This window comes from Scardinius erythrophthalmus, assembly GCF_964197995.2.
Source record: "Scardinius erythrophthalmus genome assembly, chromosome: 14".
Taxonomy (NCBI): Eukaryota; Metazoa; Chordata; class Actinopteri; order Cypriniformes; family Leuciscidae; genus Scardinius; species Scardinius erythrophthalmus.
The window spans coordinates 7,729,512-7,801,600 of record NC_138234.1 but is presented as its reverse complement, the minus strand read 5'-3'; the positions used below and the strand labels follow the sequence as shown (position 1 = coordinate 7,801,600).

At 37.8% G+C, this 72,089-nt stretch overlaps 5 protein-coding genes across 10 annotated transcripts; 4 read left to right on the top strand and 1 right to left on the bottom strand.

Annotated features, from left to right (window-relative positions):
- Positions 1 to 18,431: 18,431 nt before the first annotated feature.
- On the bottom strand, positions 18,432 to 31,891 carry LOC308702309 (uncharacterized protein). 3 transcript variants are annotated; one of them, XM_081385047.1, is made up of 4 exons: positions 31,767 to 31,891; positions 19,593 to 19,913; positions 19,200 to 19,514; positions 18,432 to 19,107 (listed from the first exon to the last, which is right to left on the bottom strand). In XM_081385047.1, exons 1-4 carry the CDS (start codon positions 31,813 to 31,815, stop codon positions 18,938 to 18,940), a joined length of 855 nt encoding a protein of 284 aa, XP_081241173.1. In that variant the 5' UTR covers positions 31,816 to 31,891; the 3' UTR covers positions 18,432 to 18,937. The 3 variants fall into 3 exon arrangements, with proteins under 3 accessions (XP_081241173.1, XP_081241174.1, XP_081241175.1); XM_081385048.1 differs by lacking the exon at positions 31,767 to 31,891 and adding an exon at positions 23,630 to 23,771 and having other exon boundaries at positions 18,444 to 19,107; XM_081385049.1 differs by lacking the exon at positions 31,767 to 31,891 and adding an exon at positions 23,630 to 23,731 and having other exon boundaries at positions 18,444 to 19,107; positions 19,593 to 22,613.
- On the top strand, positions 25,139 to 30,350 carry LOC308702301 (uncharacterized protein). Its single transcript, XM_081385013.1, has 6 exons — positions 25,139 to 25,491; positions 26,436 to 26,774; positions 27,719 to 28,009; positions 28,188 to 28,334; positions 29,154 to 29,495; positions 29,656 to 30,350. Exons 1-6 carry the CDS (start codon positions 25,449 to 25,451, stop codon positions 29,727 to 29,729), a joined length of 1,236 nt encoding a protein of 411 aa, XP_081241139.1. The 5' UTR covers positions 25,139 to 25,448; the 3' UTR covers positions 29,730 to 30,350.
- A 512-nt stretch (positions 31,892 to 32,403) lies between the features above and the next one.
- On the top strand, positions 32,404 to 52,717 carry LOC308702123 (uncharacterized protein; the record flags this gene model as incomplete). The annotated part of the gene is made up of 6 exons (XM_081384791.1): positions 32,404 to 32,452; positions 35,786 to 36,118; positions 50,669 to 50,992; positions 51,094 to 51,144; positions 51,246 to 51,341; positions 51,563 to 52,717. 6 exons carry the CDS (start codon positions 32,404 to 32,406, stop codon positions 51,721 to 51,723), a joined length of 1,014 nt encoding a protein of 337 aa, XP_081240917.1. The 3' UTR covers positions 51,724 to 52,717.
- An 892-nt stretch (positions 52,718 to 53,609) lies between these two features.
- On the top strand, positions 53,610 to 64,490 carry LOC308702302 (uncharacterized protein). 4 transcript variants are annotated; one of them, XM_081385017.1, is made up of 7 exons: positions 53,627 to 53,805; positions 56,171 to 56,310; positions 57,483 to 57,803; positions 60,616 to 60,710; positions 60,807 to 60,909; positions 62,955 to 63,302; positions 63,605 to 64,490. In XM_081385017.1, the coding sequence occupies exons 2-7, from the start codon at positions 56,271 to 56,273 to the stop codon at positions 63,634 to 63,636; spliced, it is 939 nt and encodes a 312-aa protein (XP_081241143.1). In that variant the 5' UTR covers positions 53,627 to 53,805; positions 56,171 to 56,270; the 3' UTR covers positions 63,637 to 64,490. The 4 variants fall into 4 exon arrangements, with proteins under 4 accessions (XP_081241142.1, XP_081241143.1, XP_081241140.1 ...); XM_081385014.1 differs by lacking the exon at positions 53,627 to 53,805 and adding exons at positions 62,430 to 62,576; positions 62,680 to 62,718 and having other exon boundaries at positions 56,194 to 56,310; positions 60,616 to 60,909; XM_081385016.1 differs by having other exon boundaries at positions 53,610 to 53,805; positions 60,616 to 60,909.
- A 294-nt stretch (positions 64,491 to 64,784) lies between these two features.
- LOC308702122 (CD48 antigen-like) lies at positions 64,785 to 70,699 on the top strand (the record flags this gene model as incomplete). The annotated part of the gene is made up of 6 exons (XM_081384790.1): positions 64,785 to 65,321; positions 68,756 to 69,094; positions 69,223 to 69,513; positions 69,596 to 69,718; positions 69,826 to 69,867; positions 70,635 to 70,699. Exons 1-6 carry the CDS (start codon positions 65,276 to 65,278, stop codon positions 70,697 to 70,699), a joined length of 906 nt encoding a protein of 301 aa, XP_081240916.1. The 5' UTR covers positions 64,785 to 65,275.
- Between the last annotated feature and the right edge of the window lie 1,390 nt (positions 70,700 to 72,089).

Genomic DNA, 72,089 nt, shown 5'->3' with positions numbered 1-72,089 from the left:
ATTTGCGCTGGCATGCCTCAGAACTGACTCCGCTGACAAATCAATCACGTAGAGCTTCATCCAGCCTGTCCCCGAAATCACACTTCGCAGCGAGTTGGCGCAGCTCAGCAGCATATTCCATCACTGTCTGGCCGCTTTTCTGGACACATTTACGGTACCTGAAACGCTCGGCGATGACCAATGGTTAGGTTCATAGTAATCTTTTAGAATGGTCACAATCTGATTAAAAGTTTTGTCCTTTGGCTTGTCAGGCTGGACCAGGTTGCGTAGAAGGCCATATGTTGCTGCGCCGACCGAGCTCAACAATACGGGAACTTTCTTTCCATCGTCGACATCATGAGCTTCGAACAGCAACTCCATGCGTTCAACGTAGGCAGACCACGTTTCATGCTCCGGCTTGAACTCGTCTGGTCTTTGGGAAAAGTGCGCCATTTTCACGAACTAAATCGATTTATCTTGTCGCCAATTATGAGGTTTACTTAAATAACTAGGCAAGGCACGCGTTTTACCGCTTTATAAGTGAGATCTGGGCGTAACACAAAAGGCTCAACATGAGGGTATTTCAGACTCAACTTTTGTTATGACATGCGCAGAAGACACAATAGCTAACAACGGCAAGTCTTCAGGGTCAACCTTAATGCACATAATAATAGTATTAAATACACCACAGACAGAAATGTCTTTAGACTGTTGATATTTTGAGATTTTTCTCAACATTGACTTCGCTGACTCTAACGATTTCAGATTCATTTTGTTTTATTCATTTTTTTGTCTGATTCCAACAAATCATACATCATTTTGAGGATTTTTTTAATATACAATGTGAAAAGAACAATAACTCATTTTTTAACAATTGCTTATTGCGAATCATTTTGCCAGCACTGGTCACAAAAAAGTAGGCAAAAAACAGTATTTGACAAAAGAAGTATGTCCAAATTCACAGTACTTGTGAAAAAAGTAGGCAAAAAGTACCCGGAAAGTAACCTTTCTACTTCTGGTGGGATTCTGAAGTGTGCATATGATGGACACTTTACAATCCCATGAAGCCACGGGAAAGGATTTATGAATGACAGTCATTGGCCGAACTGGCAGAAATGACGTTGTTATGTCACATGATAATGACAAAATGGTGAATGTAGTACGTCCGGATTACATTCACACTACACACATGTAGAACATACTATTTTAGCAGTCGTGAAGTCATTACTTATTCAAAATAAGTACCTATTCAAGAGAGTATACGATTTCAGACGCAGCCTCTGATTGATACAGCCCACAGTTTCTCTTTATGATTAGAAAGATGGTTGGTCAAACAGTAACAGTAAACAGTAATAGTAACAGAAACAGTAATGGTAATAGTAAACAGTAACAATAAACCATAACAGTATCAGTAAACAGTAACAGTAAACAGTAAAAGTATCAGTAAACCATAACAATAAACAGTAACAGTAAATCATAACAGTAAACTGTAACAGTAAACAGTAACAGTAAACCATAACAGTAAACAGTAAACCGTAAGAGTAAACAGAACAGTAACGTAAACAGTAACAGTAAACAGTACCTACAACACTGCAAAAAGTGATTTTGTCACTGAAATTACATAAGAATTACATGTCTTGTTTGTTGATAAATTGATCAAACTTTTCATGCAAGTTTATTTTTCGGACCCCATGGCAGATTTTTCTTCAAGTAAATGTATCTTGATTGAAAAATGTTTAGATATAAAAATAAAATTGAGCAGTTAACTAAATTAATTTCACTCTGGAGGAGAATATAAATGAAAAACAAAAAACGAAAACACACTAGTCTGAAACCACAATCGAAAAGTTAACTTGCATCAATTATTGTTTAAACAGATCCAGTTCGTAGAGATGATGTTGTTGACCATCCAAATAACGGTAAGATACTGAATTACTGTGAACACCAACTGAATCTCTCTCTGTGTTTGAGTCCCTTCTTCGCTATTTCCAAAAGGGTTTTGCACAAAGGATTTGATGCATGAATCTATAACTTGTCTTGTAAAGCTTTACTTTTTCTTTGTCTTGTTACATTATTAGAGAAATCAAACTCAAATCTACTTTGCACGTATTCACGTTCCAAAAACATTAATTCTCGCCTTTTCTACGGTCAAAAGATTGCCTAGCACCAACAAACCTTCTTCCATCTTCTTCTTCAAAATTTTAATGTATATAACGCGTATATAACTAGTCAAAGTCATGTGATACAGTACAAATAACACAAAATATACATTTATCAAAAAAACATAATTTGATATAATGGTAAATATAATTTTTTATGTAGTTATGGCTCTAACAGTAAGCAGCAACTGTAAACAGTAACAGTAAGCAGTAAACAGTAACAGTAACAGTAAACAGTAACATTTAACAGTAAACTGTAAGAGTAAACATTAACGGTAAACAGTAACAGTAAACACTAACTGTAAACGGTAAACAGTAAACGGTAACAGTAAACAGTAAGCAGTAAACAGTAACAGTAACAGTAAACAGTAACAGTAACAGTAACATTTAACAGAAAACCGTAATAGTAAACAGTAACAGTAAACTGTAAGAGTAAACAGTAACAGTAAACAGTAACAGTAAACCATAATAGTTAACAGTAAACCATAATAGTAAACAGTAACAGTAAACAGAAACAGTAACAGTAAACAGTAACAGTAAACCGTAAGAGTAAACAGTAACATTTAACAATAAACCGTAAGAGTAAACAGTAACGGTAAACAGTAACAGTAAACCATAATAGTAAACAGTAACAGTAAACAGTTACAGTAACAGTAAACAGAAACAGTAAACCGTAATAGTAAACAGTAACAGTAAACAGTAACAGTACCAGTAAACCATAATAGTAAACAGTAACAATAACAGTAAACAGCAAACAGTAACAGTAAACCGTAACAGTAAAACAGTAACATTTAACAGTAAACTGTAAGAGTAAACAGTAACGGTAAACAGTACCAGTAAACCATAATAGTAAACAGTAACAATAACAGTAAACAGTAACAGTAAAACAGTAACAGTAAACCGTAAGAGTAAACAGTTGTAAAAGCAATTTTTATCTCACTTGGAAAAACAGCATCACAGGTGTAAGACAACACTCAAAAGGCAAAATTGTAATATAGAAGAAAAGGCTTTATTCTTTGAGGAATCTTTTCGCAACCGCAGCCACCCAGATGTGAAACAGAAAGCCTACTGACATAATAAAACTGAGACATTTTATACAGGTTTCTGACATTCTTGACTCCTCCTTTTCCAGTCTCTGTAAATTTCCTTAAAGACATCTAGTATGGACTGGTTCTACCCCCCCCCCCCTGGGCAGGTCATGCTGTTCTTTGTCCCTGAGAAGCCAAAAGGCCTTCATTTACAATCTAAATGACCTCCTGCTTTCCTCAGGAGGGGGCCTGGGACCCTACTATATGACATCCTGTATTCTTCGACTAAGATTCTTTCTCGTGCCTAGGTGTTTGTTATCTCCCCGGGCTATCTGGTTTATTACATCTGCTCTTTCCTACCCCCAATTCAGCTGTTAGAAATGCTTTTACACACACTCAAATGAAATCAACAAGTTTTAAATGAATGGACACAAGAACAATGAATTTTTCATTAACATCTCCCCCCTGTTTATCATTCTCTGATAACCAATAAAATAATAAAAATTCATTTCTGTTTTCTAATCAAACCCATTATACTATTAAATCTTTAAGAATAGAATTAATTCAAGTCTTAATTCAAGAACAGTTATACCCTTCATGTATATCAATACTAAGCCCTAATTTGATTCAATCAAATAAAATCGCAAAACTTTTCTTCAACCATTAATTGGTCAACATTTTCTCCAGATATGTTGATCATCTCGTTGCCTCATGGACGTTCCATCTTCACCAATATGACACTTTGCATGCCGTAGAGAGGATTTTTTCCAACGTTGGCAGGGGAGATTTGTTTCTAGCACATATCATTGATCCCCTACTTTATTCTTTGCGCTGGCGTGTGAGGTTGTTGATGTTGGTTGGTATAGTTTAGGTCAGATGCTTGGACCCAGGTCTAACATCCTTCAGTCATTTTCAAATCCTTACAAGATTTTCCCTTAGATCACGATCGCACCCCTACTGGAATGAGTCATTTACTGTCTACTGTCACCTGCGAATGGAGGCCTTAAGTGATTTTGTTAGTGAGCGCGTGTCGTGTCGTCCCTTTGGTGTGACCTGTGAAATTTTCAACCTGAAACATATCACCGGATAATTTCTTGCTCATTGAATAGCACTCAGGGTCCTTGTTCCCCTGAAAAAAACATTCAACCCATGTTGTTCATGTTAACAAAACAATACAAAATCAGTTCTGTTTGGTTCAATCCATCCTGACATCCTGCAAAATGAAAATTTTAAGTTAGGCATTACACAGGGTTTGGCACTGTTTCTTCACTTTGCTCATGCCATGCGCAAAAGTCTGCATCTTCTGTAAAGAAAAACAAATGTTGAGGTTATTGTCACATAGTTTTCTTTTGTCTGCTGTGCTGCCACATCTGCTCCGGCTTTTCCTGTCAAAACAATTCTTGTTATTAGCACACTTAAAATACAAACAATGCACACAATTAAACCCAATGTCCTCCCAACATTTATCTTCCCACCTGTGCGATGGCTTTCAGCAAATGTGAACCCCTTAGTAAACCAGATCTAGCTGGTTAATACAAATAAAGTTCTTCAAATAAACCCCTCCTGGACTTTTACTGTCCTCATATACCGATGAGGTCAAAGCTAGATAACCTCTCAGCCTGCTGTGAAGACAATGGGTTTAGCCCTTCCCCCCTGGATTTACTGTTTTTCCCACCTGTGAGGCCGAAATGTCTTTGTTTGTGGCCTGAATACAAATTATCCATACTAAAAAGTTCAAAGACTCATCTGACCACTTGTTTTACTGTGCGTTCTCCTGTTCCCGCCATGAGCATATTCATCCTCCTCTTGATGCACGACACCCATCTTGTGCATAAATTTAACATAATAAAATTCTCTTACTTTTATCAGACGCTTTTATCCATAGTGACTTCCATTTCAAAGTACACATTTACATTCTTATCAGTTCTTGCTTTCCCTCGGAAATTGAACCCATGACTTTGGCGTTACAAGCGCTAACGCTCTACTGTTTGAGCTATAGAAAACTGCAATATTTGTTCATATTTATTTGGTAACATTTGTTTGGATAAAGTTTGCTAACCCAAACGTTGTCCTTCAGCCAAATTTCCCATCTTTCTCGGCCTCTGAAATAAAAATATTACTTAAAGCCACAATTTCATCTTCTTATCAAATTATTTTTTAAGGCAACGGCCCCTAGTCTCACAGCGTTTTTTGATTTTCAGGCCTATTGTTTGGTCTCTTAATCAACTGTCATCTACGAACATTCTCCAGGTCATCAATTGGTCAGGTCAGGTCGTGTACACTTTGTCAACGTCACTACACTTCGTCAACGTCAGTCGAATAACAATCTTCCCCTTTTTACAATACATAACTGTTAAGGGCTCTCTGGATAATCTGATATTTACTTAGCCTACTGTACGTGTTTGTTGCTGTCAAATTTATAACTTTTTCTCAAAACATGACTGACGGCTATCTACGACTTCACAATTCTAATTTATCAATACTTAAACCTGTCCAGAGAGTAATTCAAATCTACTGCACATCATGAATGACCAAAATAATAATTAATAGACAGAGCTCGATGATCAATCAACTTAAAGCTCATCCTGTTCTGTGTTGCCTTCTCATCAGATTGACTCACAATCCTCAGCTTTGTGAAATTTCAATTTCAAAATTTCAAATTTGTCATTCGCCTTAACCCATCTATAATGCTAAAACACTCTTTCCAGAGGTTAATGACAAATTTATACACACTATTCAGACAGAATAGTTGTCCTAAACTAACACATACTGTACAAAACATGAATTCACACTCACACTCTTCCCTGACTATGAACCGCTCATATTTCTTATTAATATCTTTTATCTAAAAGGATTCAAATTTTAAATGACATTTTAACCTTACATTTTCCTGTATCTTTTATCTAATGTTTTTATGGCCTCTTAACCAGTTTCAAAGCATGTCTGTTCATTATCCATCTGATTTTAGAAAAGTCAGCTGGATTGTTTTGGTTCATTATCTTATTTTGCTCCAGCTTTCTTTGGCTGACTGATAACAGAAGAACAGACAGAGTACCATCCTCTTCCTCCACTCAAGCAGTCTCTTTCTCTCTCATTATAAGCAAATAATCTTTTCAACAGCCTCCTAGGACTGTAACTAAAATAATCATAGTCATATTCAATCGTTCTATGATCTTTTCTAAGGTTATCTTTAGTTTAAATACTCAATTTACCTAACCTTTGTTTTCCAGAAAATTCTCTTGAGTCATCTTTAGCCACCACCATGTCTTATAGTGGTCCTTTGTCATGTCTAAATGATCTACAGGAGTCAGAACTGACACATTAGTTCAGCATCGACACAAATCTCTGTGTTTTCCTTGCTCATCAGGCAACTAACATTACAACTTTTTTTTTTTTTTTTTTTTTTTTTTTTTTTCAAGCTGTCTCCACAACAGATAACCACTAGTTCAATGGTCTCTGCTGGCTCCTGAATGCCCATTCAGATCAGCTCTTAACCTATAATTGTCTTTTCTTCAGGGTGTTGTCCCCTGGCATAGTTGCAGACACTTGTCAGAAAAACAAGCCATTCAATCAACGCGGTTTCTGGTGAGTGGTATATAGAGGAACTCACATTTTCTGGGTCAGACGGCCGTAACTTCTTACAGCTCATCTCGCCTCTCAATGGTTTGCTGATGCTGCTGGCCTCACAGTCACCGCTCAACTCTAATACCTTTCTCACATAAAAAAAAACACCTCCATCAGGAAATGCCCAGTGTTTTTGCGTGACCCTTCTGTCTTAGGTTGTCCTTTTGGCCTAAAAGATCGTACCCGTCGTTGAAGTAATCACTCGTACACACTGGTAACCGCTTTTTCCCATCACAGAATCTGTGACCGTTTTCTTCAACATAATCTGTTGTTTTCTGGAGCTTAGGAAAAGGCGCATTCAAGAGTCATCAGAGCCATTCTGACCTAATAGTGTTCACAGGGAGACAGGTTAATAACAACAGTATTTAATCACTTAAATTCATTAATCATCTTAAAGGTAGCAACCTGCTTAGATTATGGTCAGTGAATTTAGATCACAATCGTACATTCAGTGTACTGTTACTTCTGTAGCCGGAGCCATCAGCCCTGTTTTATGGTGGAGGCTAAAATCAGACAAAGAAGCGGTCCTAAAATAAACTAGTCAAAAATGTCACTTCTATCATTTAAGGTCTGCATTATTATTTTAAAGACTTCTTTAAAATCATTCAGTTTTACTTTTAAAACATTTACAAATTGTCCTCTAAATTTGTCAAATCTGAACTGCCTGTAGCATGATTTGTTTTAGCTCTTCCGCATCTATGAATCTGTTCAACTGAAACACTGTGCTTTACACAGCCGGAGACAACAGTTTTCAGCTGACATTGAATGAGAGAGAGACTCTTGAGGCATCAGGACTGGTACACTGCATTCTCATAAACCTTTAACTTCAGACTTTATCTGCCATCTTTTCTTTAACTGTAGCCCATCTTAAGGCATCTTTTCCATAAATTACATGTATTGTAATTTAGACATTACAAATATCCACTCCGAATGAGTCTCTGTTGCACTGAAACTGTGGCAGTTTCAGTTACAGCACATGCCAGATTTAGATAAGCAAACCTGTTTTGGCCAAATCACATTCTTATCTTTTAAAATCAACATTAACAAGCCTTTGTTTTTAATCAAATGCCTTTTACACATTTTACATTTAGCAACTGTTAATCCTGTAACACTGCTTCTGTTTATTTTATCTTAAAGAAATAATACGAATTATTCTAGTTCTTAATAACAATTTCATTTCAATTTTACTTCAATGTTTTCTCTAGGAGTTTATCAATCTGCTTCTATGATTCACTTTTGAGGCTGCTCCCTGCTTGTGATACATTTTTTTTTGATTATCATTATAAATCATTCATTAGATTTGTCTCTCCATATCATCTAAAACCTTATCAAAGCATTTCATTCAAAAACACAATCATCCTTTTAGTGACCGGTACTTTTAAAATATTTTGCAACTCATTTAGTCTTATCCGTAATTTTATGTCAACCGGTACTTTTTATAGTTCTTTCCTTTCAAAAGGAATTCCTTACACTTAAATCTTTCAATCTTCTTACAACTTTCAAAAGTTCCAACTATCAACTTTATTTCTCCCTCATTTACTTTTACAGTCATACAGTGCGCATACAGTCACTGAATGACCCAGCTGACTGCAATAAAACACTCTCTGTTATTCTGCCTTTTATCTTTCTAACATCTCCACCCTACTTTACGCCCCTGAAGCAGAGCGTTCCTATTCAGGAAATGCAAACAGAGCCACTGATAAGTTCTCTGCATTTTCCCCCACTGTCCCAGCTGCAAATTCAATTACAACAGCCGAATCACAATCTTCATCATATTAACACTGATCTACTTTCTAACTCATATTAACACAGACTTTTCTTTAAATTTGTGTTATTTTGGCACTTTCTTTGTTTGGAGCCAATTAAGTTATTGTTTATCTTTCCAATCACAATCAAACTTTTACAAAACATCATCTGCAAATCTCTTCAGAGCGTGAGCAGAACTGCTTACAGCATTTGCTCTCTATTATCTCACTATTTATCAGGACTGTTCAGTTACTCTTCATACAGTATTAAAACTTTAACGTGTCATTAATTTCATCAACACTGGTTTTAAAAGCTTATTCTTCTATCAAATGGTTAGTTTGCAGATTCAACATAAATCACAAGATTGTATTATAATTATTCAGTCCTACTTATCTCTACTGTTTCACAGAAAACACAAGATTCTCTAAATCTTCTCAGTCTCTAAATTACACAGACAGCTATCTTAGCCGCTTGCACCTTCAACTCTTGTTACAAAAATATGGCAATCTATTCTTCAATACCCTTGTTTTCATAACATTAATACAATAAAGCATTCACATCGTCATTATTGGCAGAACATTAATTTTCATAAGCGACACGGAAAATCTAAATATTCTAAACGGGTTTCACAAAGTTTCTGATTAACTTTAGTCACACGTTTCTGGGGAAATTATCTCCAACCCATAATTTCCTTTATAAAACAATATATTTCCTTAAATGGCTTAATATCAACAAAATATCCAATCTCTGGACATTTTCTAATTTGATATTATCATCAACAACACATACAAAACAAGTATACATTTAACATTCAGAAGCTGGTTTGAACAAGCAAGCGCTGTTGCTGTACTCCCAGCATAGCTGGACCCTTTAGGTTCAAAAGACAATCGTTTTACTTAATGAAACATTCCTTATCCTTATATCATGCCAATCCCTGTTAATCATACTCAACGCCCCATTTCCATCTAAAACTCACCTTTCGTACCATTTCAACTTAATTTGACTTAATCAGGCGTTCATAAATAGTTCCATGAACTCTATCGTTCCCTACATGTCAGTTCCTTCTGCATGTGCTCAATCCAACGATTCACTGTTTCCATCAGGAAAAACATCCTATCTTCCCCTACATGTCAGTTCCTTCTGCATCGACTCTGTTCTCTTTTATCTGCTTCTTTCCCATCCAACAATTCACTGTCCGTTCACAGTTTTACACTCATGAACAAACTTCAACAACCCTTTCTGACTAGTAACGGATAAGTTAGCATTTCAGAAAACCCTGTAGGCTACTTTTGTACAATCTCATATGCTCATCATTCACAACACTGCTCAAATCATCAGTCATAGCTTTGCTCAAAGTTTCATCAGCCACACATAAAGATCCTTTACACACGTTTAACACACACACAACAACCATTCTGTTTTCCCTCGTTCTTTTCTATTGATTCTTTTACAACATTGAGTCTTATCTTACTCAAGGTTCCCGCCTCGGGGAAATACATTTACATTTACCACCATCATTATTTCTCTTTTAACAGAAAATTGGTGTATAAAAATGATCTACTTTACTGTTAGATGACCCCATTTTGGCTGAATCTCCCTTCTGGATTTCACAATTTCGACACGTGTCTTACAGTATCTGTCAAACGTCTTCAACAGACCCGATCTTTCCCTTACCCCAAGATCGGTCGGGTGGTTTGTAATTACGTTTCACTCAAAAACTTCCTATAAGCACTTTCCAGCGCTCGATTAATTCTGATTTGACGTGGCTCTTCCGTCCACCTAAATCGGTTACTAGCACTTTTGAGTAAAACTAATTAATCAATAACTGTGATTCCCCTGAATCTGTGATTCCCCTGAATCTGTGATTCCCCTGAATCACCTGTGGGCTTTCCGTCCACCAACGAGCTAAGTGAGGTAGAAGCTGATCCGAATTCCTCAGATCAATTATTTCCCTTACCCCCAAAAAAATTGTGATTCCCCTGAATCACCTTTCGCCCGTACCAAAAAGCAAAACTCAGCCAATATGGTTCACGTTCACTCACAATTATCAAATTACACTCAACTTCAATAAAACAATTTGCCGTGTCTTACCCAGAGATGCTTTTCTGTTTTTTTTTCTCGCAATCGTCGCGGATTTTTTAATCCTGGTGGGAGTTTTCTTTCACTGGCCCTGAGTGCGGGGTTTTGCCTCTCTCTCTCGTAATCTGTTGAGTTTCTATCTCAAACCGTCGAGGTATGAGACGGCCGCCTGTTGCTGCCGAGGTCGTGCACTTTCCCGTCAAATCCGTTCTCAGGACCAGGAGAAGAAGCGTCCGCACAGGATCCCTCTTCTTGACACCAGCTGTAAAAGCAATTTTTATCTCACTTGGAAAAACAGCATCACAGGTGTAAGACAACACTCAAAAGGCAAAATTGTAATATAGAAGAAAAGGCTTTATTCTTTGAGGAATCTTTTCGCAACCGCAGCCACCCAGATGTGAAACAGAAAGCCTACTGACATAATAAAACTGAGACATTTTATACAGGTTTCTGACATTCTTGACTCCTCCTTTTCCAGTCTCTGTAAATTTCCTTAAAGACATCTAGTATGGACTGGTTCTACCCCCCCCCCCCTGGGCAGGTCATGCTGTTCTTTGTCCCTGAGAAGCCAAAAGGCCTTCATTTACAATCTAAATGACCTCCTGCTTTCCTCAGGAGGGGGCCTGGGACCCTACTATATGACATCCTGTATTCTTCGACTAAGATTCTTTCTCGTGCCTAGGTGTTTGTTATCTCCCCGGGCTATCTGGTTTATTACATCTGCTCTTTCCTACCCCCAATTCAGCTGTTAGAAATGCTTTTACACACACTCAAATGAAATCAACAAGTTTTAAATGAATGGACACAAGAACAATGAATTTTTCATTAACACAGTAACAGTAAACAGTAACAGTAAACCGTAATAGTAAACAGTAACGTAAACAGTTACAGTAACAGTAACAGTAAACAGAAACAGTAACAGTAACAGTAAACCGTAATAGTAAACAGTAACAGTAACAGTAAACCGTAATAGTAAACAGTAACAGTAAACAGTTACAGTAACAGTAAACAGAAACAGTAACAGTAAACAGTAACAGTACCAGTAAACCATAATAGTAAACAGTAACAATAACAGTAAACAGTAACAGTAAATAGTAACAGTAAACAGTTACAGTAAAACAGTAATAGTAAACCGTAACAGTAAAACAGTAATAGTAAACAGCAACAGTAAACAGTTACAGTAAACAGTACCTACAACACAGTACCTCACTGAAATGACATAAGATATCATGTCTTGTTTTCTGATAAATTGATCAAACCATGGCAGATTGTTTTCAAGTAAATGTATCGTGATTAAAAAATGTTTAGATATAAAAAAAATAATAATTTGAGCAGTTAACTAAATTAATTTCACTCTGGAGGACAATATAAATGGAGAAAAAACACACAAGTCTGAAACCACAATCGAAAAGTTAACTTGCATCAATTATTGTTTAAACAGATCCAGTTCGTAGAGATGATGTTGTTGACCATCCAAATAACGGTAAGATATTGAATTACTGTGAGCACCAACTGAATCTCTCTGTGTTTGAGTCCCTTCTTCGCTATTTTCAAAAGGGTTTTGCACAAAGGATTTGATGCATGAATCTATAACTTGTCTTGTAAAGCTTTACTTTTTCTTTGTCTTGTTACATTATTAGAGAAATTTAAACTCATTTCTACAGTCAAAAGATTGTCTAGCACTAACAAACCTTCTTCCTTCTTCTTCTTCAAAATTGTTACGCATATAACGCGTATATAACTAGTCAAAGGCACGTGAAACAGTACTAATAACACAAAATATACATTTATCAAAAAAACACAATCACTCTTAATTTAAGAGAAAATATTACAAAATTATTAATGAAGTAATGGCTCTAACAAGTCCAAATCAGATCAAGATCTGTTGTCTTTAGCAGATGGGGAAATGCCTAATCAGCCGAGAGATTTACCAAACAGTAAGTTACTTTAAAACAATATACGTTTTCATTGTCCATTACAATTAATCTAAAAAAAATACAATAAAAATCTGTGATTATTGTTCGAACAGGTCAGGAAGAATGTGATCCACTTCATGGTAAGATCCCTCTCTTGTGAGCAACTTTATCATATTGCTTGCGGTGTAAATCCACAAAGAAAATGTTATAATTTCCAAAATCACAGAAACCTAAGGTTTGTTTAACAAGATATTAGTTGCATACCACCTCTGCATGTTTAATTCATGTTTAACTTTTCTCCAGATATGTTTAACGCTGGGAAAGATCAAATGAAGAAAATAAAAGTGAAGCATGGAGAAACAGTCACTCTAAACTCTGGTGTTGATGAGTTACCGAGAGATGATCGGCTACGATGGAAATACGCTGATTCCAGAGTCTCTGATTCCACAACCTTATTTAAAGTCATTGCTGTGTGCCATAAAAGGAACGATAGGTTCACAGTAAAGGATGGTCCTGGTGGGAAATTCAAAGACAGACTGACGCTGGATCATAAAACTGGAAATCTCACTATCAAGAACATGAGAGTCAAAGACACTGGGCATTTTAAACTTGAGATCGCCAGCAACACAAATCCTATCATGAAAACAATCAAAGTCAATGTCCGTGGTGAGAAGCTTAAGCCAACTTCTATTTTCACTTGTTTTTTTAATTTTTAAAACCCAGTCAACTATTACACCATAGTAATAATAATAATAATAATAATAATAATAATATGTTTCTCTATCCACACTTCACAATATTAGTGTTTTTAATAGCTTATATTCTTAGTTTTTTCTCCAAATAAATAGTAAAAGGACCATATCTCTATGCTTGTGTTACTGTGTGTAGAATTATAATTAGACACTAAAAAATTACATGATCAATAAGTTGTTGAAATTTTTTAAGTTGAAATGACTTAAACATTCAAGTTGATTGTACTTAAAAATTTAAATCACAACTTTTTTACAGTGTATAATTGCGATCAGGTAAAGATAGCGTAAATCTGTGTTTGAAATCAAGTCACATGATGCATTTTTTTCTTTTGCCATCCATTTTAACATGAATATTTAATTTGCTATACAGTGCAGTTTAACTCTACGGCTTTCTGCCTTTTACCCTTCTGTGTTTCTTTGTTTTCTTACAGCTGCCACACACATATATGAGGATAATCTAAATGAGACAATGTTGTCCTTGATACCAGAAGAGGACCCCAACAACACTAGTACATATACTGTTGAGCCGATGGACACTTTATCCAATGAGGATGAGGATGAGTCAGGTGGGGAACGGTGACACATTTTCACATGACAATGCCAGTCGGCAGATTTAGTCTATATGGATTTACACACATGCATATCACTTTTTTAATGGTTAAGAAGTGATTCATTAAGTGCAGGTAATGTGACAGTATGCAAAAACAGGTGCTTGTTATGTGTTGATAACTATATTTTATGAGAATATTTAGCTAAATATAGTGCTAAAGACATGCTTTTAATGCACTAACATTTTCATTATGCTAATCTCTGGACCAAAATCACTCAACATGACAGTCTCAAAACAGTTATGAAACTTGTATTGTATACATAAACAGTATCAAGGTTTTTTGCATTTCATATAATAAATTGAGAGTGAGATATTGCCATTAATGTTTGTGTAAATATTTGTGAGCATATCAAGTTTTTAATATTCAGGCCAGTGTTTATTTACATACTGTGATATTTGAGATGCTCTTTGTACATTTACTGTGAAAACATGCACTCCGTATTATGAAATATAAAATATATTTTATCGACTAATAAAACTTTATTGTAAAAAATGGCAATGTTTTTTTTTTGTTTAAAATGCTAATATTCTTGCTTGGGCTAAGTTAAAGGGTTAGTTCATCCAAAAATGAAAATTCTGTCAGTAATTACTCACCCTCATGTTGTTCCAACCCCGTAAGACTTTCGTTCATCTTCAGAACACAAATTAAGATATTTTTGATGAAAATCTGGGTTGTACTTTGGCCGACACTTGTCATACGTGTGATGTGTGTGATGCTGGCCAATAGTGAGCCTACGTTCTGACGTACAACCCAGAAGCGCTGCGCTGTTACACTACGTGAACTCACTCAGACCCACACAGAAGAAAATGAAGAGTTGAATAAAGTCTTTATTTCTGTGCTTTTTTTGCACACAAAAAGTATTCTTGTCGCTCGATGAACTTAAAGCTGCAGTCCGTAGCTTTTTTGGGTTAAAAATTATCCAAAATAAATTTTTGAGCAAATACATAATCAGCCAGTGTTCAAAACTGTCTGCTTGCAGTAGCTCAATTCAAAACGGTAAGCTTGTAATAATGTATTTAATTCCAGTGGTACTGGTGGATTTCCGCGGGAAATTCAAGCATGTCTTTGCGTCTTTACGTCACATCTGTCCACATAAAGAAGAGTCTCGGCTAGTAGGCTATGAGTGTGAGGGTGTTGGAGGTGGAGATTTATAGCCTTTTCTCACAGCACTTGATATATTTAAACTTATTAATTTGATGCCGGATCCAGAGAGGTTCAAACGACAATCACCAGTGACAACTGGAGATTCACCCGCTGTAAAATGCAAAAGACTTCGGACTTTGGAGAAAAAAAGAGACTGCAACTGGCCCGTGCGAAAACAAGGACAAATATTAGGTCATTAAATGTAGTCACGCAATGCAGATGTTGTTAACATTAACAATATGAGAACAAAGTATAATTTGCACGGTTTGACGTGATATGATAAGCGACCGTTAGATTTAACTGGCGCGATTTACTGCAATGCTTTTTTCCCCTTAATTGGTCAGAACAAAAGTGGATGTTACTCAGACGACATTTTCCAGTGAAAATCTTTATGTTGGTCATACTTCCCAAAAATACAATGTGTGATTGCGAATGCCAGTATTCACACCGGCACGGCGACTGACAGCCACACATTCTCCTTAAAACATTGGATTCATCCGCGCTGTGCCGTGCCGAGGCACAACCCATGTAAAGTTGATAATTCCGCGAATAACTGCATTTGTAGATTTCTTACAGAGATGGCGACAAAGAGGAAAAACTACAGACTGCAGCCTTAACGTTGAGCCACTGTAGTCACTTGGACTATTTTAACCAAGGGCGAAATTGTCAGTCACACATTGGGGGGGGCAGCTGTGGGACTTTTTGTGTTGGCGCATGCACACATTTTTTTAATCAAAATAAAATAAAAGTCAGAGTCCGAACACTTAACAACATACAACAGTCATGCTGTTAAGTGTACTTGGTACCTCTAGGGGTGTCCGGGGGCATGCTCCCCCGGAAGAAAATTTTGTACATTTTAAAGGTAAATTCGTTAATCTGGTGCACTTTGAGTCACCCGAATCCACTGTTAAAAATAAATAATCCACCTGCTAACCGCCCGAACCTATGATATTCTCTGATTTAGATATCTGCATCTGAGCATCACATTACAATTATTCAAATTCTTAGTGTTAAGCATGATAATATGGTAACATATCACACTGACATAGGCTGATTTAAAATGAACATTTATTTAAAATAAAAGTTCTTCTTTTGCCAAAATTATATTTCCTTAATAGCCTAAACAGAGGCTTTACTCCGTTTGGGCCATGCAAATTATGGGAGTTTCCCGGGAGAAATAACAAACCGGGAGGGGTCCGGGAGATAGGGCTAAAAAACGGGAGAAACCCGGGAAAACCCGGGAGTGTTGACAGGTAAGGCCAAATGTCTGTCAGATTTCGCACTCCTAACTCTTCTTCTGTTTGGTTTTTCCTAACTCACTGACGGTGCACGAGCTACTAAAGGTATAGGGAAAACATGACATGGATTTCAGGAGAAATAGGTTTTGTTAATGTATAGTGTAAGGCCTGTCGAACGGATTTCGGAAATGGACCGGCCGGGATTTTATATTTTCGGAGCTGGAAAGAAAGACGTATTTGCAATCACATCGATATTGCCCGCATAATCATACAGTATGATCAAATATTGGTGGGGACAAATTGTCCTTCTTTGAATATTGGGGGGGACGTGTCCCCCTGTCCCCCCATAGAATTACGGCTATGATTTTAACAATGTCTTTACTAACTTTTCTGGGCTGGCAGATATCAATTACATAGAAGACTATGGAGGAGTGAGCCAGCTCTCAGATTTAATAAAAAATATCTTAATTTGTCTTCCAAAGATGAACGAAAGTCTTACGGGGTTGGAACAACATGAGGGTGGTGATTACTGACAGAATTTACATTTTTGGGTGAACTAACCCTTTAAGAAAACATATTCTATTAAGTCTGCAAAAATATATTTGAAAAAACAAAACAAGAAAAACATATAAATTATGGGTGATTTATAAATCCAGTCAACACTGAGAATGGCTAATAAACTAATAAACACAAATCCAGCCAATATTTGATAGTATCAAACCACACTCACACCCCAAACTGTCTTATCTAGTTACTTATTAAAAGCATACATTTTCAAAAATGAATATTCAAAATGGGTGTGTAATTACATTACAGAACAAAATGTCAAAGTATCGTCAAGTTATATTTACCACAGACATTATTTTACTCATAAAGTGAAAACCCCCATTATGAAACACTGGAAAATATCCAGCTAACCAGGGGTTGGGACTTTGACATCACACCACATGGATCTACAAAAGTCCATTTTTGGGTTTACACTTTTTATTTTCAATTTTAAATGGGTCTAACGGTTACAGGGGCTTGTTTAGTCAATAAACGTGTTTAAAATGAATTTTGCAGTTGTATTGCAAATGTAGTTTGTCAACTGGAGCACAGTATGATTGTTATGAAATAAAGGCTAATGTGTGTTTTCATTTGTGTGTTTTTTAATGTGATTGATAGACACCAGTTAATAATTTTGTGAACCTCAGTATAAAATGAATTATAATTAATATAATAACTAATTTTGGAGCAATTTCTAGTTATGATTCCCAAATAATACATTTTGATTAAAACAATTTTGTGTTGAACACAAAAGAAAATATTTTGAAGAATGTTGGTAGCCAGACTTCCCCCATTGACTTCAATAGTATTTTTTTTCCCCTACTATGGAAGTCAATGGGGTCCATCAACTGTCTGGTTACCAAAATGCTTCAAAATATCTTCTTTTGTGTTCAACAGAAGAAAGAAACTCATACAAGTTTGGAACAACTTGAGGGTGAGTAAATTATGACAAAAAAAATAAATAAATGGTGAACTGTCCCTTTAAGGGTTTCTTTAAAAAAACAAATAAAATGTAAAAAAAAAAAACATATATGAGGGGAAAAAGGGGGGGGGGGGTATTTCCCTTAAATAGGTCTAACTATTTTTTATTATGAAGGTACACTAACATCAGAACCTATATTTAACGTTGCAACGTCTTATGATGGCTGTGCCTTCTGGGGTCAGTCAGTCCATTATTCATCAGCAATGTTGCAAGAAGAGAAAACTACCATGCTAACGCTTATCGCTGTGATGATGATTTGTGAGTTTGTATTATTTAGCTGAATGAGGACATCCCGTTTTCCAGATATAATTTACTTGCCACTTATTTGATCCATAACTGTTGAAAGAATGCTTGGTTATTTCTTGTAATTTGGCAAAGTTTCGTCTGTGGTTTAATTTAGTATCACTGAAAGCTTTTTGAGTTTGAGTTATTGGTTGATTTATTTATTTTGCTCACGAAAATGCTTGTTGTGAATTTAAGGTGAAATTTAACTAATTAAATGATCCGCAGCACATACTTACATAATATCATTAAAGAAAATTAATAAATAAATATGACTCCCAAAGTCACCAGAACTGAATGCTTTGGTGTTTTTGCACAAAAAAAAAAAAAAAAAAAAAAACATTCCCAGAGTGCCCGAGACATTTTAAGGTACTTTATTAAAATGTGTGTGGGGCCTGTACGCAAGTGATGATCAAACGCCCCTGACTCAAACAAAGGTGTGCAATGTGCACCAAAAGTTCAAAAGTTTAACACATTGACGCTCAACTGAGGAAACTTTCTGAACACTGTGGGTAACAACATTAAAGAGGCAATGTCCTGACACTAAAGGGCAGGTTCTTCAGAAGTCACAAGTTTGCAAAACAAAACACTTCCTGCCAACACTTACATGCTGACAGGCCACAGGAACAGGTCTGCTACCTACATTACCAGACCACAAAAACACAAGAAGATGTTTAGTAAGTACAGCGTAGATGAAAGAACAGACAAATTTGTGGCAGAAACGGACGTTAAGTAAAAATATGATTGTTCAAGACTTATGCCATGCTGTTTTAGAGCATTTAAGAGTTTTAGAGAGTTTTGTAAAAAATAGTTAGAGAGAAAATGTTTTATTCTTGATATTCTTTTAAAATTTCAGTTAGAGTTGGCTAAATCAGTTTGAGATTGATTCTGAGCTCTTCTTTTCTGTTCAGCTCTTCTGGATGTGACGTCATAAACCAGAACAGCAACAGTAGCCACTCCCACCAGAACAGAGAGGACCAATTGGATCACAGCTTTATTAGAATCACAACAGCAGATACATTCTGAAGGGAAAAAAAGAACAGCAAATATCAATATATAAAATTATTTGATAGTATGCTGCTGATGTGCTGTTGAATTGATGGTTTGATGCTACCTGAACATGTGTGACAGAGTTTGTTGATGTCCAGATGTGTGGTCTGGTTGCTGATGGGATTGTTCAGCACACAGCTGTAGGTGTTTTTATCCTGATATTCCACCTCCAGAGGTAGAGAGAGACTGATGCTGAGATCAGACGCACTGATGCTGGACAATACACTGATTCCTTTGTACCAGGAGAGAGTCACATGGCTCACATTCAACACTGAACACAGCAGCACACATTTGGACACCAAATGAGCCGATGATCCTGATGATGATGATGAAGGATTTTGAGGACAGTAACTAGCGATGGCAGGAATGGGAAGACGAGCTGGAAAACATGGAAGAAATATTAATAAAGGGTCTGTGATGTCAATTTCATTTGGAACCTCTACCTATAAGTACTCACCAATGACAGTAACATTGAAAGTTTTCTTTGAAACATTATGTCCAATCATCTGTACTTTATAAAACCCAGAGTCTGTGGTTCTGATGTTTGTGATGGTCAGAGATCCAGTCTGATGATCCAGCTTCAGTCTGTCTCTGAATCTCTCATTATTTTCAGAGATGACTTGGGAGGATATGTTGAGCTTAGCAATGCAGTCGTCTCCGCACATCCACATTATCAGATCGTCCTCTTGTATTTTATTCACACCAGTCTGTAGGTTGACAGAATCTCCCTCCATCACTGACACCGACTCCATTTCATCTGCCTCAACACCAAACACACCTGAAACATACAAGGGCACTTTCTCAATCACAGACTAAAGTACTGAAGTAACTTTCTGTTGGATCATTAGTTTCAGTTAAAATTGCTATACTATTATTAAAAGTCATTCTATTTTTATGGAAGCTTATTTTAGCCACAGAATAAAACAAAAATAAAAAGTTAATTGGGACTTTATATTTTGCAACTATGACTTTATTTCTTGCAATTGTGAGTTTATATCTAGTAATTCCGATGTATAACTGGTCAAAACTCATCCAAATGCAGTTTTATTTAAGCAAACAACAATCCAAGGACAAGGAGCAGAAACCAGGAATCAGGAGCAGAACTGAGGACACTAACGACGCATCCAACAATGAACAAGATCTGACCAAGAACACAAGAAAAACTGGGGTTTATAGACACAAGGGGTGATAGATAAGACTCACTTGGGAACAATCAGGGAACTAATAAACAAGAAAACTACAAACTGACTACAAAATGGCACTAGAAACAGAAAACCGGAAAAAAGACAGGCAGAATACAACCTAAAAGTTCAAATAACAGAAACACATGGTACACAAAACATGTAACAGAGACCCCCTTTAAGGAGCAGATTCCAGATGCTCCATGACCAAACACAAAACACAAGAGTCCCAGAGGGTGGTGGAGCGGGGGCGGACTAGGGGAAGGGATAGCAAGCCAGGCCCATGTGATGAAATAGGCCTGGAGACTGAAGAAGAGCTAGCCAAGTGGAGAGCCAAGGCAAGGCAGAGACAGTGGAGCTGAAGCCATGGCAGAGTCGGTGGAACAGAGAGGGAGAGCCCAGAGAGTTAAGGGATTGCCTCCGTGGTCATTACAAGAGGAGCTGCCAAGGAGTGTGTGCAGGCCACAAACACATGATGGTGGTAGCCATCAAAGGCAGTACAGGTGAGAGTGGTAGGACCTCCAGGACTGTTGGACTTGGGACCACCAAACTTGCAAGCACTGAGACCACTGGACTTGGGACCTCCAGACTCAAGACCACCTGACCTGGAAGTGCTGAGACCAATGGACTTGGGACCGCCTGACCTAGAAGTGCTGAGACCAATGGACCTGGGACCACCTGACCTAGAAGTGCTGAGACCAATGGACTTGGGACCACCTGACCTAGAAGTGCTGAGACCAATGGACTTGGGACCACCTGACCTGAAAGTGCTGAGACCAATGGACTTGGGACCACCTGACCTAGAAGTGCTGAGACCAATGGATTTGGAACCGCCTGACCTGGAAGTGCTGAGACCAATGGACTTGGGACTGCCTGACTTGGAAGTGCTGAGACCAATGGACTTGGGACCGCCTGACTTGGAAGTGCTGAGACCAATGGACTTGGGACCGCCTGACTTGAGACCATCGGACTTGGAAGTGCTGAGACCAATGGACTTGGGACCACGTGACCTGGAAGTGCTGAGACCAATGGACTTGGGACTGCCTGACTTGGAAGTGCTAAGACCAATGGACTTGGGACGATCTGACTTGGAAGTGCTGAGACCAATGGACTTGGGACCACCTGACCTAGAAGTGCTGAGACCAATGGACTTGGGACCGCCTGACTTGGAAGTGCTGAGACCAATGGACTTGGGACCGCCTGACTTGAGACCATCGGACTTGGAAGTGCTGAGACCAATGGACTTGGGACCACCTGACCTAGAAGTGCTGAGACCAATGGACTTGGGACTGCCTGACTTGAAAGTGCTGAGACCAATGGACTTGGGACCGCCTGACTTGGAAGTGCTGAGACCAATGGACTTGGGACCGCCTGACTTGAGACCATCGGACTTGGAAGTGCTGAGACCAATGGACTTGGGACCACGTGACCTGGAAGTGCTGAGGCCAATGGACTTGTGACCGCCTCACTTGGAAGTGCTGAGACCAATGGACTTGGGGACCGCCTGACTTGAGACCACCGGACTTGGAAGTGCTGAGACCAATGGACTTGGGACCGCCTGACTTGAGACCATCGGACTTGGAAGTGCTGAGACCAATGGACTTGGGACCACGTGACCTGGAAGTGCTGAGGCCAATGGACTTGTGACCGCCTCACTTGGAAGTGCTGAGACCAATGGACTTGGGGACCACCTGACTTGAGACCACCGGACTTGGCAGTGCTGAGACCAATGGACTTGGGACCGCCTGACTTGAGACCACCGGACTTGGAAGTGCTGAGACCAATGGACTTGGGACTGCCTGACTCGGAAGTGGTGAGACCTTTGGACTTGGAACCGCCTGACTTGAGACCACGGGACTTGGAATTACTGGACTTAAGATTACTTGGAAAAACTGAGACCGTTGGACTTGGGACCACAGGATTTGGAAGAGTTTAGACCGTTGGACTCAGGACACTGGGCTTAAGAGCGGGCTTGTGAGTTTGTAGCTTCCGCCTGGAAGAGTTGATTTTAGGGGCTCACTTGGCCCAAAATTAAAAAAAAATATCTTGAAAGCGGTCTCCTCTCAGTTCATACAGTTAGTCAGTGCACAAAACTGAACTGTATATTCCTCTACAGAGTCCTTTCCTTGCCAGAGGAACAGAAGTTTCTCTGCTGGATCCATTGTGATTTATTCGGAGAGTAGAATCCAAATGCAGTTTTGTTTAAGCAAACAACAATCCGAGCACAAGGAGCAGAAACCAGGAATCCCAGGAGCAGAACTGAGGACACCAACGACACATCCAACAACAGACAAGATCTGACCAAGAACACAAACACTAGGGTTACACACACACAAGGGGTGATAGATAAACAAGACACACTTGGGAACAGTCAGGGAACTAATAAACAAGAAAACTACAAACTGACTACAAAATGGCACTAGAAACAGAAAACAGGAAAGAACTGGGATACAACCTAAAAAACGGAGAACATATAACATCCGGGTTTATAACTTGCAATTTAGATATAAAGTCAGTATTGCAAGATATAAAGTCAGATTTCTGATAAATAAAGTAAGAATTGCCTATTTTTTTTTTTCTGTGGCAGAAACAAGCTTCAATGAATTTGACACTAATTTAAAAGTTAAAAGATTTGAATTCAAGTCATTGGGATCTTACAGAAAGAGAAAATACAAAGCAGCATTACACAAAGGAAGCAAAATGGAACTGATGTTTTAAAATGTGTAGTTATGGAAGATGTTATAAATGGCAGGTTTAATAAAAAATATATTTATTTTCCCTGAAGGCAGTGCTTTAAGTGGGGGAAAAAGTGCTGGGACTCTCGCTTTGAGTCTGTTTGGCAAAGAAAAAGTAAAGGTACGCTAAAGATTAAAATCTAGAAGTGCTGGTACTGCGTACCGGTGCGTACCGGTCCACTTCGAGCACTGTCTCAAATCTCAAATGCAAATAAAGTCTCAAATACACACATACTGTCAATCACTGCACTGTTTTCAAACTGTCTCAGTAATACCACAGATTGATAAGATTGTAATTTAGGACAAAGCTAGAGCTATAACCAAAAGCAAGAGCATCTCTAAAAATAACTAAGGTGTTAATTTACATTCAGAAATAACATTTACATATCAATAACATTGATAACTTAAAGGGAATGTTTTTAGAGCATATTTTTGTTAGCTGTGACTATGACGTCGCTGAAGACCTTTAGACAAATGTTGTAAGGAAATATAAACCCTTTAGTAATTTTCGACAGTAGGCCTTTTACACCATTACAAAACTGCATGAAGTGAAAAGCTAAAAACACATTTTAACTTACCATCGAGACGCCAGAAGCACAAACAATAGAAAACAAACACGTGAAGCATTTTTATCAGCAGTTGGCTGTCCGTTCTGAGGAAACTTCACTTGAGATGAAACCAAGTGTGAATCCCCCCCCCCCTCCCCCTTTACACTTTTCCACCTCCCTCCCCGTTCTCATGCACTGACTGTGATTGTGTTTGTTCTACTTGCATATGTTTAACTTATTCTAGTACTTATTACGAATCTAACTGGTGGTAGAAAATATTATTAGTTATGACATGCAACCAGTGTATATGTAAAAATTGCTGATATTTCCTATTAAAAAAAGAAGTCCCATTTCCCAATAATACCATTACTAGTGTATAAAGTGCAATTTCTCATAATGGTTACATTTGTTTGTATATTAAATAGTAAATGATCATTGTTAAATGATGCTGGCAATTAATTTTAAATAGCCTATTATTGTTGATGGATTCACTACTTTGTTTTACAATTAACCAGTATTGAGTAACAGGAAAACAGTCTGTTATGATAATGTTAGCAGGACAGGAAAAGCACTTTAACCACATGAGACATACGCACATGCACAACTTATTTGTCCACTCAACAGAACTAGACCTAGACCTACATATCTTTATAGATCTTATGAAATCAGACCACAGCAAGTTTCAGTTTGACTCAGAAATTGAGCTGGTGGTGACAGTGTATTGAAAAGGTCTTCTGTTGGTCTGCTGTAGCCTAATCAAATGTGTTGAAAATAAAATCTTAAACCAACTAATACCATCTTTGCTGTTAAACAAACCAACACCAACAAAAGTACACTTTTTTTTTATAAGAACATATTAGTTTTTCATCAGAATTTCATGCCAGCCATCATGGACTCGGAGCAAGTCATATCCACCATTATCCTCAAGTGGTCATTAGGTTGAACTGCAGATTAAAACACACATAGATCACACACTCTCAGATAAAAAAGTACAAAAGCTGTCACTGGGACAGTACCCTTCAAAAGGGTTCTAATATGTACCATTTAGGTACTAATATGTACACGTTTGGTACCAGTATGTACAAGTTTGGTACCAATATGTAGCCTACCTTTGAGGGACTTATATGCACTCTTTAGGTACAAAGGTGTACCTTTTGAAAAGGTACCGCCATAGTGACAGCTTTTGTACCTTTTTTTCTGAGAGTGCAGGATGAGCGCCCCCTGTCGGACAATGTAGCCTATATACTGCGAAGCTCATCCCTGCTTAGCATTCCATGAGCTTATTAGTGAGCTTAGACTCATAATATTGTCTTTTACATGTTGCTATTGACTACAAGCTTACGTAGCCTACGTTTGGTTTTCCTCAGTTACGTTGACAGATAGGCCTACTTTTAGTAAAATACTTTAGTATTTTAAGTTCACGTGATTACACGCATTAACACGGACAAGAGAGAATTCGGCAAAACTAGCAACAATTAAAGTTCTTTTTTTTTTTTTTTTTTTGAGTGAGGATAAATGCGTCACATTGTCATGTGAGCCGACATGGTCCATCCTTCATTCCGATCTATGGAACTTCCTGACATTTACTTCCGAACTTTTCCTCGCAATTACGCAGATTTACTAGTTTACCAGCGATGATTAAGAATATGATTCACCAATGAAGTCTATCAGTTGTTGTTAGATATCGGCTAATTCGATAGAACATTATGTTAATCGTCGCTGTCAGCGTACGTTTAAGAAACGGAGCGCTACCTGAAGGATAAACAACCGAGAACACACCTGAGCCGATGAACAAATACACTACATCTTTAATTATTTTAAAACACATTTCACTCTGATCTAGATCAGTATGATGATCTGTGTTTTATTTATCTGCCTTTTACTCTTTAAAGGTGAGTACAGAATTTAAAAACCTCAGAGACTTTCGCTTTCAGTTTGCTATATCGTTTTGTCCATTACAAAGATATTTTAATTACTAGGCTACTTAATTTAATACCGTAATTAAACTAGGTGGTTTAACTGTCCCCAGGCAACAAGTCTCATTAAAATGCTGATGTTGGCATAACCATTATTATTGTTTCTTTAAACCTTGTTCTTTATTATTGTTTCTTTAAACCGGATTTTTTTTTTCTGTAAAGAATGAATAGCTGAGAGATTTATACATCACATGAAAGCTGAATAAATAAGCTTTCCATTGATGTATGGTTTGTTAGGATAGGACAATATTTGGCTGGGATACAACTATTTGAAAATCTGGAATCTGAGGGTGCAAAAAAATCTAAACATTGAGAAAATCGCCTTTAAAGTTCATTTATGTTCGTAATTGTGCTGCATTCACTCACAAAAATAAATGTTTTATATATTTACGGTAGGACATTTACAAAATATCTTCATGATATTTACAAAATATATTACAATTTACAAGATATCTTTACTTAATATCCTAATGATTTTTGGCATAAAAGAAAAATCGATAATTTTGACCCATACAATGTATTGTTGGCTATTGCCACAAATATACCCGTGCGACTCGTGACTGGTTTTGTGTCACAATTAGGCAAATAAAACTTAAAGGAATAGTTCACAAATGAATGAAAATTCTGTCATGATTTACTCACCCTAATGACCTTCCAATCACTGTATATGACCATAACATTTTCTGTTGAAAACTAACGAAGATGTTAGCAGAACATCCATGTTCTTTTTCATTCGTGACTTTGAGGGTGAGTAAATCATGGGATCATTTTCATTTTTGGGTGAACTATCCCTTAAAGTCTCATGAAGTTGTTTAGACAGAAATGATCTCCATTTGAGAAACTGTTTGTTTGTTCTTCAGGTGTGTTTGGTGTTGATCCAGTGAAGTCAGTGTCAGTGTTGGAGGGAGATTCAGTCACTCTACATGCAGGTCCTACTGAAACACAGAGGATTGAGCTGATACTGTGGACATTTGGACCTGACAGCACTCGTATAGCTCAGATCAACAAAATGATCAATAAGCTCTCATTATATAATGATGCTCTTGATGGGATATTCAGAGACAGACTGGAGTTAGATGATCAGACTGGAGATCTCACAATCACAAACATCACAACTCAACACTCTGGACTTTATGAATTACAGATCTTTGGCGAAAAAGAGGTCCTACCCAAAAAATTCAGTATTATGGTTTATTATGGTGAGTAGTTCAAATATAGTTTGCATTCGGTTTGACTTCATTGCATTATTGTGGGTGGTGTGGTGGTGTGGCGCAATGGATAAGACACATGCCTTTGGTGTGAGAGACCTGGGTTCGAATCCACTGTGAGACAGCAATGTGTCCCTGAGCAAGACACTTAACCCCTAGTTGCTCCAGAGGCGTGCGACCTCTGACATATATAGCAATTGTAAGTCGCTTTGGATAAAAGCGTCAGCTAAATGAATAAATGTAAATGTAAATGTAAATGTATTGTTCCATACTGGACATATTGTCAGTATGTCAAGTCAGCAGTAAAACTGAGAAGTTACCTTGGTAACTTTTCCACTGAGCCCATCATTCAATTATCCTAAATGCAATCTGAACCTACAGTATTTGGTTTCTGTTGTAAAGGGTAAAATGAGACCCGAGTCACAGCCCCGGCATATGTTGGTTAATTTGAGACAAGCAACCTAAAGAGACAGAGATAGTGTAAATCACTTAAAACCATGGAAGACAAAAATGATCTGCTTTGGGACATTAAAAAGTCATAATGATGTGGTTAAGTCAAAGTCAAGTCAAAGTTAATAAAAAGTTTAGTACTTCAGGTTATGAATCAAATAAGTGAATTTTGGTTTAACTCACTGCATGCCAAAAACTCCCTTAATTGCTACATTATTCTTCTCATTGAATATCTTGTTTCAGTCAAAAATGCGTCACATGATTGGAGTAAAACGTGTTTGCCAATAATGTCAAATTTCACAGTCGTGACTCTTCCCTTGATTTCCCCTTTCTGCAGTTAGTCTGATTAGTAGAAAGTGTATATATATATATGTCAATTTTTTTTAAACTATTTCATTAAGGTGCCTCTATTAAGATAACTATTTAAATAAAGGTTGATTCACCTGTATAGGATCATTGTCTGTTTATTCACTTGTGTTTTCTAGCTCATCTGCCTGTTCCTGTCATCATCAGTAACTCTTCACACTGTTCTTCATCATCATCATCTTGTTCATTGGTGTGTTCATCAGTGGTGAATGTGAGTCATGTGACTCTCTCCTGGTACGCAGGAATCAGTGTATTGTCCAGCATCAGTGCGTCTGATCTCAGCATCAGTCTCTCTCTACCTCTGGAGGTGGAATATCAGGATAAAAACACCTACAGCTGTGTGCTGAACAATCCCATCAGCAACCAGACCACACATCTGGACATCAACACACTCTGTCACACATGTGCAGGTATGTCAGCGCTGATTTGTTCTGCTCCACATTATTAATACCTCTCAACTTTAATTCCAGTTCTCAGGTTTCCCATTAATACAGCATCAGCATTTTTAGTAATCTGACCCATTTCAGATCTCAGTTATTGGATATAGTCACACGTTTTGTGTGTTAACTCTGATCTACTGTTTTCCAGTGGACGAGTCGACGATCAAAACAGAAAGAGGTTTATCGTTCAGTCATATAGTGCTGATCTGTGTTTTTGTTGGAGTAATTGTTTTAGCCGTGGCTGCTGTTGGGATATTCACCATCCACAGAAAATATAGAAATACAGATCACATGGGTAAGTTTGATCTACACTTAGATAAAATGTGAGATTTATTGTGAAAAAAAGGATAGTAAGGTGAAGTTATGGGCGATTTTGAAACACTGATTCATGAAGCTTTGAAACCTTTACAAATCTTTTTTGAATTAATGTATTGGAGCGTTTATCAAACTGTCAAAGTAAATGAGGCTTCGTTACATCATAACTTTTAAAAAATGTTTTGAAATTTCAATGATTCACCGCTGTGAGGCGTTGATCTCTGTGAAATCATGCAGATTCAATGAGATTGCCCGCTAGTGGCGAACCATTGAACAAGTGTTTGTGATTTTTACCCGATCTCTGATCAGTTTTATACATGTGTAGATGTTTAAAGGGACATTTATATTATTAAAAGAGTAATAGTAGTTAATAGTCTCTTATTGGCCCGTTTAGCTGAACCATCCATGGAACAAACAAAACAACCCATACAAATTGATAAAAGAACACGTATTATACGGACACTTAATATTTAATGGTATTTGACGATTAGTTCATTGCATTTGATGCATTTATTTTCTTCAATAAAACATTTGCAATGGGTTTGTAAAAAGCTGTTTTTATGCATGTTTATCCTGAGTTTTTGTTGCATTTCCACTGTTCTGGCCAGCAGGGGTCACCAGCGGGTGTGGTGTTTTGAACGCTCCAAAATATGATCGTTTTGCAAAGCAATTGGATAAATTGATTCAAAGCTTTGAAAAGTTTTGTTTCTCCCATTACTAGTTCAGTCATGAAACTCTAGAGGGCGCAGGCTTTACATTTTACAATGTTTAATCTCAATCTCCATTCCCGTTTGTTCAGTTGACGGCGTCGTTGCTGAGAAAGTTGAACTGAAGACCGTGTCAGTGACGGTGGGAGAGTCCATCACTCTAAACACTGGTGTCACTGAAATACAGAGCTGTGATGTGTTACAGTGGAGGTTTGCCAAATCAGACACAGATCTCACGAATCCTTTTGAAGTCATTGCCAGACTGAATGAACTGAACAATAGCGGTTGTCGCAATCATGATGACCGAGTTCACCTGGATCGCAAAACTGGATATCTCACCATCAATGACATCAGACCTACAGACTTTGGAGTTTATAAACTAAATATCACCAGGAATGGGAGAAGTATGATCTCCAAGATATTTCTTGTCCAAGGTGAGTAGCTCAAATCTGTTAGTGTGATAAAGTTTGAACAAATTATACATTTTACTGGATTTATTGGCTAAATTTGTCCCTCTTCTATATTTGAAGCATATTTGAGTAGTTGTAGTTGTAAAATCAACACTTTTTTTACACTATCTTACAAATTCCTCAGAAAGAGAAGATGTGCCAGAGGAGACAAACTCACTGTTGAAGGATGGACAGATCTCTGAAAGCTCTCGACTATAGCGAGCCTTCAAGTCTATCACCCTGGAAAATGTGTTTGAGATTATTCTGCATGCCTGTGAAAAATTATGATAATGACAAAGGGTTTCTTCTAACTCCACACTAACATTTGTTTTTTTGTTATTTTATGGTTGATGGAATGTGTTCCCATTAACCGTGATCTTGTCTGTTATGCAGATATTAATGTCATGTATTTTTCATGTCTGTTACATTATATAGTTACAGTTTAACTGTTTTGATCAAAACAGGTGTTTGAACGTTTTCTGTCCTCTAGTGGACAACCAAGACCGTCCCAAATGGCACACTTCATGTGCACTTTCGTGTGCGTGTGTCCATTAAGTCCATGAGACCATAGGGTGTCCCATTTGTCATTTTAGGTTTGAGAATGGTGATCGTGAGCACCCTCTTTCCGGTCGTTGTATTACGAAAATGTGGACTCGCAAGTGTTTAGGGTGCCAATTGGGACAGTGGCCAATATGTTGGGATTACGGGTTTCATTACAGTTTTATAATGTGAAAGAGAGACTGCAATTTTTTGTCTGAAACTAATTTAAGCCTCATTAAATACCAAACATGGATTTGTTTTTATAACTTTTTTAATATTAATAAAAAAAAAACTGTCCTGAATAATGGTGTTAAGTCTCATTAATTGTCTTGGTATAATATAAGTATAATAAAAAAAGTATACTAAAAAAAGTATTATATAAGTATAATACTTATAAAATTTGCAGTGAAATTACTCATTTTATGTTAAAATTATAAGCCTTTGTTTGACTTCAAGAACAGTCTTGGCATTAATAAAAGTCATTCTATTTTTATGGACGCTTGTTTCAGCCACAGAATAAATAAAAATGACAATTAATTATGACTATTTCTTGCAATTCCAAGTTTATATCTTGCAATTCCAATGTAAAACTGGTGAAACTCTTAGATAAACAAGACTCACTTGGGAACAATCGGGGAACTAATAAACAGGAAAACTACAAACTGACTACAAAATGGCACTAGAAACAGAAAACAGGAAAAAGAAACCTAACAATCCAAGTAACAGAAACTCATGATACACAAAAACGCTGAACATGCAACATCCGGGCTTATAACTTGTCTGACTTTTTTCCTTGAATTCCAAGTTTGGATATAAAGTCAGAATTCTGATATATAAAGTCAGAATTGCCTATTTTTTTTTTCCTGTGGCAGAAACAAGCTTCCATGAATTCGACACTATAATTTAAAAGTTAAAAGATTTGAATTCAAGTCATTGGGATCTTACGGAAAGAGAAAATACAAAGCAGCATTACACAAAGGAAGCAAAATGGAACTGATGTTTTAAAGTGTGTAGTTATGGAAGATGTTATAAATGGAAGGTTTAATAAAAATATATTTATTTTCCTTAATGTCTGAAGGCAGTGCTGTGTGCTGGTACTCTCGCTTTGACTCTGACTGGCAAAGTACCGGTCTGTGACCCACCAAATTATGTGACCCTATAGGCACTGTAGTGACAGTAGGGTTGGGATTAGGATTGGGATCAGGTTGGATTAGTTCAGTACAGCGCCTAGGGTCACAGAATTCGGCACACCACCGACAAAATGTGAGAAGTGGCGATGCACAGAAAAAAGTAAAGGTACGCTAAAGATTAAAATCTAGAAGTGCTGGTACTGCGCACTTCGAGCACTGTCTCAATCCTCAAATGCAAATAAAGTCTCAAATACACACATACTGTAAATCACTGCACTGTTTTCAAACTGTCTCAGTAATACCACAGATTGATAAGATTGTCATTTCGGACAAAGCTAGAACTACAACCAAAAGCAAGAGCATCTCTAAAAATAACAGTGTTAATTTATTTCAGAAATAACATTTTGATAACTAAAAGGAAATGTTTTTAGAGCATATTTTTGTTAGCCGTGACTGTGACGTCGCTGAAGACCTTTAGACAAATGTTGTAAGGAAATATAAACCCTTTAGTAATTTTCGACAGTAAGCCTTTTACACCATTACAAAACTGCATGAAGTGAAAAGCTAAAAACACATTTTAACTTACCATCGAGACGCCAGAAGCACAAACAATAGAAAACAAACACGTGAAGCATTTTTATCAGCAGTTGGCTGTCCGTTTTTTAGGAAACTTCACTTGAGATGAAACCAAGTGTGAATCCCCCCTCCCCCTTTACACTTTTCCACCTCCCTCCCCGTTCTCATGCACTGACTGTGATTGTGTTTGTCCTACTTGCATATGTTTAACTTATTCTAGTACTTATAGGTAAATGGTGCTGATCATTTTAAATAGCCTATTATTGTTGATGGATTCACTTCTTTAACAGTTAACCTGTATGTAACAGGAAAACAGTCTGTGATGTTAATGTAATCAGGACAGGAAGAAGCCGTTCAACCACACAGGACATTCAATAGACACACGCACAACATATTTGTCCACTCAACATAACAAAACCACATATCTCTTTGTTGATCAAAATGACTGAATCAATTTAACTCGCAGGTCACTAAAAACACACAGGCCTTCTGTGAATCTTCTTTCAGAGTGGATCTTCCAATGTGTTAAACCAAAACTACAGACCCTATTTGTGTTGTTATTATAGCTGCCATCAACAAATTCCAAAATAAGACCTTATTTTTTACTGGAACATGTCAGTTTGATTTGGGGTCAATTTGATTCCATGATGCCAGTATGCAAGAACAAGCGCCACTGTTTCCCCAAGTGGTCACCAGGTGGAACTGAAGTACAGTAAAATAAAGAAAGAAATAAATCATATGCAACCTTGATTAGCCTTGATTAGCTAGTTCAGGTGTGTTTAATTGGGGTTACTGGATGGTGAAGTCAATCTTGGGAAGGCTAATTCCTGGTAATGAACACTAGATAGCGCCATAGCTCTAGTGCAGTATAAGTAGGCCTATATAAATCCAGAAACTTGCGCTCTGCAAGTGAACTTGTGGTGCCATCTCAAAGAGGCACAAAATCTCTTTTGGGAACTGGAAAGGGTCATAGCACCTGCATATTGTTGTCCTATTATTAGTTTAAGTGCTTCTGTTGTTCTCATTTGTAAGTCGCTTTGGATAAAAGCGTCTGCTAAATGAATAAATGTAAATGTAATAAATGTATAAGCCGTTTAGAACTCACTTTATAAATAAATCAAGCTGTTTAATTTTTTCCTTTACTTTATTTGTAAACTGTTTTGCTGTTTTTGCCCAGTTCAATTCACTGTAGGAAACTGCACTTTTCTGCAGGCATAATTTATTATAGTGAAGTTTACGATGGTAAAACTGTGGTAATATGTCATCTTATAGGGTATATCTAATATCTTCTTTCAAATTGGTAAACTTATAATTAAAAACTTTCTTCATTTTTTTATTGTTATTACTTTGAAAAGTATATTCTACTGTACAATAGAAATATATTTGTCCTAATTTATTGAAGTTAAACAGAACTTTAATTTTATTGTCGTGAAGAGCTTGGCGTTTCTGTGTGTGTCTGACGATAGTTTTCTCAAATGAAATGGTGAAATGTTGCTGTAGTGACTCTCAGAGCAGCTCTGGAGATCAAGTTCATGTGTTTATGTATGATATGCTGTGAGAAGCTCCTCTCTCAGTTGCTGTCAAACTTTCTTAACTCTATTGAATATTTAGGATATGTTTTTTGAAAGATACATTTTCTGTATGGCTACATAAATAATGTATATTTTATATATAAATTATAATTAATTGTATAAAATTACATTTCAAACTGATGTGATAACTTAGCACTGATAAAAAAAAAAAGATAACCAACATTTACTTTTGCCATAAGAACACAAGAAACATAGGTATGAACAACATTTCTGCTGTAATTTTCTATAGAAAGCAAAAGGCATAGGACAGGGGTGTCCAGTCCTGCAGAGTTCAGCTCCAATACACTCGATTTATGAATTTTGATAAACAGCCGTTATGAGAGAATCGGATCTGTTTAATGAGATCCGATTCTTTTTTTATGTGCGTGTAATTATTATTACAAGCACATAAAAAGATCTTTTTGGCTCAGCTTTGCAAATCACTGATGATTACCAAAAATTTCCAATGGTTCATTACTCGAACATTTTTAATAGGGTTGTAGGCCTACGATGTGTACAAAAAGATTAATTTCTTCATTTTCCCTACTTTATTCTCTACTGGTGTCTATTTTGTAGTTTTGTCATTTAAATTTTTCTTTATGTCTTTATGGTTCTTAATTTTGCACTGTTTTAATTGTACGCAGCAATGCTGCAAATGTTTTGGTAATATAAATCTAAAAATGTTTGTCTTGCCAATAAACCATATTAAGATGAAACTGAGTAGCATCTACTGAATAGAGTTCAGATCAGTTTATTTATATAAAGCACATTTAAAAACGGACACTGGCCAACCAAAGTGCTGTACACATAGAAAACTGACTTCTATGAATTATATATATCATCACTTTATGCCCAGGGCAGAGGATCTACAGAGGCATACACTCAGACAGGTCTAAATCTCAAATTAAAATGAAATAAATCTTTATTCTTTAAACAAATTGTGCACACCACAGCATAGAGCGCCATCTATTGTCCGAAATAAAAGTCCAACCACCTAGCCTGGGTTTCCCCATACTGCCTTGCTCGCAGCGCGATTTTATTCACGCTGCTAGGCAGTCTGGACACCATGGACCAAATTTTCCCCTGAAAAAGGGAACCAATCACAGAACGGGGAGGGAGCAGCAAGACGATGACGACACCGAAGCAGTTTGTTTATATCTATGGATCCAACATGGCATCAGACTCGACGTTACCTTCTACCCTCATGCTTATCTTGCACAAACGGTAATATTCGCTAAACGCCATAGTGTACACATAAATCTTTGACCCATCGTCTTTTTCCTCGTCGAATTTCTGTCACTCTACATATGTCATCTGGTATAATTTAAGCGATTGGCTATGAGCTACATACAGGCGCATTTGATAGACATTCATAGCGCCCAATAAACGGCTCTGGGCATTCGTAAACCACGCCTCAAATACGAGAAAATGCGCACGTAGTTCCCAGACCAAGTCTCAAATGAGACTTGGTCTGAGGTTAGCCAGGCTACCAACCACCCTGAATCACCCTGAAATTAAGTCATATATTACTCACACTGGTGTTCTTCTACTGCTGTGTGCACTTCTGTCTATTTATGGACCACAAAAGAGAAAAAAAAAAAAAAGATGGCAGTGAATAGTGATCAGTATCAAGCTTTTTTTAAAGATGCACAACTATCACAGAATGATCTCATGCGACACATGCTGTATATCCCAAGTGTTCTGGGGGAATGATAAGGTATAATTTGCTCAAATAATGACCATTAATAGCATTTAAACAGTTTATTTGCACACAGACAGTGTAAAGAATGGTCATCACCCAAACGTTCATTGAGGGAAAAGAGTGAAACAGTGACAGAGCAATTTTCCCCATTCATGTTCTCCATAAAGAAAAAACACAAAGAGTTGTAAACCAGTTCCTAGAAGAAACCACAACATTGTTGAGATTCATCCGCTGATCCTATTTTATGTGTTACTAAAATCCTTCATCTGATGTTATCATTAATCTTTTTTTTTTCTTTGTTTCATTATATGTATATGTATTTGTATGTAATTCCATGAAAATGTTCTTATGTTATTGAGCATATAAATAAAATAAAAAATGATGCCCAGACATACACAACAACATTTGAGACAGGGTTTGGAGAGGGCGTGTGTTTGGAGAAAGGAGGCGTGGTCTAATTCAGTCTGGAGGAAGTAAGCAAATAGTTCACACTTGTTCTCTACACATCTTCACTGCAGACGCTCACAAGTTCTCAGACTTGACTGATACTATATCAGACTTCTGAACTATTGAAGAAAATGTTTCACACATTTGCTTTTTTCTGTTTGTGCTGTTGCTGTCTGGTTGGTAAGTTTATGTTGTTTTAACAGTTGTGTGTTATTTGTGTGGAGCTCTAATGAACTTCAGTTGCATCATTAATAAATAAAAATTATTAAATTGTGTGACTGATAAACTGTTCCTATGTGTGTTCTTCAGGAGTGTTTGTTGGTTCAGATGCAGTGAAGTCAGTGTCAGTGATGGAGGGAGATTCAGTCACTCTAGACTCTGGTGTTACTGAAATACAGGAAGATGATCTGATAACATGGATGTTTGAACCTCAAAATACTCCAATAGCTGAAATTGATAAAGGGAATGGAATCATCATTAAATCTGTTGTTCCTGAAGGGAGATTCAGAGACAGACTGAAGCTGGATCATCAGACTGGATCTCTGACCATCATGAACACCAGAACAGAAGACTCTGGAGAATATGAAGTGACCATCAGCAGAAAGAGAGTAACCACATACAGATTCACTCTTACTGTCTACGGTGAGTACAGAATTACAGCTCACTCTGTTATATATTAGGCATTTTTTGTCATTATTATCCCTAATACTGTAAATGTATTTATTATTAAAATTATATTATATTAATCCAAAGACATTAACTTCTGTAGTGTCATGAATAATTTGTCCCTGTCATATGAATATGTGAATATGTCATGCAAGCAATGGACAGGTGCAGATATGATGAAACATCTCCACGTAAAAGCTTTTTATTTTTGCATACTGAGAGTACGTTTACATGACAACGATGTACTAAAAACGGAAAGGTTTTTGCAACAAAATCTGGTTCTCTACTGGTTCTCTTCTACCTCCACATTAGTATTTTTCACACTGCACTTAACTCAGGTTATCGTCATTCTAAACGCAAACGACAACCAATCACGTGCTTCATATTCATGCGTTATGGGCACTCATAGAAACACAGCGAGGTCAAGAGACAGTTTCATTCTTACCTTTATAGTCTGAAAAGTACATTCATTATACATTTGATATTACAGTCAGCAATATATGAGGATGCATGTAACCATATCATGTGTGGTGTTCATATGGATAACATATGGATGACAATTAAACCCAATCCACCCCGTGTGATAAAACAAAATGTATGTGAAATGAATGTTTAGTTGACAATCTTCACCCGATCTGCTGAGATTGAGACCATGACAACTTTAACAAATCAATGTTATTCAAATCAATGTATAATCAAATTAAAGTGGTTTTGACATTGGATGCAAATCTAAGTCAGAGACTCCAAAACAAAATTAGGAACCTTTAAAATAGCATAATAGGGCACTTTAAGCAACAAAATCTGCAGAATGGCAGCACACATTTAATTTCTTGATATTTTTATTTTAATTTTAATTTTTACAGTATTGTATTCTACAGCTCAAACTGCAGAAGGCCTCATTTTCAGATCTGGAATATGAATGTAGTTTCATCTGTTGGTTAGAGAGTGTGTGCATGACAATGTGTTTTATCATTGGACGTTTGTGGTTAATGTGCTTTTGTGTTTGCATGTTTTGAGGTGTGAATAGCGTGAGTGTGTGTTTCTGTGAATCGTGTGGGGTTGAAGTGACTTCCGCAATTTAACTTCATCTTTTTGAGAAACAGTTTTACTGTGAAAAATTTCAGAATCAGTGAATGCTAATGTTTGACAAATAAAACTTACTATATGTGAGATGCTAATATACTATATTACTATGTTAAAGGGGTGGTTGAATATGATTTCACTTTTCTAACTTTAGTTAGTGTGTAATGTTGCTGTTTGAGCATAAACAACATCTGCAAAGTTACAACGCTCAAAGTTCAAAGCATAGGGAGATATTTGCTATTAAAGAAATTATTTTTTAAGGACTACAACAAACGGCTGGTATGGACTACACAACATTCCTCTCGGGTTAGTGACATCCCCAACCCTAAAATTTACATAAACCCTGCCCCCAGAACACGCAGTCCATGATGAGAAGAGGAAGAGTTGTTGCTCAAACTGTAGCATCCATCTTTTCACATGCAATAGAAAGTCACTCTGTGTGCATCTCACAACAGTTCCTATACGAGCGATGTATAAATTATCATGACAGAATATGCTAATTGAAGATAGTTAACTCCACATCAGCAACATAAATTCATCAACTAACCAATCAGAGACGTCCTGTTGCAGTCTACATGTTGTCACTTCTTCTTGAGTCTCTCCATCTTTGTCTGACTCTGTTTAAATATGAAAGGCAGAACAGTTTCTGTCATTTTAGTGTGTGTCTGCGTGTGGAGCTGCTATTACATACTAGAGTGCAGATCGGGCCGAATTTTTCGTTCCGAGCCTGGCCCGCGTCCGACAGAGCAGTAACCGAACCCGACCCGAGCCCGACAGGCATAAAGATATTTATGTCCGAGACCGACAGTTAAAATCCAATTATTTTCTCATACTAATGACACGTCCGTTTGTTTGTGTGGAAAGCCCGCTTTTATTGAGCAACTGTAGGAAGGCATTTGGAAATGTCAACAGGATGAGAGCATCAGCACGCACGGAGCAACAAGCGCACTTAACACAGGCGCGCATGTACGTGTTTCGTTGTCACGGCTACATAAACAAATTTCCTTGCATGTTAACTTGCATGTACATGTTTGTATTTTTGAGAGAATAATGTTTATGCATGGTTTTTGAAAAAAACAAAAAACTAAAGTTTCTGAAATAAGGCCACAAAACACATACTAAATATGTGTCAAGACTTTTGACTAATGGATGTCGTTGCCTTTTTCTTCAAAATTATGTGAAAATCATCCTGCCTAATCATTCACATAACACAATACATTGATTTAAATCTTGTAAAACACTTTTTGTTTGTAAAGGCTGTAGCAACAATGGGTTGTACATTAATATTAATATTAGCTCAAATGATCTATAGGGAATTTTAATAATTAATCATGAATATGATTAATATTTTGCATATACAATTACATTAATTTATCGCAGCTGAACTAGATTGATATATGAATGATTACCATAACGGGTTATGGTTCGTCATTAATACATCAATTGTTCTTATTTCAGCTCGAAGTTATGGGATAACTTTAAAGGGGTCATATAATGCCATTTTTGTACAAGCTAATATGATTCTTTAGGGTCTAAATTAAAAGTTTGTAATATACTTTAATTAAAAATTCTCATTAGTATTGTAAGAAAACACTCATTTTACCTGCTCAAAAACAGCTCTGTTCTCAGCACGCCGTTTCAGTGCATGTGTCTTTAAATGATAATGAGCTTTGCTGACCCCGCCCCTCTGTTCTGTGCGTACACCGTTTGTAACACAATAACCACGCGTTGTTCATTATAAACGTGGGATTATGAATTATATTGAGAACGTCGTACATAGAAAACATGCCGTAATGTACCCGGAGTGTAAACCTTAGATGCATTCATCATGAAGTGTGCAGCAAGGTTTGCAAATTTGGAAAGATTAATATAAATATTAATATAAAGGTTAATAAAACATCACACTCACTTCTGGAGGTTCAGCAGGAACACGTTGGTACCGATCCGTTTTTTCTCGTTTGTAAAGCTGTCTGGTGTGAAATGATTCACGCAAACAGGAAAGCCAGACGATCGTGGGGAATCCCTGTGAGGGAATCCCCGCGTCAATCCTTTGGGCATATTGCTTCAAAAACAAAACTCAGCCACTGCATCTTCAACGGCTCGGATTTAGGAACATCCAAATGACTGCTGTGTTCCTTATTACACCGAAGAACAATCGCAGACGCCATTATGCTCATAGACAGCACTCCAGTGAGGGTATCAACAATGACGCGCGGACTATGATTGACAGCTCGCTCATGAGCGAGGGCGGGTCTGTGTTGAAACGCTGCAGCTGTCAATCACAATCGTGGGAGGGGCGTCCGACCGTGTGACGTCACACGGTCGAACGGCTTGATTTCTGAGTGTCTCAAACATATAAGGAGATTAAAAAAAAACCACTGGATGGATTTTTATCATTTTATGATTGTTGTGTACAGGCACTGCCAACACACATTTCAGTACAATCAACTTGTAAAAGTGCATGTACCATTATATGACCCCTTTAAGGGAATTAATTTAGTTATCAAACAATCTGTTTGTCCAGCAAACATTGAACGTAAGATTAACTTAACTCTCAAGGAAAATTATCCTTACAACCACGAGAAAGAGTATCTTTTCCAGGCCTTGAAAAGACACCTTTCTGTGTTTGTAAAATTAGGTTACTTAAATCGTACCAAGATAAAGCATATAGCTAAGATCGAACATTTCAGGGACTAAGTAATATGGGCATTTAAATCAGAGTCAGTCAAAGGCATATGGAATTTAATAATACATCGAACTAAGGAATATATCAAACTACACAATACACACGATTATTATATACATAAAATACAGTTAAACAATACAAGATAACGAATAACATTGAGAGAGAATAAAATGATCAGAGTTAGAAAAAGATAGAATGACAGAAAAGGATGAGAGAGAGAGAGAGAGAGAGAGAGAGAGAGAGAGAGAGAGAGAGAGAGAGAGAGAGAGAGAGAGAGAGAAGGATGAGAGATGAGATCGGAAGTGAAAGCAAAAATCTCTGCGATCAGAGTTCGCAGTTGGCTATGGCAAAAATCACAGAAAGTAACCCTTAAGACACAACAAAGAAATCACATTGTAAGTTCAATTCAATAATCGATACTTGCATGGCATATGGTTCTCTTTGTATGAGGTAGGAAGGCAGGGTTCTGCGTGTCTTTAAAAGCAGCGCGAGTCGTCTGAGGGGAGGCGTGCGCGTGCTGTGTCATCCGGCGAGCGCGGGAGCTTCAAAGAGTCTCTTTCTTTAAAGTGTAAGTTGCAGGTTAACCACCACAGCCAATTAATGTGTAAATTAAAGTGCTCTATATGTATACATTTAATTATTTCTGTCTTAAATTGTGTTAAAATAACATTTATTGGGGTTTCTTTGAAGGTAGCGTGTTTTTTCAGTTACTGGGTGATGACGTCACAAGAGGAACTCGCAACCCATACTCTGCTAGATTCCTACTGTATTATGGCTATTTGGAGAACGACTGAGGAAGTGGGAAACCATCAAATTAACCGGTCAGGCGTGAGAGAGGGGAGCCATGGCACTCAAATAGTTATTAATGCTTGGTGTGAGGAGAATGAGTGGACGTTACGAGCTTAGACGTTACGATACGTTAGAGCTAGTCTAACCTGGTGCAAACTTAACCCGGATAAAAGTCTTTTCAAAATATTGCCGTCATGTAGAAAGCAAGGAGGGACAACGACTGAAGACATTATTTACTTACAGTAAGTCAGTCCAAATCAGAGCTGTAACGTTAGAGATGCACACACTGCACAGGCATCAATCGCTAGTCTCATCGACGCCTCAAACGTAATACCCTTCCTCAATCCACGCGTTATCAATTTCTCACGATTTAATTAGCAATGTTTATTGTCAGAAAAGCAAAAGAGAGATCGATGTCCCCATCACTGTGTGCGTGTGGGCTATCAGCAGTGGAGAGTGTGTGCTGCCGTGAGGTAAACACGTTCTGGAGTTTAGTGGAACAGCTCGACCCGCGACCGGCTGATCTGACGTGCCTGAACCCGTTTGTTTTGCGAATAGCTTATTCTCATTTCAGGCATGATCACGGTCCCCTTGAAGTCAGCACACACGAGTATGTTTACAATTTAGTTATTCCATAATTTTTTTATCAAATACAACATACAACCAACTTTTCTTAAGTTATGAAAGGCATCTATAGCTGCTAGCGTACGGTAACTCTACTAGTGAGTTCCTCTTACGTCGTCACGCCCCATCTAGTGGAAGGGAGCGGGAGCGGTTAAAACCACTGTTAAAAGTGCCAATTTTTCGTATTATATCAGCATTTTGGTATAAAAAAACAATGGTGGGCGGTTCTTATCTTTATGTTTAATAAACACATTGTATTATCTTTGTGAAAATTTTAACCTGCAACTTACACTTTAAGGTGAAGTTGCCGGGAATGATTCAGCTCGTGAATGAACAGAGGCGAATAGGAAAACGAAACTAGACTATATAACATAAAAGAAATAAAAGACAAGAGAAGAGAAGCAGGCCGAAGCCGGTCCGGACTTGGGTTTTGGAGGAGGAAGAAGAGGGGACGAGAATTGAGGGTTTTGGCTTTTATCAGTGTCCCGTGTACGCCTCCTTTTTCCTGGATGACGAATCAGTTTAGAGCAGGAAGATTGTCCTGGTGTGTTAATGCCGCCCGACCCTCGTGTGGAATCACGAGGGGCAAAATGTGATATTATGCTCGGGGAATTAAAACACATGGAACCATAACGTTTATCACAGTCTCTTATCAAAAATCTTCTTCGTCATGCCCAGGGGATCAAAACAACACTAAGGACGAATATTGACAAAGATAGCAACATAGAGATACATTCTTTTTGAACAAAGGCACTTAAAGATTACATTACTGTAATTCAAAAACACCACTATTCTAATATCACACTGGTGAACATGCAAATCACCTGGAACACTCTTTGTACATTTTTAATAGTTAGTAAAATAAAATTTTACTAGTGGAAGTCCATATATGTCAATGTGTGTGTGTATATCTTTGAGGTCGGCATCTGTTGCATCTCGTGGTGCATACCACGTGAGGGGTTGGGGGCTATTTGAGAATGTGTTACTCGGCAAAAACAAAGGTAGTTCTGTGGGCAGACTAACTTGACAGCCTGAGGCGTCATATAATTTTGCTGAGAGAAGCAAGATAGTCCTAGTTGTCCAGAAGAACTGAATGGGGTAAGTCTTGTAATTTTGCCTTCAGTACACAAAGGACAAACGTTAGACACAGTAAGGGAATTGTGGTCGCAGCACGTGATAGTATGAGAAACAAACAGGGGCCTGTTCGTTTATTTCATTAAGTCGTGTAAAACATTAACCAGGGCCTACTTGTAGACACTTGTGTCAGAAAGCTAGTCAACTAGGCCTTTCTGGGTATATGCTCATAGGTGTTTTAGCATGAGAGAAACAATCAGGATACGCTAATTCAGAGCATCTGGCCGGATAGACTGTCTATATATATTTTCTACCAAATTGGTTCACAGTTGGAAGCATCTCAATTTTATTTATTTTTTTCCACAAATGGTGCTTGCAAATTGTATAATATCCAAGGAAAACATGTCTAGTAATTGTGCAGTTAATTCTCATTCTGTATTTTCAGTTTTGGAATATGTATCCTCTCCCCAAATTTGTCAATAATAAAACACAATAAAAAATATTTAAAGAAAAGGCTTATATTTACCTTTTAAAATTTGTTTACATCTACCTTACCAAAAAGGTTACAATTACAACAACAATTCAAGTGTAATCTTTCTTTGAAAAACTAAAGTATACATTTCATCATACATATTTCAAAGTTAAGGATTCATTACTATGAATATAGCCTACATTGACAAAACATACTATATTTAATATATTAACAAAAATTGGCAAACAAAAGCTTATTTGAGGTGGCAGATATTTTACAGTAAAAATGTGTAATCTATCCAAAACTAGTCAACGAAATATTGTCTTTCATATGTCTGTAATATAGGTCTTTCGTTTTTATTATAAGGAATATAAATGTTAATTTGCAGTTTAATAAGTTGCTTATACAAATACATTTTATTTCAACATATTTCAGTCGATTTTTACTCAGTATAGCAAAATAGTTTGCTAAAAGCGAAACATTCATTCACACACAGAAACGCAATTCAAATTTAAACTGTCTTTTTGCGAGTTGTGGTAAACAGCGCATCTCTGCTGTTCATTCATTCACACAGAAACGCGATTTACTTGAGAATGAAAAAAAAACTTACTACAGTATTTCATCTGTTGCTCCTCGAAATACCAGCACTTCTGAGTTACATTTTCCATTATTATTATTCCTCACAGCGCTGCGAGACAGTGTAAACAAGTACAATGATCTGAATAAACTTGATGTGTTTTCTCGAGCTGATATGGGGGCGTTCACAGTTTGCGTGGATTGCCTCAGTCATTTGCGTTTGAATAGCGCGCGCTCTCCGTGGGCGGGGCAGATTAAAACGTAATGAGCTGAGATGAGAACGACTGAAATCTCTCTCTTTTCATAAAGTTTACATAAACAGAGAATATTTTTTTTATAATAATATTTACTTCATTTAAAAGAAGAGAATTCAAGCTTCATGCCTGTGTGTCTGTTTGCCTGTTTGACTGAGTATTCGCTGAGTTATAGTTCATTTTCGGACGCGTTTCAGAATGGAGTTCACTGACAGAGAGGAGGCAGAACTCGCATCATGTTTATTTTTCTTTATTTGGCGAAAAGCACAACAGTTTGTTTTTATTGTGTGTATACACAAAAATAATACACACTCAACAGGATCGATTGATGTATAACACAAGCATATAAGATAAAAAGTAATATTTAAAAAAAAAAAAAAAAAATTTCACTGATAAGGAAAAAAACAAGCCTATCGCGCCGGCGCGATAGCCAACCTCAGGGGGTTAAAGAATCCATCCATCCATCCATCCATCCATCCATCCATCCATCCATCCATCCATCCATCCATCCATCCATCCATCCATCTTCTTCCGGGATGTTTACACTTCTTCTTCTTCTTATCTGGGGCCGGGTCGCGGGGGCAGCAGTCTAAGCAGAGATGCCCAGACTTCCCTCTCCCTAGACACTTCCTCTAGCTCTTCCGGGGGAACACCAAGGCGTTCCCAGGCCAGCCGGGAGACATAGTCTCTCCAGAGTGTCCTAGGTCTTCCCTGGGGTCTCCTCCCAGTGGGACGCACCCAGAATACCTTCCTGGGAAGGCGTCCAGGAGGCATCCAGAACAGATGCCCAAGCCACCTCAGCTGACCCCTCTCGATGTGGAGGAGCAGCGGCTCTACTCTGAGCTCCTCCAGATTGACCGAGCTTCTCACCCTATCTCTAAGGGATCACCCAGCCACCCTGCGGAGAAAGCTCATTTTGGCCGCCTGTATCCGGGATCTTGTCCTTTCGGTCATGACCCAAAGCTCATGACCATATAGGTGAGAGTAGGAACGTAGATTGACTGGTATACCTTTCTTCACCACGACAGACCAGTACATCGAACGCATTACTGCAGAAGTTGCACCAATCTGTCTGTCAATCTCCCGTTCCATCCTTCCCTCACTCGTGAACAAAACCCCAAGATACTTAAACTCCTCCACTTGAGGCAGGAACTCTCCACCAACCTGAAGTGGGCAAGCCACCCTTTTCCGACTGAGGACCATGGCCTCGGATTTGGAGGTGCTGATTCTCATCCCAGCCGCTTCACACTCGGCTGCAAACCGTCCCAGTGCATGCTGAAGGTCCTGGTTTGATGAGGCCAACACGACAACATCATCCACAAAGAGCAAAGACGAAATCGTGTTGTCACCAAACCTGACACCCTCTGGTCCCTGGCTGCGCCTAGAAATTCTGTCCATAAAAATTATGAACAGAACCGGTGACAAAGGGCAGCCCTGCCAGAGTCCAACATGCACCGGGAACAAGTCTGACTTACTGCCGGCAATGCGAACCAAGCTCCTGCTTCGGTCGTACAGGGACCGGACAGCCCTTAGCAAAGGACCCCATACTCCCGGAGTACCCTCCACAGGCCGCTGCGATGGTCACAGTCGAATGCCTCCACAGAGCACATGTGGACCCATGAACCCTCCAGCACCCTGTAGAGGGTATAGAGCTGGTCCAGTGTTCCACGGCCTGGACGAAAACCACACTGTTCCTCCTGAATCCGAGGTTCTACTATCGGCCGTATTCTCCTCTCCAGTACCCTGCCATAGACTTTCCCAGGGAGGCTGAGAAGTGTGATCCCCCTGTAGTTGGAACACACCCTCTGGTCCCCCTTCTTAAAAAGAGGGACCACCACCCCGTTCTGCCATCCCAGAGGCACTGTCCCCGACCGCCATGCAATGCTGCAGAGGCGTGTCAGCCAAGACAGCCCCACAACATCCAGAGACTTGAGGTACTCAGGGCGGATCTCATCCACCCCCGGTGCCTTGCCACCGAGGAGTTTCTTGACTACCTCTGTGACTTCAGCTTGAGTGATGGACGAGTCCACCTCTGAGCCCTCAGCCTCTGCTTCCTCAAAGGAAGACGTGACGGCGGGATTGAGGAGATCATCAAAGTATTCTTTCCACCGTCCAAAGACATCCCCAGTTGAGGACAACAGCTCCCCACCTCCACTGTGGACAGCGTTGGTAGGGCACTGCTTCCCTCTCCTGAGGTGCCGGACGGTTTGCCAGAATCTCTTCGAGGCCAGCCGTTTTTGCCTCCACAACCGACCGGGCTGTAGCCGGTACCCGTCAGCTGCCTCAGGAGTCCCACAAGCCAACCAGGCCCGATAGGACTCCTTCTTCAGCTTGACGGCATCCTTTACTTCCGATGTCCCCCAGCGGGTTCGGGGATTGCCGCCTCGACAGGCACCGGAGACCTTACAGCCACAGCTCCGAGTGGCCGCGCTGACAATGGAGGTGGAGAACATGGTCCACTCGGACTCAATATCTCCAGCCTCCCTCGAGATCCGGTCGAAGCTCTGCTGGAGGTGGGAGTTGAAGATCTCTCTGACAGGAGACTCGGCCAAACGTTCCCAGCAGACCCTCACAGTACGCTTGGGTCTGCCGAGTCTGTCCAGCTTCCTCCCCCGCCATTGGATCCAACTCACCACCAGGTGGTGATCAGTTGACAGCTCCGCCCCTCTCTTTACCCAAGTGTCCAAGACATACGGCCGCAGGTCAGATGAAACGACCACAAAGTCGATCATCGACCTACGGCCTAGGGTGTCCTGGTGCCACGTGCACTGATGGACACCCTTATGCTTGAACATGGTGTTCGTTATGGACAAACTGTAACCAGCACAGAAGTCCAATAACTGAACACCACTCGGGTTCAGATCAGGGGGGACGTTCCTCCCAATCACGCCCCTCCAGGTGTCATTGTCGTTGCCCACGTGGGCATTGAAGTCCCCCAGTGAAACGATGGAGTCCCCAGTCGGAGCACTTTCCAGCACCCCTCCCAGAGACCCCAAGAAGGCCGGGTACTCTGCACTGCCGTTTGGCCCGTAGGCACACGACAGTGAGAGACCTATCTCCGACCCGTAGGCGGAGGGAAACGACCCTCTCGTTCACCAGGGTAAACTCCAACACATGGTGGCTGAGCTGGGGGGCTATAAGCAAACCCACACCAGCCCGCCGCCTCTCACCATGGGCAACTCCAGAGTGGTGAAGAGTCCATCCTCTCTCGAGGAGTGTGGTTCCAGAGCCCAAGCCATGCATAGAGGTGATCCCGACCATCTCTAGTCAGAACCTCTCAACCTCACGCACAATCTCAGGCTCCTTCCCCGCCAGCGAGGTGACGTTCAACCGCCTCTAGAGCTAGTTTCCGTGTCCAGGAATCGGGTTGTCGAGGCCTTCGCCTTCGACTGCCGCCCGATCCTCTCAGCACCGGCCCCTTACGGTCCCTCCTGCAGGTGGTGAGCCCATGGGAAGGCGGCCCCACGTCGCTCCTTTGGGCTGAGCCAGCCCGGACCCCGTGGGGAGAGGCCTGGCCACCAGGCCCTCGCATATGATACAACATAGATGCAACTTTCCTCAAAAAATATTCTCAAATAATCATTCAACCTTTGACCCACATTATAAATGTTTCTATTAAAACTGGAATATTTCCAGATGCGTGGAAAAAGGCACTGGTTAAACCCATCTTTAAGTCCGGGAATACCACAGACGTTAATAACTATCAACCAATAAGTCTAGTTCCGGTGATGTCAAAAATACTAGAAAAAATAGTTTCAAAACAGCTAACACAATATTTAGAAACACATCAGTATATACACCCTCAACAGTATGGTTTCAGACAGAACCATTCTACTGAATCAGCCATCTGCACATTGTTGGAAAATATTGTGCAGCCGCTTGATAGAGGAAACATCGTGGGTGCAGTATTCCTGGACTTAAAGAGGGCATTCGATACAGTAAACCATAGCCGTCTTATCTCAAAACTGTCATTGTATAATATGTCACACCAGGCATTATTATGGTTTGAGTCATACTGGGGCCTCTTCTCTTCAGCCTGTATGTGAACGAGCTGCCTGAAGTGTGTCCTGAAGTTGGCCTTCAGATGTATGCCGATGACACTGTGGTTTATGTGTCCGGCAAAAGCCCTGTTGTTATCGGCAGTACACTGACCAAAAGTCTTGAGAAAGTGTTAATTGGCTAAATAAATCATGTTTAACACTTAATTTGAGGAAAACTAAATCAATGTGTTTTTCTATAAAAAGAACGAGGATAATAAATGACCTTAATGTTAAAATTAATGGTGAGCTCATCGATCAGGTAGAACAAGAAAAATATTTAGGAGTGATTTTAGATTCTCAGCTAAATTTTAAAAGTCATATTAAAAATATATCAAGTAAAATGAAGGCCAGTATGAACTGTTTCAGAATGATCAGGAGCAGTCTAACATTTGAGTGTGCTCATGTCTTTCTGAATACTATGATCCTGTCCCACTTGTCGTACTGCACCACTGTTTGGTCCCAGACTAGCCAAACTACCCTAAAGCCTATTGAGAGGCTTTATAACCGTGCCTTAAAAATTTTAGATAAAAAGCCCATTCGATTCCATCACTGTTACATTTTAAGTAAACATAAAATCTTAAATTTTGTTAATCTTAGACACATGAAGTTGTTTTTTAAATGTTTGGCTGGACTTGCACCTGAACCACTTTGTAAATTTGTTAACAGGCTGGAATCCTCCAGATCAACAAGAGTGGCTACATGTGGAGACTGTAAAGTTCCATTTTGTAAAACATCTTTTGCCCAAAATGTTTTTTCTGTGAAAGGAGCCAATTTGTGGAACTGGCTTCCTGCAAATATAAAGACTTTAACTAAACTGTCCACCTTTAAAAAAAACTAACAAAAGCCTGGTTCATACAGCAGCAGCAGTGTGATCATGCCATATGAGATGTGTAGCTGGGTGTATGTGAGGTGTGCATCTGTGTGAGTTCCAGTGAATGTGTTTGTTTATTATACTTATCTTTATTGGTGCTAACTGGTTTCTGGACATTTCATTGTATTTGCTGTAATTTTTTTTTATTATTTTATTTTTATTTTATTATTATTTTTTTATTATTATTTTTTTTATTTTTTTTTTCTTCATTATCTTGACTGTTAAAAGCCCTTCTAGGGACAGGTGTTGCGAATTAGCCATGGCTATAAACACTGTGATACATGCATCGGATTGTTCTTTATGTAATAATCTATGTTTATTTTGTATCTGTCCCTATTCAAATAAACAACAAATAAATGAATAAATATGAGCCCCAACCCCAGGCCTGGCTCCAGGGTGGGGCCCCGGCTGCGTCATACAGGGCGACGTCACGGTCCTCGATTTAACGTTACTCAATTGGGTTTATTGAACCACTCTTAGTCTGACCCGTCGTCTAGGACCTGTTTGCCTTGGGAGACCCTACCAGGGGCATATAGCCCTAGACAACATAGCTCCTAGGGTCATTCAGGTACTCAAACCCCTCCACCACGTTAAGGTGGCAGTTCAAGGAGGGGCATATTAAAGCATTGTAAATGTAATTGTACTGTCATCAAAATTTAGGGAGTTTCTAACTAAAAGTATTTTTTTAAATTCTAGTGTAATGTCTTCTTAAAAACAACAACAATAAAACAGTGATGCTTTTCCAGTAGCAAATATTTTTCATCCCATATAGTGCAGCACGACTGTACCAGCGATGTATAGTGTAGCACGACAGTCTTTGTGTCATGTGACTGATCGCTCTATATTAAAATATCTCCCATTTTTAAATATCATCAATGGAAAAAGTAGATTTTTACCTGCAGAATGGTTTAAATACAACGAAGCATGTGAGCATGAGGAGCCTTTGATCTGGTAGGTGTCTGATCCAGTAATGTGTGTCTCTGCTGTTACGACCTGTGCAATAAGGACGGACTCGACGTGAAACCCAGCTGACAGATCACCGAAGACACAAATCACAAGTTCCACAAAAAGTATAATTTATTTAAGGTGGAAAAGTAATTAAATTAACCCTCTGAGGTCGGCAATCACGCCGGCGTGATCTGCTCGCTTATTTCCTTATCAGTGGAAAAAAACTCCAAAATAATCTGTTGATTTTGATTTTACATGCTTGTGTTATACATCAATCGATCCTGTTAAGTGTGTATTTTTTTGTGTATACTCACAATAAAAACAAACTGTTGTTTTTTTTCTTCTCCAAATAAAGAAAAATAAACATGACGCGAGTTCTGCCTCCTCTCTGTCAGTGCAGTCCATTCTGAAACGCGTCCAAAAATGAACTGTAACTCACCGAATACTTCTCACACAGACACGTGAGACATGTCTTTACGAAGCTTGGATTCTCTTCTTTTAAATGAAGTAATTTATATAAAAACCAAATATTCTCATTTTATGTAATCCGTTTGAAAGCAAGGAGAGGTATCGTTTTTTCGTTCTCCCTTCATTAACTTTAAGGAGCAATGGGATCAGGATGCCCACAGGCCAAAATATTAAACTAAATAGACTTATAAATAAAACATGCATAAATTACCTAATCAGGGAATAAACAGAATTACAAAGAAACTTCCCTAACTCCCTATAAATCACAAACAAAGTCAAAATAAATGTCAGGACACCCCTACGCTCCTAAAACATAAGAAAGAACCGAATTAAATCATCACAAACAAATGAACATGATCAACAGCAGGTTTTGGGATCTGGAATCCGGAGCTCCTCACGCCAGAATGAGCTCCACATCTTCGGTTAGCGCCTCAGTAGATCCGCCAATCAGGCTCCTCCGACATCAGCCAATCCCTGCACACATACAAAACAACAACCCACACAAAACAGATACCGAGGATCGTCTCAGCATACGGTCAAGTACACAGTAACGTCAAGGGCTTTAAAGCTAAAGGCTGCAGTTTCCTTCTGTGTGAAATCTGTTCTGGTTTAAATTTGTATGAAACTCTCATGTTTTCCAGCTCGTCTGCCTGTTCCTGTCATCATTCTCATTTCATCATCAGTAATTCATCATTTCATCATCAGTAACTCTTCACCCTGTTCTTCATCATCATCATGTTCATTGGTGTGTTCATCAGTGGTGAATGTGAGTCATGTGACTCTCTCCTGGTACGCAGGAATCAGTGTATTGTCCAGCATCAGTGCGTCTGATCTCAGCATCAGTCTCTCTCTACCTCTGGAGGTGGAATATCAGGATAAAAACACCTACAGCTGTGTGCTGAACAATCCCATCAGCAACCAGACCACACATCTGGACATCAACACACTCTGTCACACATGTACAGGTACGGCAGCGCTGATGATAAATGTGTGTGTTTACTGACCTGATCTCTGTTTTCAGTTGTAGATCAGACTGATGCATTCACTTCTTTCTTTATCATTACAGAGCCTCCACAACCAGACTCAACTCAACTCTGCCACTGTCCCACATGTGCAGGTACGGCAGCACTGATGATATATATGTGTTTATTTACTGAGCTGATCTCTGTCTTCTGTTAGATTAGACTGATGCATTCACTTCTTTCTTTATCATTACAGAACTGGTCGATCAGCCTACTTCACAACCAGAGCCTACTTCACAACCAGAGCCTACTTCACAACCAGACTCAACTCAACTCGGCCACACATGTGCAGGTACCACAGATATTATTCACATTCATTCACTAATGTGTGGATTTTATCAAGACTAAATAAGATGTCAAACATGATGAAAGAGCTTCTGTCATCTCAGGTTTTTAAACTGTTTTTAATTTTTATTTCTTGTGTGAAGCAGAAAATTCGATATTTTTAAACTCATGAAACTCTGAAGTCAGCTTGTTGAAAATCTTAATTTCATTGATCATTTGTTTCATTAGTTTCCCCAGAAGGCCACGCCCCCTGTTGTGATTCAGTTGAAGCTGTGCTGCGATTGGTCGTCACTGCACTGATGGGCGTGGCTTCAGCGGCCGCTGCTGTTCTTCTAGTCAATGACATCAGAGCTTCAAGAGGTCAAATAAAGAAAACAGAAGAGATATAAACAAATTGTGGCATATATTGTATTTTTAATGGTAAAGATTAAAATGTTTGTGGTCTAATTGATGGTAAAACGAAGCTTTGCTTTCCTATTCTCTCCATCTGAGGCTAAAACTGTGAATATTCTTGAATATTTCATTTTATTCTTTAATGCAACCCATTTCAATTTTTTTTTTGTTAATTACATTGTTTAAAATTGTTAATGTTATGTTGCTGTTTTAATATTCTTTCTTAAATGTATGCAGCAACTCCACAAATACAAATGTAAAAATATTTGTCACACCAATAAATCACTGTACAGAATATTACTTACCGAACTGATATACAGCTATCATAAATATGCTTATATTATAACTGAAGGGGAGTCATAATAAGAATAAACTATGAATTAAGATTCAGATTGAATGACGGTTGAATGAAAACACATTTAAAGCATTAAGCAGTTTATTTATTTCAAAAAAAAATTCTCCATAAGGATTTCACTAAAATAGTTATAAGCCATTAACCAAACCACCGACCATCATGAATCACAGCAGTACAGGTTTGGTCTAAAGCAACAAACAAAAAAAAAAAAAAAAGAAGAAGAATGTATTTGTAAGAATACTTGACATATATTTTCAATATTTACATAGTATAATGTTAGTAACTGTATCTCTCTCACACGTGTCCCACATTGTCCTGCAAAATCACATCAACATGCAGTAACAGAGCGATAACCAGCCGCTGTTCTTCTGATCAATGATGATCAATAACAGCAGATAACACTGAATTTGTCCAGTTATTTTAAATATGTTTTATTTTGTCTACTGTAAGTCTATTAGTCTACTATAAGACTATCCTGGAAAGATTTAGAAATCTGCATTAATGATATTCATATTCATGATAGAAATGTGTGCATTTGATGTGCTTTATGTATTTTTCTCTCTTTCTGGCAGCTAATGTTAATAATGTGATCATGTTATCTTGTGGAATTGAATAATAAAAAGAAAACTTCCATCAGATGTCATACATATTGTGAGTTTTAATCTATAATAGTGATTTACATGTATTCATTTTAGATGCTTTTCTCCAAAGTGACGGTATTGTGTGTGTTAAGGCCATCTGGTAGCCAAAACTAGAATTTTCCATTTAATTTCCATCCATTTTATATTTCTTTGCCAGTTACACAGTTTTCTTATTTTATGTTTCATTGGTTTGCACATTGTAGCAATTCATAATGTAATAACTGCACATAAAGTAGAATCTACACATAATGTAATAAGTATTATTATTGTAATAAAATGCTCATATTGTAATAATTTTCTCAAATGTAAAAAAAAATAAAAATATGGAGCTCATAATGTAATAATATTTACTCTATGAGAAATGTATTACATTATAAACATACCAAAAATATTGTCAGTTTCATAGTTGTAATAGGCTTTTTAATCATAAAAACATTGGTTTTCCCTTACAGTGTATTTTTGGACTTATTCTTAAACTACCTACGAAATGCACCAGATTTAAATATTCATGCTATCATTATTATTATTATTGATGTTGATATTATTATTATCATGGTACAATACTTTATATATATCTTTTTCTTTTTTATTCGACAACAAAAGTGTACATTAACAACACTGTATACAAAGTATAGCTTATGTTGTAAAAATAACTCAGTATCAATATAGCAAAAGAAAAAAAAACATAACTATAAAAAATATTGCTGATAAAATCACTAAATAAATAAGACTGGAACAGTTAAAGCAGCCACATCTATGGTTTAAGACCCATAGAAACTCAGTGCGTCATGTCAAAACGTTTTCCATAGGTGGATGAGATTGAAAACTGGTAAATCCCACGGGATTGAGGAAATTCAACTTCCGATCATTTAACATGTCTTAGTTTACTCGAAAGGCGGAAATACTGGATTCAGGGCGTCAACAGGGCGATTCCCGAAGAGAATATAGGGTAATCCACTAATGATTCTTACTTAGTTATAAAGTCTCTTTATTGTTGTTCAGTCGGTTAGATATAAAAATTATAGGCTAATAGTAAGAGAAAACTGTGCCGCAGTCAGATCGTAGACCTGTTGCTAAACGGAGTGCCGGAGGGGGGACATTCTAAAACGCTTAACGTGAAAAACGCTTAACGTGGCTTACTGTACTAAGACATTAATATTAAATTACCAAACTCAGCACACATCATATTAATAAACCATACTATGTGTAAAAAATAAGATAAGCCCAGAAATTGAACGCAACGCGTTTAATTACACGTTAAGCGTTTTCCTCCCATAGAAAACCATTATAAGAAAACGCTTAACGTGGCTTACTGTACTAAGACAGTGATATTACATGACCAAACTCTGCACACATCATATTTATAAACCATACTATGTATAAAAAATAAGATAAGCCCAGAAATTGAACGCAACGCGTTTAATTACACGTTAAGCATTTTTCTCCCATAGAAAACCGTTATAAGAAAACGCTTAACGTGGCTTACTGTACTAAGACAGTGATATTAAAAGACCAAACTCTGCACACATCATATTTATAAACCATACTATGTATAAAAAATAAGATAAGCCCAGAAATTGAACGCAACGCGTTTAATTACACGTTAAGCGTTTTCCTCCCATAGAAAACCATTATAAGAAAACGCTTAACGTGGCTTACTGTACTAAGACAGTGATATTACATGACCAAACTCTGCACACATCATATTTATAAACCATACTATGTATAAAAAATCAGATGAGCCCAGAAATTGAACGCAACGCGTTTAATTACACGTTAAGCATTTTTCTCCCATAGAAAACCGTTATAAGAAAACGCTTAACGTGGCTTACTGTACTAAGACAGTGATATTAAAAGACCAAACTCAGTACACATCATATTAATAAACCATACTATGTATAAAAAATCAGATGAGCCCAGAAATTGAACGCAACGCGTTTAATTACACGTTAAGCATTTTTCTCCCATAGAAAACCATTATAAGAAAACGCTTAACGTGGCTTACTGTACTAAGACAGTGATATTACATGACCAAACTCTGCACACATCATATTTATAAACCATACTATGTATAAAAAATAAGATAAGCCCAGAAATTGAACGCAACGCGTTTAATTACACGTTAAGCATTTTTCTCCCATAGAAAACCATTATAAGAAAACGCTTAACGTGGCTTACTGTACTAAGACAGTGATATTACATGACCAAACTCTGCACACATCATATTTATAAACCATACTATGTATAAAAAATAAGATAAGCCCAGAAATTGAACGCAACGCGTTTAATTACACGTTAAGCAAAACTTCAGATGTGGTGAATACTCCACAACAAGGAAATGGGTATGACTGCGGTGTCTTTGCTGTAGTGAATGGTTGTGCTATCATTGACAACACACCATTATTATATGGGAGAAAAATGCTTAATGTGTAATTAAACTTGTTGCGTTCAATTTCTGGGCTCATCTGATTTTTTATACATAGTATGGTTTATAAATATGATGTGTACTGAGTTTGGTTATTTAATATCACTGTCTTAGTACAGTAAGCCACGTTAAGCGTTTTCTTATAATGGTTTTCTATGGGAGAAAAATGCTTAACGTGTAATTAAACGCGTTGCGTTCAATTTCTGGGCTCATCTTATTTTTTATACATAGTATGGTTTATTAATATGATGTGTGCTGAGTTTGGTAATTTAATATCACTGTCTTAGTACAGTAAGCCACGTTAAGCGTTTTCTTATAACGGTTTTCTATGGGAGAAAAATGCTTAATGTGTAATTAAACTTGTTGCGTTCAATTTCTGGGCTTATCTTATTTTTTATACATAGTATGGTTTATAAATATGATGTGTGCAGAGTTTGGTCATGTAATATCACTGTCTTAGTACAGTAAGCCACGTTAAGCGTTTTCTTATAATGGTTTTCTATGGGAGGAAAACGCTTAACGTGTAATTAAACGCGTTGCGTTCAATTTCTGGGCTTATCTTATTTTTTATACATAGTATGGTTTATTAATATGATGTGTGCTGAGTTTGGTAATTTAATATCACTGTCTTAGTACAGTAAGCCACGTTAAGCGTTTTCTTATAACGGTTTTCTATGGGAGAAAAATGCTTAACGTGTAATTAAACGCGTTGCGTTCCATTTCTGGGCTTATCTTATTTTTTATACATAGTATGGTTTATAAATATGATGTGTGCAGAGTTTGGTCATGTAATATCACTGTCTTAGTACAGTAAGCCACGTTAAGCGTTTTCTTATAATGGTTTTCTATGGGAGGAAAACGCTTAACGTGTAATTAAACGCGTTGCGTTCAATTTCTGGGCTTATCTTATTTTTTATACATAGTATGGTTTATTAATATGATGTGTGCAGAGTTTGGTAATTTAATATCACTGTCTTAGTACAGTAAGCCACGTTAAGCGTTTTTCACGTTAAGCGTTTTAGAATGTCCCCTGGAGGGCGGCTAACGTTAGGCTAACCGTATACAAATTCAAGAACGCAAGAAGTCTTCATTAAATCGCGTTTGACTCACACAAACAACAAAATGAAGATCGCTGGTTTATTTTTATGCTTTATACTGAAAGGTAAGTCTTTAGCTTCAAGACTTTCACTTTCACTTCTGGGTCATTCTATGAAAATGTCCATTTTTCTGTCCCTAGCCTTTACAGAAATATTGCACTTAAAAAACACTTTAGGGTTACAATTTCTTTACAATTTAAAATAAATCAATATGTTATTTTAACAATTACACCTTTTTGAACCATCAATGGCAATATTTGATTTGTATTAATTATATAGAATTTCAAGCACCACAGAAGTGCTCATCCCCACAGTCATGTCCAGAGGGGAAATGCTTTATTTGGAGGTCAATAACAGATTTTTACACCATTTAAAATACAATAATGTATACATACCTATCAAATATATTGTGTAAATGATTTTAAAAAACGCAGAATAAATATTATAAAATTTATAATGAAAGTAGTGGTCCCCTGGAGTTGTGTCACTGGTGTTGCCATTAAACAAAAATCTCTTATTTTGAAATAAAAATCACACTTATGACATCACTTGACTTCCTTCTTCCAATTTCCTGAATATCTATGAAGAAAAGCCCATGGTAGATCCACTGTCTCTTTTCAGTTACCAGAAATCTTCTCATTTATCTCATGATTTCATATTAAGCTTTTAGTTGAAGTCCCTGGTATGACCTACTTTACTATTAGATAATTGTAAAAAAAAAAAAAAACTAGAATACAAATGGATTAAACTACTTAATTTAGTTAGTATACCATGATTGACAACATGTGGTTTGTTACCTTGCAGCAGCCATTTTGTAAAATGAATTTTTCATGAAAATTGTCACTGGTGTTCCTGTCACTGGTGTCACCTTTCTTATGGGTAACACCAGTGACTTCCATTTATAGATGGTACATGCGGTACATGCGGTCTTTAAATAAATGTACAAAAAAATTTAAAAATCATTAAGCTGTCATTTAATGCGTATCCTTAAAATCAAAGGGTAGTCTAATAATGTGGTGTAAGTTTAAAAGGTTAGAAAAAGAAATACATTTTAAGACATCTTGCCATACCAAAAGTGGGCGTTTCTGTAGATTGACCCTTCTCTACGTCACTATTAAGTGTAGTACTAGACTAATGAAATCGCGATCAACTCTAATTAAGTTAAGCTACTCATTACCTCATTTGGATTTGATCAACGTAATGAAAATCTTAGAAACTGGTTATGTTTGCTCTCCAGGTGTGTTTGGTGATGATAAGTTTGTGTTGGAGCGAGATTCTGTCACGCTACACACTGATCTTACTAATATACAGAAATATGAACGCATACTGTGGACATTTGGAACCGACAGCACTCGAATAGCTCAAATCATCAACGCTGTCAATAAGTTCTCATTATATGATGGTCCTGATGGGAGATTCAGAGACAGACTGAAGCTGGACAATCAAACTGGATCTCTGACCATCACAAACACCACAACTGAACACTCTGGACTTTATCAGCTACAGATCATTGGTGGAAATGAGTTCCCTCCAAAGAAATTCAGCATTATTGTTTCTGGTGAGTAGTTTTGTAGTTGCATTGCAGCACTGAACCACACTGAACGTACAATATTGTCCTAGTAACCTGAGTCACAAATTTAGCCAAAGTCAAGAGTTGAATGTGCAGTATCAGGTTTCTATTGTGAAGGGTAAAATGAGACCTCAGTCTATATAATTTGTGGCGAGTGACCCAAAGAGACAGTGTAAGTGGAAAGTTTTCATTGCCATTTTACATGGGTGATGTTTAGGACATTTACAATTGCATTTTGGTCTTATTGTCAATATTACTGTTACTTTTTGTGACTGAGATAATGACATTGATGGATATGTGTAATGTTAGTGTATGTGAATGTTTGCTTAAAGGGACACTGTGCATTTTTTCGTTTTTGTCAAACAGCGACCCCTAGAGTTGTGGTGGAGTACTTGTATTTAACGTTACTGTCGTAAATACCACTCGCGCAGAGCAGTCTCTGCACTCACGGCCTGATCCCCTCCCCCCTCTATACCGACACCTGTTCAGTAGAGCCCCTTTCACGCAATGCAATGATCCCGGCAAATTGCCGGGAAATTGCCAGAATGCCTTCTGTGTGAACGCAAACACGACCCAGGATTGATGCAGGCATCGATGCCGGGTTGGGGACCTAGTAACATTGACTACGTTTACATGCAGCCAATAACCCCTTCAAAACCGGAATATTAGCAATAACCCAGTTGCGCACGGCCATGTAAACACCGGCAAAAACCTGAATATGCTCATATCCCAGTTTTTAAAAACCTGAATATGATCCCTGGGGTACCCCTTTTCTAACCTGAATATTTGGTCATGTAAACGCATATCGGCATATCCCCATCAAAAGGAACATTGATTTGTGTTCTGCACATGTTCTATTCGCAAGGAATCTTGGTCTTTTGAGTAGAGACAGCGCATACAAAACCCCGCGTGCAGTATACCGGAAGTAAACAAGAAGTAGAGGTAAACATGGCGAGACGCAGCACAGCACCACACTTTTGGAGCGAGGAGGAAAGAGCAAACAAAGGCGATCGCTATCTGCCCCGGACTATTCATTATCCGCGTGATGCTGCTGTTGTTGTTGTCTTTGGATACAGGAAGAAGAATCGGAAATGACGCATATTGCATCTTAAGGTTGTCCGTACGTCCAGACGCTAACCGTGCGTCGCCGTTTACATCGGGATATTGTCAATTGATTACAAATTCCATGTATACAGGAGTAGCTCTCTCTGCTCACGTATGTAAACGGGTTATTCAGAATGTTTCAGAAACCCAAATAGTTAACCCGAATATTGACAGCTTGTAAGCGTAGTCATTGCTGTGTTCAGTCCCGGAACGCACGCTGTGTGAACAAAAGCTGTAATAATGCCGTGTCGTAGTGATGACGCTGAAGCCGGGATCGATCTCCAGCTGTGAAACGGTACGTAATGCAAGTTTATGATCGAATCAAAGAAAAAAATGCACAAGCGTGGTTTCTCGAGAGAGAAATCACAGCTCATTAGCAAACTTAAGACACTGCTGAGACATTACAAGTCACATGGATGTCACGTGTCTTTTCAGGATTTTTACGGGTTGTGTGTGAACACACTCTCTGATTCCGGAAAATCACTGGCAGTGTGAATCCGGGTCAAATCCCAGGTCACTTTATCTGTGTATTTTCCGGAATCTCTAGGATCTAGGATGGATCCTTGCCTCTATCGGCCTAGAAGCTGTAACGAGTGGAAATAAGGTGTGGCCCCTTTAAGAGCTGCGCGCGCCCTGTTGAACTGTCGGCAGTCTGTCTCGTATGTGCGCCTCGAACACCCTTTTCTTTAACTTGTCTCTTCCGACCGCGTTTTCTTCATCGACCCTGACATGATTCACGTCTGTAATGCGTGCTAGTGTCTTCCATAGAGGCTGCTTCATATGTTGTTGACAGTGCTTGAAGTAGGGCGGTACTCACCGGTACGCAGTACCAGCACTTCTGCATTTTACTCCAAAGCGAACCTGCACGTTTTCTTGCGTACCGCTACTTCTCTCATGTAGCCGGTACTCTACCACTGACAAAAAAAGCGTCAGTGTCACAAACATTTTATATACTCCGTTTGCAATGCGTATGCGGAGCTTTTTTTTTTCCCGCACCCATATTAACAGGTTAGACTAGAGCTTTCACACAAATCACACTGCACGCGGATGCGGTCCGGCAATGCGTTCCAGGAGCGGTGCATATACAGCAGAGCAGTCCAACTATCGTTTCCACACCGAGTCTATTTTCGCTGTGCTGCACACACTGAATTAAAGTGACAGCGCGTCGTTCGTGGCATGCACAAACATGTGCAACTCACCGAGTGGTTAGTGGTGTTCGTTGATGATTAAAAACAAATATATCGGTGCAATGTATGAATTCAATCCGTGTTATTTGCTATAGTGGAACTATTTTTTCAGATACCTCACAACCGCGTATAAACTTCCGCTCGATATTTTGAAAACGAACGTTAAGTGTTGTTTTAAGGACATGTTTGTGCATGCCGGTAGACACCCACTCTGAAGCGGTCAAAGGCAATTCCAAACGAGTCAAAAAGTCGAGACAGGACCCATCGTCAACATTTCTGTGTCCACCACTCTAGTACATCCAAAACAAACCAGAAAAGAGACTCAAAGTGCTAAATACCAGAATTATCCTTTAAGGCAAAATTCTTACATAGTGTGCCTTTAACAGTCCAACCTCAAGATTTAATGATATGTAGATTCTTCAATGTAAGTCTATTTTGACTTCATCAAGGTGTAAATAATTTTTTATTTATTAAGGTTGATCTTTTGTTTATTCTCTCATGTTGTCCAGCTCCACTGCCCATTCCTGTCATCAGCAGTAACTCTTCACACTGTTCTTCATCTTCATCATCATCATGTTCATTGGTGTGTTCATCAGTGGTGAATGTGAGTCATGTGACTCTCTCCTGGTACGCAGGAATCAGTGTATTGTCCAGCATCAGTGTGTGTGATCTCAGCATCAGTCTCTCTCTACCTCTGGAGGTGGAATATCAGGATAAAAACACCTACAGCTGTGTGCTGAACAATCCCATCAGCAACCAGACCACACATCTGGACATCAACACACTCTGTCACACATGTGCAGGTACAGCAATAGTATTGTTAACTGATGTGTTCTGTTCTCTACTTGTAGGTCAAAGGTACAGGGTTCTCAAGTCTCACGCATTGGCCGTGAGACACACGCTATTCAACCAGTTCATACGCTCACACGCCACGCCGTGTATTTGAAAAGGCAATGCCAACCAAGTTGTCCTGTGAGCTTTATTATAACGTTGTATACGAGGCGCGGGCACACAACGTGAAGTTTCCTGCCGCCAGCACGTATCTCAGCCAGATTGCGTTCGTTACTAGGCAACATAGATGCGCAAAACACACAGAAGTTCATGGAACATTCTCGGCCACTGTACGTTTGTATGGGAAGGAATGAAGATGTATTTCTTCATTTTATTTTAAATAAATTAAAATTTATTTTATTTTATTTTAAATTATAATATATTATACTGTATTAATAGTGTCACGAACTGCTCGGAGACACGAAGGTTGGGATCCAAATGCAGCTTTCAATAAACAGAGTAATCCAAAGAACAGGCAAGGGTCATACACAGGCAGGCAGTCAAAACAAAGAAACAAACAAATAACAAACAAACAAACAAAACAGGCAGGGACCAGAGGCAAGAGAGTAATCCAGGGAACAGGGCAAGATCTCCAAAACCAAGAAACAAGAAAACCAGGGAAACGCTCAGAAATGCAGTGTAACACTTAACAAGACTTCGCGGTGAGTGAATGAATGAACATGGTATAAATAGACTGAGACTAACAGGATGATAAGACAAAGGTGAATGCAATCAGTGAATGAGGTACAGGTGAATGTGATCAGTGATAAGTGATGATGAGTCCGGGCAGTGAGTTATGGGAAATGTAGTTTGTGAGTGATAATAGTCTTATGTGGAGTGCCCTCTGGTGGCTCTCAAGGGCACTCCAGCTGGTGACCGTTACATATAGTCTTTCTAGTTGCATTAAAGGGATAGTTCACTTTGAAAAGAAATTTTGGTATGTTTTAGCTTACCTCAAGGGCATCCAAGATGTAGGTGTCTTTTTTTCCGCAGTAGTTTCAATTTGGATATTTTTAGGTCAAACCGTTCTTGTCTGTCAGTCATATAATGCAGGTCTACGGTCACTGTCTCAAAGAGCATGCACAAAGTCCAAATTAAAACAATTCCCCATCGTCCAAATTAAACAATTCCCCATCATAAGTACACATTGATGGCCTAAGACACGAAACGAGCGGTTTGTGTGAGAAAACGAACAGTATTTATATCGTTTTTAGCTCTTGAAAACAGCACACGTCCAAATGATCTGACGGCGCTGGCGGGTATAGATATATACTTAGATGTCCCCTTCGCTACTGCAGTTCATTGGAACGAAACAATTCAATTTGTGCTGGTAAATCATGAACAATTGGTAAAATTGGGGGGCGGGACAGATGGGGGCGGGGCTCCATTAGGGCTCCTCCCCCAACCGCATGCGATCTCACTCCAAGCTTTTGATAAAACTTGAGAACCCTGAAGGTATTATGTGTTAACTCTCTGGTCTACTGTTTCGTAGTGGATGCATCGAGTTTCAATGCAAACGAGAGCTTACCCTTCAGTCATGTGGTGATGATCTTTGTTGGTATAGTAGTTACTCTAATAGTCTTGGCTGTAGCTGGGATGTTAAGTATCTACTGGAAATATAGAAAAACACATCATTTGGGTAAGTATTACTCACAGTTAGAGCAAGAGTCTCTTAAGATACTCTTAAGATATCTTAAGTAGTAAGAACTACATTGTTAAGTCTGTGGTTTGTATTTAAACAGCCCAGACTCCTAATCAAGAATACACTGAGTTGAGTAATGGTAAGATTCTCTAATATTAATGTCCAATATGTCATCAAACTCATAGGATCTGCTCTGGTTATCAGTATTAACCTGTTAACTCATCCCTTCCTGAGCACAGAGCTGAACTTTCACAGGATACATTTTGTGTTACCGAAATTATGATGATTTCTAAAAAAAAAAGTCGCTAAAGTGTCCAGCTACTGGTTATATCATGCTTATACTAATCTCTCTCTGTGTTCCTGTATGTTGTCCAGGTGAAGTTGTGGATAAAACAGACGTAATAAAGACCGTGTCAGTGATGTTGGGAGAGTCCGTCACTCTAAACACTGGCCTCACTGAAATACAACGCTTCGATATGTTACAGTGGAGGTTTGGAGAATTAGGCACAGATCAAACTAATCCATTTTTAGTCATCAACAGAGGAAATAAACTGAACAATAGCAGTTGTGATGATTATGATGAGAGATTCAAAGACAGAATACAGCTGGATCAACAAACTGGATACCTCACAATCAATGACATCAGACCTACAGACTTTGGCATTTATAAACTAATTCTCGGAATTGGACAAAATATGATCTCCAAAACATTTATTGTCCTAAGTGAGTACCTCAAATCTGTCCACTGTCCAGTGTGAACAAGTTAGACACTGAAATTAACCATTTATATGTTTTACTGGGTTGTTTGACTGAATTTTCTTATAAGTGTAGGAAACAGTAATGCATTTCAGTGTTTGTTGTTTATACTTCATTAATCATATCAGTATCTTATGGCATGTGAAAAGGTCAGGTTTGGTTTACAAGAAAAGGAAAATCACATTACTGTACAGAAGCAAAAGAAATCCAGAATCAACCAAATAAGAGCTAAATGTTTCAAACAAGAATCTTTCCTTGTTTTCTTTCAGATTCCTCTGAAAATGGAGAGACTGTGTTGTAAACTCAAAATCGAAGACCAGGAGACTTGGTTGTTTCTTCAGCAGGATTCTTTATTGAGATCACGAGCTGTCGGTAGCTGCAGTCACCAAAGTCCGTCTGAGTTCTATACAGTATAGTTTTTATACATTTACAAGGAGGAGGGCCTTTTGGAGGTGGAGACAAGTCAAACAAAGCAGAGGGGTGATTCTTGATTCAATCAATAATCAGCATAACACTATCATTCAAATCATCCAATCAGCCTGATAGTATCACCCATACCTTCACATGATCATAGCTTAACTTGGAGTCATGACACTGTTCAGGAGGTGTATACAGATACAAAGGTTAATGTCCGATGACTGGGTTGCTTGACTTAATCTTCTTTGAACTGTCATCATCTATGCCTCACATGAACATAAATTAAACATATTCCCACAACTGCATCTAAAAGAACAGAATCACCGCTAATGAATGGAGATGTCTCTGAAACCACTTGTTATTATCCTTATTTAAACTAAAAATGTTCTGCATTTTTGAGCCTTTACAACTGGAAACGTGTTTAAAATGAATGGTGTTTACCTGTGAAAAGTAACATGACAAAGTGCTATGATGTCAATGTTATGTTTACTGCATGTCTGTTACATTTTATAGAGTCAGTTTGAACTTTTACAGTGTTTATGAATGACATTGTGTATGTTTGAACGTTTTCTGCCCTCTAGTGGGCAATGTAAGTTAAAAGTTGTGCTGTTTCAAACAGTGTAATGTGAATGAGAGATTGCAGGCAGTTTGTCTGATAACTCAATTTTAGCCTCACTAACCACGAAATTCAAATAGATTTTTTTAAAACTTTTTAATAATAAAAAAAATTGTCTCGTGAAGTTATTTGTGTTGTATCAATGCAAAATAAGAACTACTCGAAATGACAGAAACAATCTTTGGGGAGAAATTTATATATATATATATATATATATATATATATATATATATATATATATATATATATATATATATATATATATATATATATATATATATATATATATATATAGTTAGTGTAATTTGATTTCATTGGATCAGATAGAGAGGGCGGGGTTTAAGGCCTGTACTGCAGCCGGATACCATTGGGGCGATAGAAATGTTTTGGCTTCACTTTTCAGGAAGACACTTGTCATGAACAAAAAGTTTGACCTTGAATTTTGACCTGTTGGTGGCACTCGCACTTTCTAACACCCTTTTCCTAATTTATTTCCTATTTATTTATTCTTTATCCTTATTTATCACTTTATCGAATGCAGATCGAATGTCAAAATAATAGTTTAAGGAATGATGCTTCCGGTAGACTATGAGTAAATGGAAAGTTTTTCATTCAAGTTCCCATTGGGAAATTCTAATGAACTTACTTCCCCTATAAGAAAATCGGGTTTACTGCTTTTACAGATTTGCCCAGCATTGGAATTAAGAAGAGTCACCAATTTTCACTCGGATAAACCTCTTGGCTAAAAATACAGTAAAACGATTTATAAAAAGGAAACTATGTTAATAATCATCATCACTGTCAAGATGTGAATTAGGTCATTTAGAAACGGTTGGACGTCGAACGGAGTTTAATATCTATAATAGATAATCTTTCACCCACCTTTTAGGCTACTCGGATCAGAAATATGAAGATGTTTTTTTTATTTTTCGTCCCGTTACTCGTGGATGATGGTGAGTAGCCTAGCCTACATTTAAGTTTTACTTTCACTTTACAAACTTAACGAAATATAAACTATAAGAAATTATGATGATAACGATGATGATTATTAATATGATTTAAATTGCCGAATTAATGTTAATTTAGATCTGTTTTTTGGAGCTTAAAGTAAAAGAAAAGTGTAGTCTAGAGAAAGAAAAACGCCCAGATTAATGTGTTTGTATAGCAGGTGCTAGTATTATTACAAAATATTTGAAACCAACAAAAATGCAAAGATTATATTTGTAATAACAATGTTTTAATGATGGGAAGTCCGGATCTTTTCCGCGAACCAGTTCTTTCGGACAGTTCGTTTCAATGAACCGGTTCAAAAAACCGGGTCACCAGTTCTTTTACGTCCTCGCGTAATGACGTAAATTCTATCATCCAGGCGGATAAAAATACATTCAAATAAAGGCATTTGTAATCATAACTTAAGTTAAATAATAGTACTCATTGTCATAATCATCTTGGATAAGTTTCTGCAAATGAACCTGCAGGCGATGTGCAAACGCGGATGTTTTACATAGCCTATGTCTTAAAGATCTGAAGTGAATAAACTGGTCTTCATCAATTTTACTTTATTTGTTACTAAATAAACTTACATTTCGCCGAATTCAGCCCCTCATTTAAGTCCTCGGTTCACCCGTGCTCATGTGTATCAGCACCGGTATCAGACCCCGCTGGCCGAAAGAAAGTTCGGTTCAGAGACGGTGCTATCACGCATGCTCAGTGATCAACTTACTTAGAAATTAAAGAAGCTGTTCCTGAAAATAATGTTTTAGTAATATAATAATACATGTTTAGTTTTACCATCCATTCATTTTGTTTCCAATCTTTAAAATAATACAGTGAAAATACAGTAATTATGTGATAAACATGTTTCCAACATGTTTTATTTTGTTACACTTGATGTCCAACAAAATACTTTTGCACTTAAAATTGCACGCATGCTCAGCTCATCAGCTTCTCATTATGTCAAACGTGTACGAAAGCAACAGTTACGTTAGGCCCTACTCATAATTCACTTGACTTAGGCCTACCGGATATCTGCATTCAGCATTTTGTTGTTCCTGTTCTTGTAAAATATATTGCTGAATTTGAAATGTAGTTGTAGCTAATTATATTCATTCTTAAAAAGCACAACAGAGTAGTCATACAGTCATACATCAAAAAATATCAAAAACATTGCAAGGGGTTAATATTTCAGTCAATCATTTCACAATATAGTCAAAATAAACAGAACATTGAGTCAATTTTCAAAGTTCCATTTGACCAAGGTTACATTGAGTCAAAAGTTTGTTGGAAGGTTAGATCGAAAGTTCGTCTGGTGGCTAAATCCTAAGTAAGAATTTCTTTTGTTTGTTTTATTGTTAGATCTGGAATGGAAAGTTAGTAACCATCAGACATAAAAATGGGAAGTGTGATAAAAGTTTAGCATAAGTTTAACCCTTAATCGCTGTTAAAAAAGGACAACATTTAAGCTGTTTGGGGTCATTTTGACCCCAAACTTTTAAAGAGCAATTGCATAAGGAAATATACATTTTTTATATGGAAAACTATATATCATTTTTTTTATTTACTTCTCAACTATACATTTATGCTGTGTTTTTGTGGAAATTTTGAAGTTTTTTACCTATTTACTGCACAATTACATAACTAGGCCATAAATTGGCTCATGAAAAATGATTTTTTAAAGAAAAAATCACTTAAATGATGATCTTAATTAAATCTAAATAGTTTTTGGACATTGCTCTATGTGTTAGAGATAGAATACTGACATCTGCTAGTTTGTGGAAAAATTTTAGAAATTATAATTAAAGAAAGAAAGTGCAATGACCACATATATCCAATAGAGGGCCATAGAGACTCATTCATTTTCACTTTATTGTTTGTGATGCTTCAACTTCTCCTCACAACTTTGATATATATATTTTGTGAATATTTATTTAAACATTTTGAAATACATAAAAAAATCTGTATTTTTGTCAGAGTTAGAATTTGTTGTTGTTTTCTGATATATTTTGAATTATCTGCTTTTGCAAATTATTATACATACATTTGCAGAACCATTACAAGTCACCACTATGACATGACTGTGGTGTGTGTGTGTGTGTGTGTGTGTGTGTGTGTGTGTGTGTGTGTGTGTGTGTGTGTGTGTGTGTGTGTGTGTGTGTGTGTGAACAAGCTTGTTCCATGTTGCATATGTGACATTTTTCAGATTTATGCCAGTTTAGTTGATTTTATTTGCCAATTTCTATAAAAATGCTCTCTGTTGCAGTGACATAGATGTGTGTGTTTGTGTGTGTGTGTGTGTATGAGATAGAAAGTTCGTTCCACTTTGGGTTTATGCTCTAGGACCAGACCTTGATTTAAATGTAATTTTTTTTTAGATTTATGCCAGTTTTGTTTATTTTATTTGCCAATTTCTATAAAAATGCACTCTGTTGCAGGGACATACACGTGTGTGTTTGTGTGTGTTTGTGTGTGTGTGTGTGTGTGTGTGTATGAGATAGAAAGTTTGTTCCACTTTGGGTTTATGCTCTAGGACCAGACCTTGATTTAAATGTAATTTTTTTTTTAGATTTATGCCAGTTTTATTTATTTTATTTGCCAATTTCTATAAAAATGCTCTCTGTTGCAGTGACATACATGTGTGTTTGTGTGTGTTTGTGTGTGTTTGTGTGTGTGTGTGTATGAGATAGAAAGTTCGTTCCACTTTGGGTTTATGCGCTAGGACCAGACCTTGATTTAAATGTAAATTTTTTTAGATTTATGCCAGTTTTGTTTATTTTATTTACCAATTTCTGTAAAAATGCTCTCTGTTGCAAACACATACATTTGTGTGTTTGTTTATGTGTTTGTGTGTGTCTGTGTGTGTGTGTGTATGAGATAGAAAGTTCGTTCTACTTTTTATTTATGCTCTAGGACCAGACCTTGGTTTATATGTATAAATTTTCAGATTTATAATGGATTTAATTTTATTTTTTTGACAAACAAAATAAAAAAAAGTCATTTTTTTCATTTTCCCATTCATTTTCAATGTGGGGTCATTTTGACCCCAAACAGCTTAAACGGTAAATTTTTTTTTACACACCTTTAGAACAACCAAATCAAGCCCAGTTTTTTTGTGCATGTTTAGATAGGTTATTTAGGAAAAGTCCCAGAGTTTCATGCCTCTGATATGAAGGTAACATTTTTAAAAAATGAAAGAAAAGTCCAGTGGGGTCATAATGACCCCAAACAGCGATTAAGGGTTAAAATCTAAAGTCAGATTTCCATGGTTAGTAACATAATTAATCTTATCTATAAAAGACCGCATTAGACACAAAATACCATAAAATGAAGAGTGAATAGAATAGAATATTCAGTATCTGCATTTAAGAAACTGTCTCGGTTTGTTTTTCAGGTGTGTTTGGTGATGATGCAGTGAAGACATTATCAGTGATGGAGGGAGATTCTGTTACTCTACAAGCTGATGTTACTGAGATACAGAAAGCAGAGCTGATACTGTGGACATTTGGACCTGAAAGGACTCGCATCGCTCAAATCAACAGACTGGTCAATAAGGTCTCCTTATATGATGATGTTCTCGATGGGAGATTCAGAGGCAGACTGAAGCTGGATCATCAGACTGGATCTCTGACCATCACAAACACTAGAACCGAACACACTGGAGTTTATGGATTTTTAAAGATCATTGGTGGAAAAGAGGTCCCACCCAAGAAATACAATATTATTGTTTCCGGTGAGTCACATTTAATTTCATTGCATTGCAGTATTGAACTATTTTGTATTTGCCACATTTATATTTATGAAAAAATGTTTGACACCTACATTCATTTTTTTTAAATAATATTCTCTGATGTTTTCCAGCTCGTCTGCCTGTTCCTGTCATCATCAGTAACTCTTCACACTGTTCTTCATCATCGTCATCATGTTCATTGGTGTGTTCATCAGTGTTGAATGTGAGTCATGTGACTCTCTCCTGGTACGCAGGAATCAGTGTATTGTCCAGCATCAGTGGGTCTGATCTCAGCATCAGTCTCTCTCTACCTCTGGAGGTGGAATATCAGGATAAAAACACCTACAGCTGTGTGCTGAACAATCCCATCAGCAACCAGACCACACATCTGGACATCAACACACTCTGTCACACATGTGCAGGTATGGCAACGGTCCATTTACTCACAGAGATGTTCTCAGATTCTGTTACAATATTGACACTCTGTCTCATTGTCCATTATAGCGGCAGGTTTGTCTGCAGATAAAATAGCGCTGGTGTGTGTTTGTGTTCTGGTTGCGGCTGCAGTTTTGTGTGGTATTTACCGTTACCATCAACACAAGACATCTAAATCAGCAGATCTACAGGGTGTGTGTTACCAACAGCTAATTTCATAAAATAAACATTTGAGTTTTATTAAAAGGATGAATTTACTTCTCCTTCATTCTTTAAATTGAGTCATTGTTTTTAAACAGGTCAAGCTGATGGAGCTGAACTTACTGCTATTCTAACTAAAGGTAAGATACAGTTTAAATAGTGATGCACCACAATTTTGCCAGCCAAAAAGTTTTAGATTAAACAACAAAAAACTAATTTTTGGTTTTGTCCAGTATGATTTAAGAGGGCAAAAATTATTGACAGAAACAGTGACATCAAATGAGCCATGACTGGACTTTACTTTTTTTTAATTATTATTATTAAAATATATTCCTTGAGGTTTTTTTATTATTATTTTCAACCCTCATTCTAATTCTCTGCTTGAAATGATCGGTAAGTCATTAATCGGTAATTAGGAGTTTACTGAGGCAAAAGGGGTAGTTCACAGTTAGTTAGAGAGAATTGGACCCTAAACTAAAGTGAGTCAGTTTTTAAAGCGGCTTTTCTTAGGCTTGCCAGTAAACGGACTCAGCATTATGATTGGCTAAAGTCATTGCATTAGAAATAGTATCATTGCCCACTCATTGTTGCATACGAGTAATTGTTTTACAAACATTATCCATATGAAACCATAATTTACATATAAAGGATTATGAAATCATTTACATGTGGTTTGTGATGCAGCTGCTGTCAGATCCAATACAGTCAGATCTTCATCTTTCAACACAAACTTTTTTGTAAACTCTCCATTACACTGTGTCTTGTTTGCAAAACAAAATGCTCCGAACAAACATATAATCTTCCAACTTGATCCGGGCACCATTAAAATAAACAATCCACTTGTTTCAGACGCTGCCCAATCAGTAATATAGTGTCGGCCCACATCTGGTACGTGCTGAATTCACAGATGTGGTCCTGATCTGGGCCGACACTATGTTGCTGTCTGGTTGGGATCTTCAGAAGTCTATATAGAGATGCAAAAAAGCTGTTTAAACTGAATGCGTCAAAGCGAACATTCTTTCACTCTTTCATTTGTCCGGTTGTCGACAGACTCAAGCGTGTGGAGTTTGTCAGAAACTGAACTCACATCTGTATATTGTATCAGTCTAGACACCATCAGTTGTTATAATGGGTTATATTTGCTTTCACGATGCTCACATGCAGTGTAGGCAAATATCAGCTGTTAAAGGGATAGATCACCCAAAAATTTAAATTAGCCCATGATTTACTCACCCTGAAGCCATCCTACTGTAGGTGTATATGACATTCTTCTTTCAGACAAATACAATCAGAGATTTATTAAAAAATGCCCTGGCTCTTCCAGGATCTTCCAAGTCCATAAAAGTGCATCTATCCATCATAAAAGTGCATCTATCCATCATAAAAGTGCATCTGTCCATCATAAAAGTGCATCTATCCATAATAAAAGTGCATCTATCCATAATAAAAGTGCATCTATCATCATAAAAGTGCATCTATCCATCATAAAAGTGCATCTATCATCATAAAAGTGCATCTGTCCATCATAAAAGTGCATCTGTCCATGATAAAAGTGCATCTATCCATCATAAAAGTGCATCTATCCATCATAAAAGTGCATCTATCCATCATAAAAGTGCATCTGTCCATCATAAAAGTGCATCTATCCATCATAAAAGTGCATCTATCATCATAAAAGTGCATCTGTCCATCATAAAAGTGCATCTATCTATCATAAAAGTGCATCTGTCCATCATAAAAGTGCATCTATCCATGATAAAAGTGCATCTATCCATCATAAAAGTGCATCTATCCATCATAAAAGTGCATCTGTCCATCATAAAAGTGCATCTATCCATCATAAAAGTGCATCTATCATCATAAAAGTGCATCTGTCCATAATAAAAGTGCATCTATCCATAATAAAAGTGCATCTATCCATCATAAAAGTGAATCTATCATCTTAAAAGTGCATCTGTCCATCATAAAAGTGCATCTATCATCATAAAAGTGCATCTGTCCATCATAAAAGTGCATCTATCCATGATAAAAGTGCATCTATCATCATAAAAGTGCATCTGTCCATCATAAAAGTGCATCTATCCATGATAAAAGTGCATCTATCCATCATAAAAGTGCATCTGTCCATCATAAAAGTGCATCTATCCATGATAAAAGTGCATCTATCCATCATAAAAGTGCATCTGTCCATCATAAAAGTGCATCTATCATCATAAAAGTGCATCTATCCATCATAAAAGTGCATCTATCATCATAAAAGTGCATCTATCATCATAAAAGTGCATCTGTCCATCATAAAAGTGCATCTGTCCATGATAAAAGTGCATCTATCCATCATCAAAGTGCATCTATCATCATAAAA

Bases quoted from the DNA above. Each gene is read 5' to 3' on its own strand.
- LOC308702301 (XM_081385013.1), top strand. From the start codon at position 25,449: ATGATGATCTGTGTTTTATTTATCTGCCTTTTACTCTTTAAAG. The intron at 26,775-27,718 runs GTGAGTAGTTCA...TGTGTTTTCTAG, and splicing joins CAGTATTATGGTTTATTATG to CTCATCTGCCTGTTCCTGTC. The intron at 28,335-29,153 runs GTAAGTTTGATC...CCGTTTGTTCAG, and splicing joins TAGAAATACAGATCACATGG to TTGACGGCGTCGTTGCTGAG.
- LOC308702309 (XM_081385047.1), bottom strand. From the start codon at position 31,815: ATGCTTCACGTGTTTGTTTTCTATTGTTTGTGCTTCTGGCGTCTCGAT. The intron at 19,914-31,766 runs GTAAGTTAAAAT...TGTATGTTTCAG, and splicing joins GTGCTTCTGGCGTCTCGATG to GTGTGTTTGGTGTTGAGGCA. The intron at 19,108-19,199 runs GTAGCATCAAAC...TTTTCCCTTCAG, and splicing joins ACTCTGTCACACATGTTCAG to AATGTATCTGCTGTTGTGAT.
- LOC308702302 (XM_081385014.1), top strand. From the start codon at position 56,271: ATGAAGATCGCTGGTTTATTTTTATGCTTTATACTGAAAG. The intron at 57,804-60,615 runs GTGAGTAGTTTT...CATGTTGTCCAG, and splicing joins ATTCAGCATTATTGTTTCTG to CTCCACTGCCCATTCCTGTC. The intron at 62,719-62,954 runs GTAAGATTCTCT...TATGTTGTCCAG, and splicing joins ATACACTGAGTTGAGTAATG to GTGAAGTTGTGGATAAAACA.